At 35.1% G+C, this 65,896-nt stretch overlaps 4 protein-coding genes and 1 long non-coding RNA gene across 6 annotated transcripts; 3 read left to right on the top strand and 2 right to left on the bottom strand.

The window, feature by feature from the left end:
* The first annotated feature begins 8,857 nt into the window (after positions 1 to 8,857).
* Positions 8,858 to 13,077, top strand: LOC113038858 (uncharacterized). The gene is made up of 6 exons (XM_026196590.1): positions 8,858 to 9,074; positions 10,339 to 10,489; positions 10,566 to 10,618; positions 10,748 to 10,845; positions 10,951 to 11,119; positions 11,390 to 13,077. The coding sequence occupies exons 2-6, from the start codon at positions 10,348 to 10,350 to the stop codon at positions 12,704 to 12,706; spliced, it is 1,779 nt and encodes a 592-aa protein (XP_026052375.1). The 5' UTR covers positions 8,858 to 9,074; positions 10,339 to 10,347; the 3' UTR covers positions 12,707 to 13,077.
* A 319-nt stretch (positions 13,078 to 13,396) lies between these two features.
* LOC113038859 (rhotekin) lies at positions 13,397 to 35,721 on the bottom strand. 2 transcript variants are annotated; one of them, XM_026196593.1, is made up of 13 exons: positions 35,414 to 35,721; positions 32,471 to 32,670; positions 31,656 to 31,717; positions 31,489 to 31,542; positions 30,941 to 31,058; positions 29,286 to 29,492; positions 28,291 to 28,385; positions 27,928 to 28,034; positions 27,702 to 27,830; positions 27,282 to 27,444; positions 20,081 to 20,182; positions 17,292 to 17,391; positions 13,397 to 14,624 (listed from the first exon to the last, which is right to left on the bottom strand). In XM_026196593.1, the coding sequence occupies exons 1-13, from the start codon at positions 35,516 to 35,518 to the stop codon at positions 14,618 to 14,620; spliced, it is 1,449 nt and encodes a 482-aa protein (XP_026052378.1). In that variant the 5' UTR covers positions 35,519 to 35,721; the 3' UTR covers positions 13,397 to 14,617. The 2 variants fall into 2 exon arrangements, with proteins under 2 accessions (XP_026052378.1, XP_026052377.1); XM_026196592.1 differs by having other exon boundaries at positions 13,397 to 13,620.
* A 4,151-nt stretch (positions 35,722 to 39,872) lies between these two features.
* LOC113038857 (uncharacterized) lies at positions 39,873 to 44,677 on the bottom strand. Its single transcript, XR_003274820.1, has 8 exons — positions 44,563 to 44,677; positions 43,875 to 44,015; positions 43,702 to 43,796; positions 42,741 to 42,833; positions 42,024 to 42,653; positions 41,644 to 41,765; positions 40,928 to 41,041; positions 39,873 to 40,806 (listed from the first exon to the last, which is right to left on the bottom strand). It is a non-coding gene; the product is annotated as an uncharacterized LOC113038857 (long non-coding RNA).
* A 36-nt stretch (positions 44,678 to 44,713) lies between these two features.
* On the top strand, positions 44,714 to 50,843 carry gtf3c5 (general transcription factor IIIC, polypeptide 5). Its single transcript, XM_026196589.1, has 11 exons — positions 44,714 to 45,039; positions 45,754 to 45,952; positions 46,403 to 46,601; positions 46,718 to 46,916; positions 47,406 to 47,510; positions 48,691 to 48,805; positions 48,968 to 49,048; positions 49,946 to 50,034; positions 50,139 to 50,221; positions 50,311 to 50,453; positions 50,578 to 50,843. The coding sequence occupies exons 1-11, from the start codon at positions 44,833 to 44,835 to the stop codon at positions 50,733 to 50,735; spliced, it is 1,578 nt and encodes a 525-aa protein (XP_026052374.1). The 5' UTR covers positions 44,714 to 44,832; the 3' UTR covers positions 50,736 to 50,843.
* A 689-nt stretch (positions 50,844 to 51,532) lies between these two features.
* cel.2 (carboxyl ester lipase, tandem duplicate 2) lies at positions 51,533 to 58,466 on the top strand. The gene is made up of 11 exons (XM_026196588.1): positions 51,533 to 51,665; positions 52,406 to 52,553; positions 52,658 to 52,777; positions 53,215 to 53,412; positions 54,114 to 54,244; positions 54,380 to 54,487; positions 54,813 to 54,927; positions 55,186 to 55,372; positions 56,516 to 56,719; positions 56,808 to 57,005; positions 58,188 to 58,466. The coding sequence occupies exons 1-11, from the start codon at positions 51,597 to 51,599 to the stop codon at positions 58,369 to 58,371; spliced, it is 1,662 nt and encodes a 553-aa protein (XP_026052373.1). The 5' UTR covers positions 51,533 to 51,596; the 3' UTR covers positions 58,372 to 58,466.
* The last annotated feature ends 7,430 nt before the right edge of the window (positions 58,467 to 65,896 follow it).

Here is a 65,896-nt window from a genome sequence, read left to right as displayed (position 1 = left end):
GATTTGCACATACGTCATTTTCTGGAAGTTATTTGAATCTTGTGACCGGTTCACGGAAGGCGAGGCAGGACGTGTTTGCATCATGAATATTAATCTGATTATGCTAAAATGATATAATTCTATCTTTGCAGTTTTGAAAATGGTTAATATGATGTACTGATCAAGTCATGCATCATAAATGTCAAAATTGACATATAAATGATAGCAATTAAATAGGATATGTAAAAAAAAAATGTAAAAAAATTTTCAAGCCACATAAAGCTCTTCTTTTGTTAACCAAAGGTTTCGCTGCATCTGCTGTATATACGGGACATAATTGTTTTCTGGCTTCACTAGAACTCTGTTCTCTCTTAAAAATAAAGGCACAGTACTTAAATCAGCCTTATGCAAGTATGACTTTTAAGCACATGTTAAACAAGTTTGCATATGATCAAAGTATGTACAGAAAAAACTGTAAAAATTAGAACTGCTGACAGTTGACCAAAAAAGTTGTGGAATGAAGAAAAGAAAAAATCTTTTTCTTTTAAATGATGTTGGCAGATTTACTGCCAATCGTTTAATCAGCTAACATCTACTGTAGTTGCTCATCAGGATCTGAGAGAAAAATGAGGAAATTCAACATCCCTTCCTTTTCAAGGGGATTTTTTCTCAATGTCCCTTTATGTTCCTTAATGAAAACAGGTTTACTGCAATGCATATCAGCTGCATTCTTATCTAAGATCAATCTTTACACATTTTTGTTTAATTATTGGTCTAATTGTACTTCTTTTATTAGCTTCTGAAATAATTATATATATATATATATATATATATATATATATATATATATATATATATATATATATATATATATATATATATATATATTAGTGCTGTCAATCGATTAAAAAAAATTAACTAATTAATCGCACAATTGTTTTAAATTAATCGCGATTTATCGCAATTAAAAGACTGAAACTTTTTGGATATGTAAATGTAAAATGTAAATAATTAATGTAAACTCAAGACAAAGAAACTATTTAAATTCAAAATATGATTGTTTATTGGAATTTTTGTTTAACTTGTAACACAGATTTTCTCATGTAAACAACATACCTGCAATAAACCATCAATATCCTCCAAATTAACTGTTGGCTTGAAAGCCATATTTATTACAGAAATAAAAACACAGGCATGTAAGTACCATTTGAATTTCAAAACAATCAATGCCAATAAAAAACAAAAATGATTTCCATGTTGAATTCTAAGTGGACTGCAAAAAAATTCCAAAGTATAGTCATTGCCAGTGCTTTAAGTGGGCCGGTACCAGGGGCGATTCTAAGATTTTGATTTTAGGGGGGCTCAGCCCCCAATAAGGGCATGATTAAAAAATATTATTTTACTATTAGGGTAGGGTTGTATACTACTAACCTTATTGCAATCCACTATTCCATTGTATTCCCTGTATTTCATATATGGGAGTAGGAGTACTGACTGAGCCATATATAACACTGTAAAAAAAAAACTAATACAGTTTTTACATGTGACCAGTCACTGGAAAATTTTGAATTGGGAATGTAGATTTTTTTTTACATTTTTTTTTTTTTTTTTTTACAATAAAGACTTCCTGATTCAGTATTAGGACATTCATGTTTATCCTTTGATAATACCACTGCTTTTTCTTATGAAATGTACGTGGAAATTGGCAGAAAATTAAAACAACATAAGGGTTCAATGACTGCAATGAATCTTGGGAACACAGTGGTATTGTGTGTGTGTGTGTGAGGCTGTCTGTTCTATTCTCACCTGACTGTTGCTCATTTGCAGACCTACTCCCGCAAGACAAAAAAAATGTTGTATATCCATCTACAATGAAATATAAATTATTATATTTTATTTTTATTATTATTATTATTATTATTATTAATTTTTAGCTTTTTAGCCTTTATAATCAACAATACGGTTGGTTATACATCAAGTCAGCCCCTGAACATTTATTTCATTTCAAATCATTTAACTAACCAGCTAATATTCATTAAGAATATAGACAAAACATGTATTAATGTAATTGTCTATTGGCAATATGTTTAATCTGTTCTATATTTATTTATATTTATTAAAAATAACATCATTATCAATTTGCCACTTCTATAAATCAATTACTTAAAAAAAAAAAAAAAATCACAGATCCCTTTAGCCTACTCTTACTCTAATATATGTATCATGATACACTAATGATTAATTATTACTTAATACAAAATTATGTTTAATAATAGAAAACAAAATAACTCCACATGATGTTTCTCTCTCTGTGCCATTTAGTACTTTCAGACAATGATGTGTGTCATTAATAATTTATTTTGCATGGCTGCATAATTTAATGCCGAAATACACAATAATATGTTTTCAATTTCAAAAAGTAAATTAAAATAAATCATGATCGTTTTCTAAAGTATGTTTTCATGGGTGTTAATCGCTTCATTTTTGTTGGAAGAAAAAAAAAAATCTATCACACTGTGATAAAGGCTGAAAGTGAACGCAGCGAAGACGTACTGGTATTGGATGCGAGAACACACACACACACACCACACGCACACACGCACGCACACACACACACACGCACGCACACACACACACGCACGCACGCACGCACGCACGCACGCACACACACACACACACACACACACACACACACACACACCTTGTACTCTCTGATGTTCGCTCTGCTCGGCGCCCCTGTGGATTGAAAAACGCGCTGAATCCATGCAGACTCAGATAAGGGGAGGAGCCGGAACTTGATGCAGCTTGCCACCGTCTCAAATGAGATTTTAAAGGGGACTGAAGCATCACTAATTAATTAATCAAATAATTTTTAGGGGGGCTGGGCATAAGTTTAGGGGGGCTGATTTTCAGAGCGCCCTTCACAATGCAAGCTTCCTAATTCATCCCACCCAGAGCAGAAACTACATTACCCATTCACCCTTAAGTTATACAAGTGAATAGCGCATGTGTCGCTTTTCCCACTGTTAAGTGTCAACAACTCAACGTGGCCGGAGAAGGTGTGTGAAACTCGTTGTGAGTTATACTAAAGCAAAATCTTGAGTATTTATTGTCTGATAAACATTAAAAACTGTCTGCGGAGGTTGAGTCGTCCTGCAGCCCCCGCTGGCTGTTCATTGGCTGCAGCATCTTTTTTCTAAGTTCTAAAAAAAATACCGTAGACGGCAAGGCACACATTTAGATATTCATTTATCTAATTAATCTATAGCCTATGCACAAAGACAATATGATATTTTTGTCCCCTTTTTGTTTTAAAGCTTGATGAAGAGAGAGAGCGCAAGTTGCTGCAGCTGAGGAGGACAGTGATGCACGCGCACAGGAGTGATTGACAGTTCGCGGCACTGTGTACAAAAAATACTCCGCTACACAATTATTTCGTTATTTTCGTTTAGGCTTATTAACGTTAGCGTTACAGAAAGGTCTGATTTACGCACTGTTACAGTCATTGTTTTTTTTTTTTTTAAACAATGACATTTGAGTTCATGATTTTAATGTTGCTGTTTCTTGTGGCAGACTAAATGAAGAGTAATGTTTCTTGTGGCAGACTGAAGAGTAATCCTGCAGAGTTTTATACTGAAACTTTCCGTCTAAAAGTCCTTCCTTGGTCTTAACCATATTTCTTTGCACGTTGAACACACATAGGCCACAACTGGAAATAAAAAAAACTGCAACCGCGTTAATTGCGTTATTTTTTTTTTTAACGTGTTAAATATTTCAAATTAATCGAATGTGTTAACGCGCTAATTTTGACAGCACTAATATATACAGTATTGTTCAAAATAATAGCAGTACAATGTGACTAACCAGAATAATCAAGGTTTTTAGTATATTTTTTATTGCTACGTGGCAAACAAGTTACCAGTAGGTTCAGTAGATTCTCAGAAAACAAATGAGACCCAGCATTCATGATATGCACGCTCTTAAGGCTGTGCAATTGGGCAATTAGTTGAAAGGGGTGTGTTCAAAAAAATAGCAGTGTCTACCTTTGACTGTACAAACTCATAACTATTTTGTACAAACATTTTTTTTTTCTGGGATTTAGCAATCCTGTGAATCACTAAACTAATATTTAGTTGTATGACCACAGTTTTTTAAAACTGCTTGACATCTGTGTGGCATGAAGTCAACCAACTTGTGGCACCTCTCAGCTGTTATTCCACTCCATGATTCTTTAACAACATTCCACAATTCATTCACATTTCTTGGTTTTGCTTCAGAAACAGCATTTTTGATATCACCCCACAAGTTCTCAATTGGATTAAGGTCTGGAGATTGGGCTGGCCACTCCATAACATTAATTTTGTTGGTTTGGAACCAAGACTTTGCCCGTTTACTAGTGTGTTTTGGGTCATTGTCTTGTTGAAACAACCATTTCAAGGGCATGTCCTCTTCAGCATAGGGCAACATGACCTCTTCAAGTATTTTAACATATGCAAACTGATCCATGATCCCTGGTATGCGATAAATAGGCCCAACACCATAGTAGGAGAAACATGCCCATATCATGATGCTTGCACCTCCATGCTTCACTGTCTTCACTGTGTACTGTGGCTTGAATTCAGAGTTTGGGGGTCGTCTCACAAACTGCCTGTGGCCCTTGGACCCAAAAAGAACAATTTTACTCTCATCAGTCCACAAAATGTTCCTCCATTTCTCTTTAGGCCAGTTGATGTGTTCTTTGGCAAATTGTAACCTCTTCTGCACATGCCTTTTTTTTAACAGAGGGACTTTGCGGGGGATTCTTGAAAATAGATTAGCTTCACACAGACGTCTTCTAACTGTCACAGTACTTACAGGTAACTCCAGACTGTCTTTGATCATCCTGGAGGTGATCATTGGCTGAGCCTTTGCCATTCTGGTTATTCTTCTATCCATTTTGATGGTTGTCTTCCGTTTTCTTCCACGTCTCTCTGGTTTTGCTAATCAACTTTTTAATCAAAGTACGCTGTTCTTCTGAACAATGTCTTGAACGACCCATTTTCCTCAGCTTTCAAATGCATGTTCAACAAGTGTTGGCTTCATCCTTAAATAGGGGCCACCTGATTCACACCGGTTTCTTCACAAAATTGATGACCTCAGTGATTGAATGCCACACTGCTATTTTTTTGAACACACCCCTTTCAACTAATTCAACTAATTGCCCAATTGCACAGCCTTAAGAGCGTGCATATCATGAATGCTGGGTCTCATTTGTTTTCTGACAATCTACTGAACCTACTGGTAACTTGTTTGCCACGTAGCAATAAAAAAATATACAAAAAACCTTGATTATTCTGGTTAGTCACATTGTACTGCTATTATTTTGAACAATACTGTATATATATATAGTGAGAGAGAGAGAGAGAGAGTAAATGTATTTAGTTACATTTACTAAAAGGTTACATGATTAAAGACAAATTTTAAATATCAGAAGCTTGTGCAACCAAATAAATTGCAACTCTACAGGCAGTGTTGGGTATAGTTACTTTGGAAAGTAGTTAGTTAGGTTACAACGTTACCATCAATTAAAAGTAATCAGTTATGATACAGCGTTACCTATTCATAAAAGTAACGCGTTAGAGTACTCATGCGTTACCAAAAATTAAAAGCCGTTTGCAGCGGCTCACACATGACAGACACAGCCCCCGGCCCCTTTAAATGCACCTAGAAGTCGTGACTCCCGACAATGAATAACGTCAGTCATCCGACTAAATTAACACTGCAAGATAACATTAACAGGAAAGACAGTCAGCAATCGGCTATTCCACATGGCGTTTTATTTATTTATTATCACAGAACATATTATTAATCAAAATTCGCACCTAACGTTACCCAGCCCGGGTAGCCTAGGCTACTGTATATTATGAGCACCACAAGATAACTCCTGATTTTTCTTTAACTTTAAATAATGCAGTTATCAAAGTACAAGTATGCTTACTTGTAAACACAACCTTAAACAGGCTTGCAGATTTAAATCCATTTAGAAATGATGAACAACCAGCCAGCCAATGATCTAACAGAAATTAACAGCTGACTGTCAAACAAAAATGATAACAAACCGAATTAAATCCTTCGCTGCCACACAGGCAAATGACAAATCGCTTAATAGCCGAACTAATTATTATTAAAGTGTCACTCACAGTCACAAGCCTAAATTCGCTTTAACACAGTCCTCTTACATTTACTCTTCAAAGTAGTGATTAAAACGTAGCGTTAAATTTGAGGTAGAATTTTTGGCGGTCGACAGAAGCTTTTCACCAAAGCAGAGTGTGCATTTTACCGTTATGTTCTTTTCTTTTTCGTTGACAAATTGAAAATAATGTGCGTACTTCCATAATCCAAACGCTGTCCTCTCTGCTATCTTGCCGGGAGTTCGAAAAAAAACAAAAAAAAACAAAAAAAAACCCACACACACACAGGGTCAGGCGCAGGGCACAGACGCATCACAGCCATTGACTTTAAGATCACAGAGCTTCGGCTCCGCTGATACATCCGCAGGTGGCACAGTAGACCTAGGACTACTGTCTGACAAAAAGCAGGCTGCAGTCGGGATTTTCCTTTCCTTAAAATAACGGATTACTTTTTTTTTTAAAATAACGAAGTTACTGATTACTTACGCACGGAACTAACGCGTTAAGTTACAAATTTCAGGAAAAAAGTAATTAGAGTACTCTAACGCGTTACTTTGTAACGCGTTACCCACAACACTGTCTACAGGTAACATGCATTAGATACAGGGGTCCAAAAATATTTCGTTTTATGTTCCTTAATTGTTTGCTGCAATTAACCCAGATGGAATCCTATCTAGATCAATTTTAAATGAAATACTCTTAATTTAGTTTTCATTTATTGAATATTATATGAAATATATATTTAACAAACAGTTGTTTTCTAAATAAATAAATAAATAAAAAGTGTTGAAAATGTTGCTTTATTTCCTCACAAAGCTACCCTTTTTTAGTGAATTATACTGTTAAAATGTAAAAATCATGCATTTAAAGACCAATATTATTCAAAGATCATAAAATACATCTACGTATAGAATAAAATAATATGTGCACAAGTAGTACTCCAAATGAAGTTGAATTATAGTTTTTCATATCAGTAAGCCTTGAATGATATGTCAGTAAATATGTTAATAGATTTTAAATGTACTTACTGTATATGTAAAAATGTATTTTAAATAGCTCTCTTTTTTAACTTTTTTTTCACAAGGTAGTTGGTTTGATATTTTGCTTCTGTTGAAAAAAAAAAAAAAAGACATACATTTTTAAGTGTATGTTAAGTGTCCAAATATTTCCTGCAGTTTGGAGCAGCCCCTGTTTTATAAGAAAAACTGGTTTTTGGAAGCAACAAAATGATGCTATTATTGCAGTGTGCAACTTTAAATATATGGTTGGATAAGCACAATGAAAAAGGCAGACAACACAAGTAGTCTGTCCTGCTGCCAAAGCCCCGTCAAACAAACCTCTCAACACTATCTCACTTCAGTCTGTCAAGCGCAACTAAACATGAATGCTTGTAAACATGATGGATGGACTTATTTTAACACTCTTTTCACAATTTCATTTGGAGAGCTAGTAAACAACTTCTTCTAAGAATGTAAACCATACTGCAATAGCCAAGACATAATTTCATTCCACGTCATCTCTGTTTCTATTATATAGTTACATATTTTCCGCTCAGGTTACTTTTAATGAGGGAAACAGGAGAACCGGTTCTATTTGTGGTAATTTTTTCCTCATTGTTTGCAAATGAGCAAAACAATCCACAGTGCCAACCGATAGTAAATCTGCAGGACTAGACAAATGGGCAATGAGTAAGTTTTCATTTACGTCTGCTTTAATGCTACATCTGCCCAAAAAAACCATATTGTGTTGCAATAACACTTCACGTAAGAACATCTGTTTATCCAGACTGCAATGAGATTAAATGGAGATAAAAATGAGACGTTTACTTGAGTCTCCTTTAAGAAAAATTCCCAAGCAATCTAACACAAGATCTTAAAGGGAAAGTTCACTTCTTTTTCAAATCATAATTGACTTTTTTTTTTCTTTCTTCATCAAAACACATACATACATTCAAATGCTGGGTTATTTCAACCCAACTTTGGGTCAAATTGGACTTACCCAACTTTTTCTAAGGTTAATGTAAAAAATGTAACCCAACTGTTGGGTTAATCCATATTTGTCCCAAAGTTGGATTGAAACAACACACATTTTGAAGAAAATCGGGATCATAAAATACAGTGGACATTGTAAAAAAAAAAAAAAACTGTAAAATGGACATTTTTCATTCATAGGTGAACTACCGCTTTAATAATATCTCAAATGTTGCTCGGATCTCAAAATACATTCATGCTTTTTTCTCAAATAAAGTCTTCTGTCAGCAAATTCTGAGTTAAATTACCTTAATCGTAATACTAAAGATACATACTTTTTCTATTTTTAATCCTCCCCAGAAATTTCTGTTAATGACCAAAAAATTGAAAAACTGATCAGTGATATTATGAAAGATGTTTTTTAATGTTCGATGCAAACGCAATGAAAAGTTAATTAGAAGTCAACTGCAGTGTGTAATTCTGACCAAGAATGAGTGTTTGTTTTATTGATAGAAAACAGTACTTTGCTATGTAATTCAATGCCATTTAAACCTGGGCGGGGGAGAGATATAGTGTTAAAAGGCATTAACAAAAAACATAATGACAAGGTTCTCCTGGGAAGAACAAACCTTGATGACTCAATTTTAACATAAAAATTTCAAGTAATTATCAGTGATATTTATACTTTGTGGTTTTGGCATTTCTCTTCAGAACAGGAAGAACCAGTCCAACTTAACATTCCAAACAGGAAGCCAGTCAAATAGACTTTTCAGTGCTAAGAGGCCAAGATTTCATTCAGGTGTCGAGAAACGGTGTGTAGGCATCACAAAACGCTTCTGTGAAACAAACCTAAGGGCTGGATACTTCACGTATTTTTCTCTGGATTACATTCTTCTACACATAGGATCTGTTCAGCAAACCATCATCCAACTGACATAAATCTGAAGAGACACAGGTAAGATTCTGGGTCAAATGTAGTGCTCAATTAAAGGCTAGTACTCTTAAAAATGAAATTTAACTTAACCTTGCCGTTCCAAACCTGTATGACTTTCTTTCTTCAAAAGAATATATTTTTTTTTATTTTGTATTTATCATACAATGAAAGCCAGTAGGGCCCAGTATTAACTTTTTAAATCTTTGAAATGTTGATATGTATTTGTAATAAACAATTGTTTACGTTATGATTAAAGATTAAAAGTAAGTATGAATGTGCTTGGAGTGAATGATCATCGGTCATTGTAATTGCTGGATTAGTGAGTTGTCATCAATGAGACAAACTACTTGTATGAGTCAAGTAATTGCTACCTCAGTTTATTTAAAGCATTGATCATTGTTTATAAATCACATTGTCCATGCATATCATTTAAAGGCCTGAAATTGATATGCCCTTGCATCGTACTGAATGGTTTAAAAAAAAAAAAAAATGATCATGGATTTGTGAGTCCACTACAGTGTTTTTTTTTTTTTTTTTTTTTTACATGAGAAAGCTAGAAACAAGGAAAGACAGATAGCAAGAAAGCAATTTTGGTGATTCAAGTTAACTTTCCTAGCTTTCAATGCATCATTTAAATCATCTTAACGTACCTCCATAAATAATGAAACAACTAAAATGTATTCATGAATATGCACCTGTAAAAACAAGTGAAAATCAAAGAGGAAGGAAATATGAGAACAGGTGTCATGAAGGCAGTTAACGATTAGAGATTCAATATTGCTGTCAAGCCGCATTTTCTGCTTGTGCCGGATAAGCATCGTGTGCGTGAGGCACGTTTCGATGAATTACGTCAAGTTATGGTCCACTGCGTGTTTTAAGTCATGAGTTTGAGATGTTCTTGATCTGTCATGATTACGATATTTATCTGCCCACACAAATCTTAGGCCAGGTGAAGGTTTGATCTGATGATAAAACAAGAACATTAGACTCATTATCTAACAACTCAGAGCTTTGTGAAGTTAACAGGTTAATGATGGGTTGATGATAAAGTTAGCAGATTAAAGGGTTAAAGATAAAGTTTATGCATCGTATTCTCGGTACAAGAACAATTTGTGAGTTATGTCAAATGGATTAGAATGTCGATAAGGGAAAAATAAGGCATTCAAAAAAAATAATAGAAAATACACAAAATGAAGAAAGGGACACAAATAGGACACTGAACACAAAACGTGGTCTTATGGTAGCATGCATTTACAATGCAATCTTGAATATGCTGTATTTCCAGGTCAGTACGATGGAGCAGGACAGCCAGCAGGAAAAAAGATCAGAACAGGGAGAGGAGATGACAGAGGAGAGCTTCCTCAAAGACCTCTACCTATTTATGAAACAAAGAGACACTCCGATTGAGAGAATACCTCATCTAGGCTTCAAACAGAGTGAGTGAGAAAGACAAGCGAATGTATGTCTGAAAGAAATGATTTCAGAGTATTGACATTTCCTTTTCCTTTCCAGTCGATATGTTCCTAATGTACAAGACAGTAAAGGAGCTAGGAGGCTATCAACAGGTAAAAAGATATTTACTGCGCACTGACCAAAAAATTAAAATAGAATGACTCCACCTCAGACAACAATTTCATAAATCTTTTCATGTTATCATTGCAAAAATATACTCATTTTGTGTGTGTGATTTCCAGGTTACTGCACAGCAGTTATGGAAAAAAGTTTACAACATGCTTGGAGGAAACCCGCGCAGCACTAGTGCAGCCACCTGCACTCGCAGACATTATGAAAAGTAAGCACATGTAACCCTAAACAGCAGCTGCTCGCATATAATTAAAACAAACATGACAAATTATTGAAATACATTTTAGTCACAAATCTCTTTTTGTCCAACCAGGCTACTTCTTCCTTACGAGTGTCACCAAAATGGATACAGGGACGATATTATCTTCAGGACCCCTCGATCGCAAAAACGCTTCCACCCCAGCGGTTACAGTGACTTTGAGCACGAATATCCCAGGAATGGTAAACATGCAGATTTCCGACACCTCTCGGCGTTCCCTCAGGTATGGCATCTTAAAAACAGAACAAATACTCTCAAAGACATAAATCGTCACTAGGGTGGTATCTTTTCAAAAGTTGCAAATATGCATCTTTAAGGTAATTCTACGCACTTTTTAGGGGTTAAATAGATGTACCTTTAGAAAGCCAGTACCACCCCAGTGACATCTGTTGTCTCTCTTTTTTTTTTGAGAGAGAGTGTAGTAGAAATGCACACTACAAAGTTTTACCAGAGTACTGAATTAATTGAACTCTACTCCTCCTTCCCTCTCAAGCCCTCTCAGAACATGTTTACAGAGCGTCAGAGACAGATGTTAAGCATGCCTTGGAACATTTCTCCACCCTTCGCAGATTATATGGTTCTTCCAGAATCCATCAGCCCTCCTCAAGACCTTCCCCGACCACCTGTTTCGTATTTCAGGACATCTTCTGTGGAGGACCAGAGCTGCAACCTGTCACTTGGTAGGCTACGCCACCTGGCAAAAGAGTACAAGTCATCAGCCGGTTGGGAGGAACCGCTCAACCTGAGCCGAAAAGAAAAAAGAGATGAGACGTTGATTGACACACCGTCATCTTTCAGCCCACCTTCAAAAAAGCCCAAGTTCCTCAACGAAGCCTCACCTCTTTACCCTCCAAAGGATTTGACGACAGAAGAAGGTGCAGAAAAGGGGGAAACAGTGGACAGAACTTCCATGGGAGGAGGAGGTGCAGGATCTGTCCGAGCAGGACAAATTCCAGTGACTGCTGACATCATTGATCTCACTTTGTCCTCCCCAGCAAATCCAGTCCCACGTAGGGCAAGCCCTCCTTCAGTGAACCTCTTCAACCGTAGACTGAACTACACATTCGATATGAAAGCACGGGAGCGAGACGTGCATCCGGACTGGGTGAAGGAAGATTCCAGTGCACCTACACCTAAGGTAGGGATCCTAAACCGAAGCAATCCTCTTGGACACCCACCCCTAGATCCAAACGGGAATATGGAGATTCAGATTCCTATTAAATTTCTACCGGAGTTGTTTAAGAGAGGACTGCTCTCCAACCTGGGATTTAGGGCAAACAGCCCTGTGTCTCAAGACCCAATCAAAGCTGAAGCACAACCCCACATCCGATCTCGTTCGGAAACATCCGAGAGCTCCACCACAGGCGAGGAACCGACCAATTTGAGTTTGAAGAGAAACCTTTCTGAATCTAACCCTCAAGAAAATGGTATGAGGAAGCGCAGATTCTTCGATGGCTATGGCATCCCAGCTGAATCAAAGCTTCAGATGACCCATTCTTTTCATTTAAACAACTCTCTTAAGTTTTCTCTGGAAAGTGATGCACCAAGATCCTCTCAACCTAAACAGGCACAAGTTCCTCCAACTAAGAACCAAGAGAGCATGATTCCCAGACCCCCCAGTTACAGTGAAGGCACTCCACTCTCTTTGACAATGAAGCCTGGAAGGAAGTCAGAGAAAGTATTGGGAACATCTAACAGTGTGGCAAAGGAAATCTCAACTTCCCCACATTTGATGCCGGTGATGTCAGACAACCTCAAACTCATTCTGGCAAGCCTGCCCTATAGACTGGAAAGGGGGAAGATATTTTGAGAATTGAGAATCTGACAAACTCATCACCTCGGTCAATGTTGCAATCTTGCCAAATCAGCCTCTTGGGTTGCATTACTGAAGGATTTCTCAAAAGATGAACTGCAAAGAGAAATGTTGAGGATATGCAACTGTAGCATGAAAGCACTGTCCACACTCAGTCGACATGTTAAATTAGACATGACAGAGGCTTTTCAATGATAAACCTTGTGTATAATATGCATATAATTTTAAAAGGGTTAGCTCAGGAAAAACACTTTTGTTTGTAAATCCAATTGAATTATGAGACTTTAAATAAGAAATTTTACAATTTTGAGATTTTGGCAACAAAGCAATTTTTTGCAATTATTTTTTATTAAAATGTAAACATGTAAAACTTTTTTTAAAATAAAGAACTATATAACAAATATATCTATATATATCATATACAGTACATTTTCCATTCTTTTTTACTGAATATGAAGCCTTGACATACATTAATTTTGAATTTCTAAATATATTAGGTATCTCACACAGGTTGTTTTATTGCTGCACATGAATCTACTGGAATATCACGATCTATTCTTGATACTTGCAAGACGCTGCATGAAATATGAAAATTAAAATGTGGTTAAAATTTGTTAATTCATACTGCAAACACATAAGCAATAAAACAAACACACAAGCATGTACACACTTGCAAACACACACCCATAAACAAGAAGTGATGGGGATTTCCCACCATTCATTTTATTATCATGGCATTAACAACACATAATTTTCATATAAATCATGAAACAACAGATTTGTCTGTTCAGAAAGAGCAGGAACAAAGATTCCCTGAAGCCATGTGACATCTTTTTCACGGACACTATGGTGGAAGGTGGCTTCTCCTGGGATTTGAACCTACAACCTTTGGGTTAGCACCAGCCAAATTGCTAAAAGGGTTACAAATCATACACAAAGACAAATCAGTCAACAATTTTAGCTTGCTATTCAAAACAATGTTCTCAGAATGGAGCTGTATCAGTGAACATATTTGATCAATGAAGAACAATTCTCATTTAATACAAATTACAATAAGTCAAGATTCTGTAGGGACTATCCAGCTATCACTGACAACTTCATTGATCTTGATAGATCTAAATTTTAAATTCAGGTAAGGTTTAGAGATGATGGTTATATTCATAACCATTTGAAACGGTGCTGGTTGGTTGGCTGTTTGACTGATTTTTCTTAAGAAACTGAACTTAAACTGTTGAACTTAAAATCCACATTAAACTTGAGTTGCTCAATTCTCTTGAATGGCCTTGGGTGGTACAATAATTACTATGACTGAAAAAAATCAACAAAAACAAACCGTCAAACTCTTCTCGTGCAGGATTTCCATAGCTTGTAGCAAGTAAAAATGTTCCAGTCAATTTTAAAGGTGAGTGATTTAAATCCAGCGACATTAAGCCCTGATCCAATACAGGCTTGATGAATGATACATAAAGAGCCAGACCTTTACTGTACAATGAAAAAGAAATGTGGTCTTAAAACAAAGAGAGAAAATACCCTTCTGTACATGTATATGCTGTACTGACAAGCTGATATACTTTTTAATAGTTTTAATATATCTCTTGCAACACTCTTAATTCTTAACACCAAGTCAAAGTATCTTTATTATTATACGGTATATATGGTATGTAGCTAAAAAGTAGGAAGCTGTATAGTCTTGTAATATTAGGGTTATATATTAGTTTGAGAGCCAATACGGTATTTTGTACTCGGGTGTGCTTTTCGGATTTACCAAACAAATATGAAAAAACAAAACAAAACAAAAAACTCGAAATTTCATTTTTCCCAGAAAAGATGCGTGTGTGCTTTAATATACTGGGTGTGTTGAGCTGTGCACAAAACAGTTTTTTTTCTTTAGTTTTCTTGTTCGATCCTTCAGTAACTGAAACAAAGAAGCAGAGGGAGAGGAGTGTGAACAAACAAATGAATTAGAAACATGTTTTGATTCTACTCTGGTGTGGCACATTTTTATGTTTTTAATTCGGGGAAAGTCTAAACTGGTAGAGTGACTCTGCGAGACTGCAGCTACAAATCATATTAAAAAATGTAAAAAATTCATGTAATCTATAGCATTCGCATGTATACGTGCATGTTCGTGCCTCCAAAACTATGAACACATTCTAATGCATAAAATTACTTAGAATATAATTTGAAGCATGATGAATCATGCACAGTGCAGTATTAAAACATGATTTAAGCAACAATGAATGCAATCAGCCTCCGAGCAATTAAATTCCAGTTACAGAGAATGAATGTTTGCTTACAAAAAAAAAAAAACAACAACACACCACTTATCAAGGTTTGGTCCATCCTAGGCAATATAAATCAACAGGCAATGTATGACTACGTTTGTACTGCTGGGGTCAATTTTTTTTTTAGGCTGTCTTTCATAGTCTTTTCATACTCTGCATTTTACATTTCACTTATGGGGGGAAAAAAATCATATTATGTAAGTAAATTGGATAATACGTTTGGTTCATGTTGACCATTTGCAGTACAGGCCAAAAATAAAAAAGTAAGGCTTGCATTACTGAAGTAAGAATACAGTAATTAAAATGTCATGTTATATTTATCTGCAACTTCCTCATACTACAGCACATCCAAGAGAACACAGCTTTTCCGGGTAGACTGAGGCACATGTGTAGGCATGTGTAGAAACACCCACACACAACCACAAACACCCACACAAGTAATTAACAGATACTGGCAGGTGGTGGCCGTGGGAATATGACCCATCTGCACCGTCACAATACAGACACAGCCAGCAGTGCTTGGCTGAGAATTCACATTCCCCAATTCCACTCCGTCTTTGCGGTCTACCCTTAAAGTAATTTGACTGGCAATAGTATGACAGGAGCAAACTGGCACAAGACTACTACAGACTGCTGTGGTACTCTGTTCATCAGGTTGTGTTTGTGTCAGATGGGAAAAAGGAAACTAATACATGCAAGTCCATGATCATTAGGGGAAATGCTTTTTTCTTCTTTATTCATTGATAATTAATTATCATTCATCTGCACCGAAAAATAAACATGAATTTGGGAATGTTTTAGAATCTGGCATGTCCTTCTTTTGATTAACTAGCAGCACTAACATGAATATGTAAAACCAGACAGTCATGTTATCTTGATTTGAGAACAAACCTCTGTCCTTCTAGGTTACTTATCTTTCATTAGTAACCTAGAAATAATGCACAATGCAAATAACAAATCTAAGCCAGCCAGGACTATAATAACTAACCAAAAAAAAAAAAAAAAACATCTTCAAAATGATGCAAAAATAGTACAAATAAATAAATCAATCACATCTTTATTAAAAAAAATATATATATTTTTTAACAAAATAACTTTTGTTACTTTAAAATAAACGTTAACTTAAAATAAAAGCACCACTTGATAATAAAATTATCAGAAAAAATTAATATTAATTTGCCTGTTTAATTTTGGTTATATCCAATACCACATAAGAGCTCAAACTAACCAAATTGTGAATTATTTCCCTCACAATACACTGGGGGCAGCAAACTAGATAAGTGATTTTAGATTCCGTATTGTTATTTTTACTCACCAATAATAATACTAATAAACAATATCAAAAGGCCGTGCATGACACTGGTTTCTCCATCAATGTTAATAATGTAATTTAATAAAGACCTTCAATAAACACGCTGCCAGTCCCACATTGGGGCAAAAAAATAAAAAATAAAATGATTTTCAAAAAGCATTTCAAAAATCTATATTTTTTCTAATAGGGGACATGGGCATCATTTGACTTAGTATACGCTTGTATTCCCCAGCAAGCAAATAAATAAATAAAAGTTGGCAATTTAAGAGCAATTAAATGTCTGCGCTTCTCTGCTACAAGAATGCACATAATCCCAAGCTCTTCACAGTGGCTCCTGAACTGTGACGCTGAAGTCAACAAGCAGAACATTTTTGGGCTACAGAAATCGATAAACATGCAAGTTTTATTTCTTTTCAATACCAGTGAGCACCTTAGAATTCACAGCTTATTTCTGCTTTAAAAAATACACATATCTTATGTAAGTAGTCCAAGACTTCTGTCCTTTCAAGTATGAGGATACAGCAGTAAAACTGTTTTTGTCTCATCACAATGTCTATATAAGATGAACATGAATCAGTGTTTGCTGACAGATAGATATGTGGCAGAGTATGGCATGTGTGACAGCGACACCACACCTACACTATTATGACATGTGTGGACACGATTAAATGGACTAACATGCCTCTATATTGCTTTCAATGAAATAATAATACAACTGAATGTCCTTCTAAGAAAAGGTAAATGAATTCAGATGATTTCAGAGGGTGGAAAGCCACTCCCGAGCATTAAAATTAATATTGATGCCTAAAACCTATTCAGTTGTCATCTGTTTTGAGGGAATTTGTTACGTGTCCTAGTACATGTTGTTCTGCAACACACATGCTTTCAGAGAGCATATTTCAGAGCATTTGCCATCCAAGCGTTGTTTCTCGTGTGCGTGTTTACACTAGGTGCTTGTGTAACAGTTGTCTGAATCTGTATATACCTGTCATTATAATAGGTGGACAGCAGGCTTTGGATTTCAGAAGAAACAGGTCTGTTCAGGGGTTCCAGGTGGTTTCTGGTCTTGGTGGATGGTGACGTAACTGTATTAAAAAAGGTAGACAAAGAATGTGTTTAAGAAACCGCGTAATTAAAAACCTGGAAAATATGTCACCAAGGTTTTTTTTTTTTTTAGGTTTTTTTTAACTAAGCAGTTCTAACAGACATTTTAGTTGCATTTAAAAATGATTTAATTTATTATAAAACTATTTAAAATGAATAAACAGAACATATATTTAAAAATATATTAGTACATATTAAAAATTAACTATAAAAATACATAAATTACCAAATAATAAAATTGATAGAGAAATGAAATAAGTCTAAAATAAGACTTATTAAAAATTTATAGATATCTATGGCAGCCCTAATTATTACAACTTTGTCATTTCAATATGCACTTTGCGTATTAATCATACTGTAAACATATTGAAGAAATACACCCTAACATTTTTTGTCATTATGTATTCTGTTCATGTCGTTCCATACCTGATTTTCCTTTTTTTAAAGAAAGGAACGAAAGAAGATATTTAAAAAATTCTGTTTTCTCCAACAAGAGAAATATTTATATAAAAATTGATTTATATCAAACTGAAATATTTTGCTTTCTTTTTGCACTGGAAAGTCATACAGGTGTGGAGCAACATGAATAAATGAAAAAAATATGACAGAATGTTCTTGTTCAGGTTGGACTATATAATATAAAGAATGAAGTAAATAACAGACAGCTAGCGAACAGTAATGACTTTCTTTAATTGTTGCTCATTGGGGCACCACGTCTATCAACACGTCATGTTCCACAAGCATATTTGAGCAGTCTCTTTTTCAGCTCTTTCTGTTCTGCTCAATAGGGATGATCTTCAAAGAACAAATGTCTAAAGATGCCGCACAATGATATATTGCATCTTTGTTTGCCGGCTTTATTAGTGTCAAAAGCAATTAGAAATGAATAGCCTGACGGCATGTCTGCCTCTGCTCTTGGTAGAACTGTCTGTCAACTGACACACCTGAAAAGGAAATACGTCCCCACCCAACAGGGTGGGGTGATTGGTAGAAATGTGCACTATTCTTAAATTAGCATGTCTATCTTAAGTTTAAGAGAAATTCGGTATGTGTATTTTTATGTTTAAGTATGTATCTCATGTAAGACAAAGTATATTGAATCAAAACGTGTAGTTAGTTACGTCTTTCTTGAATCCGAGACTTAGTACCTAGTTTGTTTCCATATGTATGAAAAACCACATCCATGTTTCTGAATGTGCTATTGGTCATAATATTTTTGTACGATACATGTTTGTAATAGGTAACATATGTTCATTCTGAGCATAAATATTGATGCAAAACTGAAAACCATTAATTTTTGTTGAAGATCTTTTTCACAAATTTTGACTCTAGTTGTCTGGTCTGCAACTGAAAAAAAATATGTTTGCATTTTTTGGAAATTGCGTAGGTGAATCTTAACGGACAATACCCGACTACTAGAGATAAAAAAGCTAAAACTAATCTCTATAAAAAGGTTAAAAATATAAATCCTGGTACTGCACTTGACTTTTTGTCTGTTAAGATAACATTTTATAGTTCTTATGTCATTAAGTAAATAAACGTTTTTTTTCTTCAATTAAATAAATTAGCTTAATAAAGCTACTAAATACACCACACAAAACACTACTGTCAACACTTGACATTTTGTTCACTAAACTTTCTTATATCTCACCTCTGAAAAACAAAAATAAACAATCGCTTAAAAGATAAAAGAGTAACGTTATATTTAAACACACATTAAAAATGTAATATGATTAGGTTTGTTTTATACTAATCCTACTGTACGCCAATTTCACTATAGATTACACTAAGCAAACAATTTGTATTTTAATAATTTATACAAAACATATTTAATTATTTTATAAAAAGAGTCATTCTCAAAATATGCACAAGAGACCAGGGCTATTTTTGTATAATTGAGATAGTAGGTGTGTAATGATACACAATCATGATGGTTCAGAACGTACAGTACCTAGGTTTTGATGCCACGGTTCGATATGAACCATTATAAACATAAAATTGCCTATTTCTTTTTTATAAAACAGTGGTTTTGCATTAACTTCTAAATTATAAAATATCAGAGAAGTTTGGACAGTGATCGTCGTGCCACATCAAAGAGTGAAAAATCTGCATTTATTGCTTGGATTTTCTTGAAATAAACTGACATAATTTGAAAAATGTGACTTAATTTCTTGTCAAAATTAACAATATACAAAAATTCTGAAAATGTTCAATTTCAAAAGTTCAAGTGAAGTTCCACTTGTGCAGCATTTAAAACAATGCTGTATTTTTTTTTTGGTACACATGTGATTTGAAAATTTTAGATAATATTATAGTTATCATTATTATTATTTCGAATAGTAAGATTTTGTTTGTGTGATTCTATGTGTTCATTTTATTTGTAAGTTTTAAAATTAATGTCTATAGAGCTTTCGTTCAATTTTTGTTTTTATTATTTTAGTACATCAATGTAAACTAAATGAAAATGAGAAGTGTTGCCTTGGCAAATAGCAAAAATAAAACAAGTTAAAGGTTTTTTATGTCTTATTTTTGGCTGAAGTGTATTTCATTTGAAGTAACTAGTTTTACTAGTAACTAGTTTACTTTTAGTGTAATATCCCTCCAAGGGACCTTGCTGGAACACAACTGTGTCTTACTTAATGACTTCCTACAATCCCACAATGCTCTTACCCATTTCATGATACAGGGAGCCTTGTTTTAATGTCAACGTCATTTTCTTTGGAGAAGGTTCCTCAATCTTCATAAGCTCATTACAGCACTGTTTCCATTGACCTACATAGAAGAGAAAAGACCGTCAATTAAAAGACAGGTCTTTTTTGTTTTGTTTAAGTGTGAATGCATAATTTTAAGCACCTGAGGACTTGAACAAAGGTTCCAGGGTAAATGTGAAAAATAGACAAACTAGACAGGTCCATGTGTTTACATTTAGAGGGTGTAGGCCATAAAAAAAACTTCATTCTTGCACGACATGTAATAAATACCTAGCATGAAAATAGCTGAAACCCAGCCATTAACAAGGGTGTCTTTTAGAGAGGCACTACGTGCTCGTGTCTACATATTTGTGTAAGATATGTATCGAATTTCAAGCCTTCAGGAACACTGTACTAAGAAAGTCAGAACACTTGTCTCAGTTACTTTTCTTGGGACATACCAAACAGACCACATGCTTTTGGACTGATGGTGACACATAAGCCATGAAACAAGGATATAAAACTCAAAAATGCATAATTTCGCAGAAACCAAAACCAACTGCACAGAAATCTGATCAACTGATTTAACGTATGTTTCGTAATTTTTTTCAAAATGTGGCACTTGCATAACATCTATACTACAAAAGATAAAGGTATTATTCAGAACATATGCTGTACAGTGTTCAGTTGTGCAAACAAACAATTAATCTTATTCAATGTTGTGATTCAGTTAAAGAAATCTAACTCTTTTGAACATGAATGTGTGAAGGTGGGAAATTGCTCAGTGTCAAATACATTTGCACTTACATTCATTCCTTTAGCAGAGGTTTTTATCCAAAGTGACTTACAACTGGAGAATACATCAAGCAATTAATCTTAAAGAGGCAAACAGACACAGGAATTGCTCACAGTACCACGTTTCAAGCATTGCTCAAATAAGTAGAAGCTAGACAGGGGAAGATTAAAGAAAAAGTTTTTTTTTTCTTTTTTATAAATGAAGTGGTGAGTTTTCAGCTGTCGCTTGAAAATTGTCAGGGAATCAGAATTCCTTATAGGGGTTGAAAGATCATACCACCAGCCGGGAACAGTGAACGAGAATGTTCTGGAAAGTGATTTTGTGCCTCTTTGTGATGGCACCGCTCATTAGAGAATCTCAGACTTCTGGAAGGAATGTTCGTAAGAGTGAGTGGACGTAGGCAGGTGCTGCACCTATGGCTGTTCTATATGCAAGAATCAGTGTCTTGAACTTGATGCGAGCGGTAACCAGCAGCCAGTGCAGGGAGATAAAGAGAGGTGTGACGTGGGATCTTCTGGGCTCATTAAAGGGGGGGTGAAATGCTCGTTTTCACTCAATATCCTGTTAATCTTGAGTACCTATAGAGTAGTACTGCATCCTTCATAACTCCAAAAAGTCTTTAGTTTTATTATATTCATAAGAGAAAGATAGTCTGTACCGATTTTTCCCGGAAAAACAAAACATTTGTTGGAACAAAAATACTCCTTCAAACGTACAACTTAATTTTTGAAACTTTGTCCATGTTTAGCATGGGAATCCAACTCTTTAACAGTGTAAAAAACTCAGTATGCATGAAATAGCATTTCACCCCCCCTTTAAAGAGTAATCATGCTGCTGCATTCTGAATCATTTGTAGAAGTTTGACTGTCCATGATGGAAGTCCAGCTCAAAGAGCATTGCAACCCAGCCTAAAAATCACAAGGGCCAAGACAAGAAGTTAGAAAGGGCCTGTTCTTTCTGATGCTGTGCAAATCAAATCTGCAAAATCGAGAATTGTTTTGCAATGTGGTCTTTGAAAGTCAGCTGGTCATCAAAGATTACACCAAGATTTCTGACCGAACTTGATTGGGTTTATTGTTGATGAACCTAACTGATTGGTGATATCATGCTGTAGATTTGGTGTAGCAGGAGCTCAGTCTTTGTCAGATTGAGCTGTAGGTGATGTTCTTTCATTCATGCCGAGATGTCTGCCAGGCAGCCTAAGATCTGTGCAGATCCTCTAACACTAGCTTGACCTATTCTTTTTCTAATCTATGTGTTTTCTTTTTATTATATGATTTAAAAAACATTGCTATGTGGACTGCATTAAGCTATCTGAGACTGTTTATAGCACTTGCTCTTTTGTTGATTTTGATTGCTTCCATTGTCCTCATTTGTAAGTTGCTTTGGATAAAAGCTTCTGCTAAATGTTTGTAAATGTAAATGTACTGTAAATGTAAAAACAACACATTCAAGTGTTTTTGCTATGAATGGAAGGAGAGAGACTGGACTGACAATTATAAATGTTACACAGTGTTGTGGACCCATGTCTTATTACTTCAAATTTTCTCGGACTGACAGACTGTTTAATGGTCCTCAGAGGCAGGGCTGAGGTGTCTCTGAGCAGGCATAATTTAGTTTGCCTTTTAATGCAACATTATATCTTTATACTGAATTTAAACCTTTCTCTTTGGAGTGTTACAAGCTCTTGGTGCACAAAGATGATCTGTAATGTTGAAAATACTAAAGTCTCAAATCCAAAGAGATATTCTTTATAAAAGTTAATAGTCATGCATTCCTACCTAAAATGACTCATTCTAACACACCCCCACATGTCTTTCTCACATATAGGAAGATTTGCATAACGCCACCCAAATGTTCACACAAATAATGAAGCTGTAATTTTTATTATCGCTGTTGCTGCCGCTGCCATGTTGTGGAGTCGCTGTGTGTTTCGTTGTGACAGTGAAACTGCTTTGATTGGTCTTCCGAAAGAGAACAAAACTAGAAATCAGTGGTAAAGTTGTATTTCAACAATGACATGCCGGCATCTGTTTCTATAAAGTCAGTCTGGTGCTTCTGACACATAGTCTGTAAGTACGTTTTCATATGTAAAGGATTTGCCACTGATGATTCAAACTTTGAGCAGTGTAGAGTAGCGCTTGTCAGTAGTGTTTGTCATTTCTCCGATCACAAATGCAGACATGGTTTTATGTTTCCGCAGCACAATATTTAATGCATAAAAAGACAGTACAAGTCATTATAATCATTAATTATGTCCCCACTGGATGCAACAAATGCCTTGTTTGTACTGGGCTTTATTGGTTTTGTCTCATGGAGCCGGGATACACACTTGAGGTACTCAGCCAATCACAACGCACTGGATAGCTGGCCAATCAGCATACACCTTGCTTTTCAAAACGATGAGTTTTATAAAAAATCTACACGTTTCAGAAGGCGGGGAACAGAGGAGAAACAATAATGTACATTGTTGAAAATTATGTTTTTTTTTTTTTTTTTTACCTTAAACCACAAACACATTGCATTACACCAAACACAGAAAATAATGTTCTTTTTGATTATAATGTTCTTTTTGACAAAAATAAGAAGCCATTTGCCTTTAAAATAAAAGCAGGCTTTGTGAATTCAGCATATTGTTAGTGGGAGAGAATTCTTGTCTTCATTTTGATTCGTTATTGAAACTGAAGTATGTTAACCAATCCACCCTGTTCTATCAAGTGCTGTCAAACCAGAACAAAGAAAGTATTGTACTCTGTGCTTTATTTTAAACAATGTATGTACAGTATTGAGTTTTAAAATACAGGTCAAACGGTCGTGATGGCATGTCAGATAAAATACTGGAATATGTTGGGTTTTTCAAAGGAATCGTTTGATTAAATACTGAAAATCCAAACAATAATGTGTTCTTACAAAAATATAACTTTTTTGATTGTTTATAAAATACATTAAATATGAGTCATCTAATAATGCCCAGTGAAAAATAGTAAAAGGATGTAAAAAAAAAAAGGAACACAAATAGCAAAATGCTTCCTTTAATACCGAAAACATTAGGTTTTACAGTGAATTTCTGCCATTTTTTCACTATTTAAGCATAATATGCATGTGTATTTTGGACAACAACTGCTTCATCTTTTTTTACAACAGTTTTTCCTTCATGTTACAAAAGCAAGCACTGTTAATCAAGCACAACATTAATGCATTGCAAACAAATGTGGAGCTTTCAGTGATGCATTTATCTACATATAAGTATCTGCTGGCTGTTTGTCAATAATATTATATTTCAATAATGATTCATTCAAAACTTCTTTTGTGGGTGAACTGCTTCCTTGTAGCACTTAACACGAAATCCTCAATTTCCTTATTCCAGTAGTTTTCCACTAAAACCAGTTTATCTGCATCTAAATGATAAATTATCTCTAAAGATCACTAATTTTAACACATCCACCCACGTGTATCTGTATTTCGGTTTTTGTTTAAGAAAGCAACTTCGTTTCAAAGATCCCAGAACCTGTTGAGCGAAGGGCCAATTTCTACATTTGGCTTACTGTCGATAGCTTGCATCTTGTCAAACGCAGAATTTCTAAAGTCATAAATATGTTTAATTATGACAACCCTTAAATTATATACCCTTACTGATTTTGTGATATAAAAGTAACACTCCCATTCCCGATCACTCATTGTTGTTCGTATTCCACTCATTGTTGTATCTCAGTGGCCTATGCAGGAATGTAGTCAATGCTGTAATGAATAAGTCTCACATTGTTTGCTTTGCCTTAGATTTTTTTTTTAAGTTCAAATCTATCTAATCAAACTAGAACACAATAATGAATGTATTGATTTGCTGTGAACCAAAAGAGTCACACCCAAATATAATACATCTCAGTTATGAGATGAACTAATATTTGGTTGCTTGGGAACAGGGAATTCTTGACATTTGAAAATCTAGCTTTACTAATTTGTCTAATTCATACATAAATATCTGAAGAGGAATAGGCAGAGTTATAAGATAATTTATTGTTCTAACGTTCTCTCAGAAGAATTTGGGTTGTACAACCATGGGAAGGAAAGCAAAGGAAAAGTAAACACCACCAGAAAATGAAGTGCTTTGTTCTGAAACATTCTGTCAGGTTGATGTCACCTACAAGCACAATGTTTCTATTAAATCAAGCGTTGTTAAAATATTTTAAAGACAATATGAAAGACATTTTGGGGGACAGTTGATTTTATTAGCTGGTGTGACATCATAGAAGTTTCGGTAACATTCCTTAACGGTTGCAAAAACTTCATATTTCACATCATGACAACTGGGACAGTTTTTTTTGTTGTTGTTGTAACAAACAACAAAGGATATTGCCATGGTGAACAGTATATGATGAAAGCAAACAAAAAAAGTCTATATGTCTTACTTTCATCTTGTGTTTTGCTCCACAGGTATATTACAATTTTTACTAATTTTTGTTCCTTTCATTATAATCTGGTTTTCTTAAACTAAGTTCAATGCACTTTTTTATTTAACTCAATACAGAACTGATTTACGTAGGTGAAAATGATTTTAATAAACAATGTTTTATAATCTCTCTGAACTACTTCGACTCATAATCTACTGTAGTGTTATACTTTATTCTCATGTTCTTCATCAGTTCATCTGCTTTTTAAAGTTATTAGGGAAAAATCCAGTTTTATACGTTTTTTTATGTCAGTGACGACAACACTGTGCTTCAAGCATATCAGTTCCTCATACCCCTAAAAAAAGTGGTCATGCACATGCAAATATGAATGTAAAAAAGTTTACTTTTAGATAATTATCTTCTTCATCATATCAGAAGATTATCAGAATGACCTTGTTGAACCTTATTCATTTACTATTTTCTCGCAGTCACTGTATACCAATAAAAGCGTCTTGCATACAAAGAAATCTTGACTTACGAAGTCAAAAAAAGTGGTTATGAAAAAAAAAATCTAGTTGAGGCTTTAGAAATAACAGCAGATTTCACAATAGAAACAGTAAATAAATCAAGCCTAACTGGTCTTAGAACCTGTCGCCAACACAACAGATTTTAAAACAACAAGGCTGAATTCCTAGAAAAGTTCAAGGTCACGTGTAAAAATTCGTAGAAATGCAATACCTTCAAACTGCCACTTATTTTAGCCCATAGACTTTCTCTCATTTGTGGCTCTGCCAGCTAAATAAACCAGTTCAGAATTAGAAATTCTGTACTAGAGCAGAAAATATGAAAACAGTAATACTGCCTTTCTATGGAGGTCAATTTTATCTCCAATGGCATAAAACAATATATAATGTGTACTAATGAAACAGAAGGTCATAATATCCTGCATTCATTTTAGTATGGGCCACTAAATTATCTTCCAAGATAACTAATCTTAACACATCCACCCATTTGTATTAATGTTTCTCTTTTGTAGTGTAAAATTAAATTGATTCCTAACGCAACAGCAATAATCTTAAAATATGACCTTCGTATGATTTCATTATTTTTAATTCCATTAAATAATCAATTAAGGTGGACAGTTTAATTGCAAAACGTACTGCTATGGAATGACTGGTAATGCTTATATTGTATAACTGTATAAATTAATTTCATGATAAATAAGTGACACTCCCATTTCTGATCGCTCATTCTTTATTCTATTTCAAGTGGCCTACACCCTCAGGAATGTAGGCGATGCTGTGCTGAATAATTCTGCCATTGTTCTTTGTTTCGCCTTAGATTCATTTGATGAACATTTCTTATGAATGCAGTTTAAAGAGCTGCTGAATCAAAAATGCAAAAATCGCTTTTAAATCAAACTGATAAGCGATGAATAGAGAGTGAAAGGATTTTTTTTGTGTGTGTGTGAATGAAGAGACTATCTATTTCTTATTAAATATAATAAATCTCAGTTATGGGATGGATGCTTAGTTGCCTAGACAAGTTAGCACTGATCATTTGTGTAATACAATTTCAGGAGTTCATATAAACTAATCTATTCATTCCGTCATTCCAAGTATAACCACAACTATGAAGGAAAGAATCAAAGGGGGAAAAAGCAATAGAAATAAATACACAGCCAAGTACGTACACACCCTCAGAAACTGAAAGAATGTAATTTTATCCAACGCAACTTTTATTATGTTATTATGGGAACCGTACTGGTCTGGGATCCCATCTCAGTTTTAGAATTAGGCCTGTAGGTACTTGACTGGCATCTTTAAGAGTGAGTTCATCTATGACTGCAGCAAACACACACACACAGCATATCGGAGTGGATGTTATCTGAATACCACACATGTCAAAAAGGGAATTTCGTTTTTCGTTCCCTACAATAAGGAAATCTGCAAAGACAGTGGAGTGATCTTGTGCGTTCTCGGAACTCTGGTACTCACTCATGTCATAGAAATGCTGCCTGAAGGCTTCCATCCAGTCATGTGTGTCTTCAGACGTGTGTGTGGCAATGGTGTATGGGGTCACATCACCACTCTGGTTTGTTATGGTGATACTTTGAGTATGTAGAGCCGGGTCGCTCTTTGTGGCATGCACACAGGTGTCCTAAAGCAAATGTGCAAACAATTGGTTTTAAGACCAGGTGTAAACAATAATTACTATTGCACAACAATTCATAGTTTGTAGCACATGGCATCAATGTATAAACAGCTTCCAAAAGCAAGTATGCTGTAACACTGGATTTAAAACCAGAAAAATCTTACTGAAAAAACTCACATAACACAAATATTGTCAAAGACAACTTGGCCCTCTGTTGTCTACAATATGCAACTACAGCTGTTTTATAAGATAATACTCCTCACCTTATTAATGGGAATCGTGAACAGTGGGGTCTCTAAAGAATCGGTGTTGTCTTGCTGCTGGTAACATTTTAAAAGTGACCCACTCAGAACACCGTAGACGTCTCTCCAGTCCACAGGATTGCTCTCTGACTTGGGTACAAAAAATACGTGGAAGATGACTGAAAAGGTATTTGGAAAATGTTGATTATTTTATTTTTAATTACAATAATTTGTCGTATTCACAAACCCGAATTCGGAGTTTTCCGCACATGACAACTTGAGTCATACAGAAAGGCTGGGCCGCGAGGCGACAGCACATGTTACCATAGAGCGGCAACCAGAACAAAGAGCCCTCTAAAATACAGAGGAGAACAAATAAAAGCAAAGGGGAAACTAATCAGAAACAAACTATCATGTGCATAGAAATATGGTGGCTTTTCAGTTAACACATAAAAAAAAATGTTGTTTATTCCCATAATGAAAATGTTGAATTTAGAATCCCATTTTCATTTTTCTCAGACCTTTGGACTCAATATGTAAACACGAACTCATATGCAATAGGCTCCGTTTGAAAAAAAAAAAATCGAAGTCCTGAATACAGTTTTCTTACCTGTGTCTGATATCGTCAGGTCATGTGTTCGGAAAGAGTTCTGTGCGTGGCTCAGGGTCAGAGATTTATGGGCCAGGAGGTGATATTTAGGGCTTCTGAGAAAAAGAGGTGATATTGAGGGCCTCTGTGCGCACATTTACATTGTACAAAAAAAGTTTTGGTGAAACTGCTTTTGGATCATTTAGAACTGACATTAATGCTTTTTGTTATCAAATTAAAACTTACAATGGAGAAAAAAAATGCTCAGGTCATATTTAAATCGCAAAATTCTAATATTTTACAAGACAATACTATGTTTTTGTACCATTAAGATATTTTCATAATCCGTCTACCCAAATTCTTACTGTATTGATATGTTTTATAATTGAGTTTGCTTGTAATTAATTTCAGGGTCAAAAATGATTCAAAATAAAAAAACTATGCTCTCTCAATAGATGTTTTGTTATTGTTATAAAAATTAGCAAAGAATACAGGCGGTAAAATAAATGAAACTAAAATGATGTATAATTGCTTTACCATTAAAAATAATTAAATAATAAGAATGAAAATATCAATTATTTTAAGTGGTGCTTTATTCTCATGAACATAATGACACAGAATATATTTCTTTAAGATAAATAATAGAAAAATAAATCCCCTTGAAATATGAAACATGCTTTTAACTATGAAAAATGACCAAGACTTCATGAGGTTCACCTTAAAAATATGCAATTGGTTTCGCCATCCATCTCTTTAATTTTCTCTACTGTACTTTTCTGGCCCTTTTCTCAGACAGACCGAATGTTAAGAAAATAAACAGTCATGGTGTGTCTGTCTGTAGTACTGACAGTCACTATGGATGTGTTTGTTCCTGTTTGTGTACTGGTTTCGGCTAACATAGGCGAAGTATGAGACTATTTCAACATTTCACACTCTCCCAGTGTCATGTATCTGTTTGTACAACGCTTATGTTGTATGTGGGATAGTATATAATGACATATATCCAGCCCCCTCACCGTACAGACGGAGCAAGCAGCAGAACCGGTGATTCTCCTCCGGGGGAACTGCAGGACGCTGCGGTCTCTAAAGTTGCCATGAACTTCTTACTGGAGGCACTTCCCAGCCGGCTCAGCCTCCGAGTGGAGGAGCCCATGCTGAATTCCTCCTCCACACAGCAGCTGTAGAGCTCCACCCGCAGGTCAAAGTCTGTAGGTACGTCAGTGCTATGAAGACGGGATTTATGAAAAGTGGACTTAAAAAAAAAAGAGCTTTATTATTTTACATTAGTTACAGAGATTTTACAAATAAAATATTTAAAATGTATATACTACTGTCCAAAAGTATGTTTTTTTTAAATGTTTCTAAAAAAAAGTCTCTCATGATCATCAAGGCTGCATTTATTTATATATATACACACACACACACACACACACACACACACAAACTACCAGTCAAAAGTTTTTGAACAGTAAGATTTTTTATGTTTTTTTAAACATTAAATTCTCTGTTGCTCACCAAACCTGCATTTATAATAAAGAAATACACTGAAAATCAGTAATATTTGTGAAATATTTTTACCATTTAAAATAACTGCTTTCTTTTTTAATATATTTTAAAATTTAATTTATTCTTGTGATTTTCAGCATCATTACTCCAGTCTTCATATGATCCTTCAGAAATCATTCTGATTTGATGCTGATATGCTGTTCAAGCAAATGTATTATTATTATCAATATGTAAAACAGTTGAGTGCATTTTTCAGTCAGATAGACTGAAAGATCCAAAGATCAACATTTATCTGAAATAAAAAGCTTTTACCACTCAAAAGCTTTGAGTCGATAGATAGATAGATAGATAGATAGATAGATAGATAGATAGATGCTGTTCTTCTTTCAATTCATCAAAGAAATCTGAAAAAATATATATTCAGCTGTTTTCAACATAATAATAATAATAATAATAATATATATATACACACATATATATTCCCTTTTTTTTTAAGTCTTTAATGTCACTTTTGTCCAATTTAATGCATTATTGCTTGATAGCGGTATTAATTGTACCTTAATGACCCCAATATTTTTAATGGTAACGTATATTTACCAAAATATATAAAACAAAATGTTTACCTTTTTTGTTTTTCTATTTTCCATTTCTCTCAGACAACACGTAAATGTAAGTAATAATCAACCACTATAACTAATGAATATGACATGATGAGATCTTGACAAAATTTTCAATTGTCAATTTTAAAAAGTCTAATCTGTAATAAAGACCATTTTGGAGAGGATTTCCATTTTGTCCATGAATAGTGAAGTGACATTCAGCCAAGTATGGTGACCCATACTCAGAATTTGTGCTCTGCATTTAACCCATCCGAAATGCACACACACAGAGCAGTGAACACACACACACACACTGTGAGCACACACCCTGCTGCGGCGCCCGGGGAGCAGTTGGGGGTTCGATGCCTTGCTCAAGGGGCACCTAAGTCGTGGTATTGAAGGTGGAGAGAGAGCTGTACATGCACTCCCCCCACCCACAATTCCGTCCGGCCCGAGACTAGAACCCACAACCCTTCGATTGGGAGTCCAACCCTCTAACCATTAGGCCACGACTTCCCCAGAATATCAGGAGGATTAAAAAAAAAAGTAAATGAAGAATATCTTACAATATCACTGGTTCATCGAAACAGATGTCTGTGAGTGTCCGGTCCACTATTACGAGATCCGTATCGTGAATCTCTGTCCCCAGCTGCAGCAAACAGAATACGGCACACCGGTGCAGCTCTGAACAGAAAGAAGAGGGACAGAAGAGGAGAAAATCTGTAAAAAATCAGACTGATTTTGTGGTCATAGAGATTTTTCGGACTATAAGTCGCATCAGTCCAAAAATACGTCATGACGAGGAAAAAAACATATATAAGTCGAACTGGACTATAAGTCGCATTTATTTAGAACCAAGAACCAAGAGAAAACATTACCGTCTACAGCCGCGAGAGGGCGCTCTATGTCTTCAGTGTAGGCTACAGGAGCACTGAGCAGCATAGAGCGCCCTCTCGTGGCTGTAGATGGTAATGTTTTTTCTTGGTTCATTTCTCTCGGTTCATGTCAAATTAATTTGGATAAATAAGTCGCACCTGACTATAAGTCGCAGGACCAGCCGAACTATGAAAAAAAGTGTGACTTATAGTTCGGAAAATACGGTAGTCAAACTCACCTCCTTTGTTTTTAAAATACTCTGAATCTTTCCACATGAGAGGAATGCGAATATCTGAGGATAAGTCAAGCAAACAGAAAAATAAAATCAGTATCAAAGCAAATAAATGAGATATATTATAGTGATATAGAAAGTTGTTGCATTAGTCTCTGTGCATGTAACTTCACCTGAAATAGCTACTTTTCCAGTACAAGGTAATCGCTCATCAACAGACGCACCATCAGATGACCTGAAAACATTCAATCAATGGATCAGCAGCTCTGTTCCAGTCACAGTGAGTGAGCTGCCTACAAAGACAACGTTTCAAGTGCACTAACAACAAAACAACTAAGAGTTAGGCAGAAAAGTGACATACCATCTTTTTCGGACTATAAGTCGCACCTGAGTATAAGTCACATCAGTCCAAAATACGTCATGATGAGGAAAAAACATGTATAAGTCGCACTGGACTATAAGTCGCATTTATTTAGAACCAAGAGAAAACATTACCGTCTACAGCCACGAGAGAGCGCTCTATTTCTTCAGTGTAGACTACAGGAGCACAAAGCAGCATAGAGCGCCCTCTGGCGGCTGGAGACAATAATGTTTTCTATTGGTTTCTTTTCTCCTGGTTCATTTCTCTCGGGTTCATGTCAAATTAATTTTGATAAATAAGTCGCACCTGACTAGAAGTCGCAGGACCAGCCAAACTATGAAAAATAGTGCAACTTATAGTCCGGAAAATATGGTAATTGTGAGAAGCAAACCTCGGAATTCAGAGAAAAAGAGTCAGAATTTTGAGTGTATATCTAACAATTTGAATTTTTTTTTATCCCATTGTGGAAATGAGCTTCAGTAATAATGCCATAAAATATGGAAATCATTGGTGAGATGAGAAAGTTTGTTTTAAGGAGACACGAGGTGCTATTTACAGAACTCTGCTGCTATCTATTCAGTCCAACTCATTGTAAATCTTTAGTCTCCCAGTGACTCGATGATCTACCTCCGTCCTGCTCTCTGCATGGCCTGGGCTTCCTTCATGCGCTGCAGCTGGGTCATGAGGGCCAGTATGCGGCTGTTGGATGTGAGGAGAGTCTTGGAAGCTTCCAGAGCCTGATCTCTCTGAGAACACGCAGCTAAAAGCTTACTGGCCCCTTCTCTGATCCTCACCTCTCTCTCGATCAGTCTCTGAACCTCACAGTCCTGCAGAGAGATGAAGAACGAGCAGTCATATCCTCAGACGATACACCCACAACCATTCACCGACCATTCAATGCATATATTAAAACAGAATAAAAAATGGCCTGTTCAGCTGGAAGTTGCTATATATATACCAGCAATGCTTTCAGTGGGTCAGAGTTTGTGCTACATCATTCATAGTATTTTTGTAAGTATGTTAATTTGTTTGTATAAATTTGCATGAGAGGTGTTGTTATATAGGGTAAATTTGACAAAACCAGTCATAAGGGTCCGTTTTTCAAAACTGAATTGAATAAATAAGCTTTCCATTCATTGATGTATGGTTTATTAGGATTGGACAATATTTGGCCAAGATACAACCTGGATTTTACAATCTGGAATCTGAGGGCGCAAAAAAATCTAAATACTGAGAAAATCACCTTTAAAGTTGTCTAAATGAAGTCATTAGCAAAGCATATTTAAAGTAGGAAATTTACTAAATATCTTCATGGAACATGATCTTTAGTTAATATCCTAATGATTTTTGGGATAAATAAAATCTATAATTTTGACCCTTTCAATGTATTTTTGGCTATTACTAAAAATATACCCCAGCAACTTAAAACTGGTCACATATATAATATTGGTAATATTACTGTCTTTATAGCAGTGTTGTATTATTAATAACAATTATAACTGATAACAAAAATATAAACAAAAATTCCTAATAAAATATGCTGAAACTTTTATTTAATTTTATATTTTATAATTAAATCTAAAATATATAACAAATATAAATTAAATATTCAAAATAAAACTAAACTAGACTTACTAAAACTCAACTAAATAAAAAATTAAAACCGATAATATAAAAATAAAAGCTACTTAAAAACATTAATAAATACTGGTAAAAATACATAAAATGGTTACAAAAAATGTATAGCCTGAATTCACTGTAAATCGCTTTGGAAAAAAGCGTCTGCAAATGTAAATGTAAAATGTAAATACTACATAAATACTTCCGAAACAACACTGCTTATATTCCTAATTCTTTCTTTTGATTCATTTGAGATTCATCCCAGTGTGCCACAAAATTTGCATTCATACAAACCACAGACTCATGTCTGGTCTCACACAACCAAACACCATGCAAATACAGAGGAGAGCTTTGATAACATTCAGCCGGCAAGAGAATCTAAAGTCGAACACAAAGAGCTGAACAGCACTACAACAAAAGCCTTTGTTTTCTATTTCTGAATTCATTCGCTATTTACTGTCAGCATGTAACCAGTCAGTAGAATATCTCTTTAATCTGTTTATATCCTCTCAACTGTGACTTTAACAACCACAGTTATGTAAGAGGAAGTAATCTAAATGTAAGTTGAAGACTAGCACAAATAAGTGCATACTGATGTTAATGAATAAGAAATCGAAGGGTTTGGCCATCAGATACAAATGGATTTCTTATAAAAATCATTAACATTTACCAATGTCTTCAAGCTGCAATTAAATACATCAAAGATCCAATCTAAGCAAAAGAACAGATCATGTGGACAGTTTAAGAGCTGATTCAGACTGTACTGTAGACTGATAATGTTTGAGCTTTGGGTTCATAAGTAGTTCATACAATTGTGTATTTTGATTTGGGAACAATGAATGGCTTATTTTTAATTTCTTGACTCAAAGAATAATTTCAGTCTTTCCCAAAAGGGATGCATTTGACAGAACATCAGCCTATTGTGCAACTAAAGAAAGAGTTCATCAATATAGAAAAAAAATAAAAATAAAGTTCTGAGATTTGACTAAATAAAACAATTACTTATTTTTGCTGCAGGCTGTTGAAGGCTTGAAATATATTGCATAAGTTAATAATTGATCTCGGCACACTTCCAAAGAATAGGACTCAGGCATTCGCTCTTAAACTATTTTGGTAGGTTAAAGCATGATTGCACTTGCTTAATGCATTTTTCCTCTGATGACAGCAAGCATTGTGCATTGACTGGAAATTCCCTCAGGGTCATGTCTATGTCTGAGAACGATTTCAAAAAGGCTTTTGTCTGTTTCCAATACATTAAGATGGTAAATGGCTAATTTTCATAAAAACTGCCTTATAAAACTGCCATTGCCATTGTCTAGTCATAAAAAATTGTTAGATGTAATGTTAAGAGCATAAGCCAGAGCAAAGTTTTATTGCTCTGTGTGCTCAGTTATTATGGATCATTTGTATACAAATTACTTTGAAGAAATAAAAACATACAAATAAGAGGTGTTGCTACAGAATGTGCCTGTGCTTTTAACCGAAACTCGACTGTATGCTTTGCAAAAGGAAGTATACTGTAGACTAATGTCAGTGAATATATGAATACATGAATGCAGTCAGATCACAACAGAGGTGACTTCATGCCATCAATGATTACATAATACGATACTAAATCTAAACTCTAGAACACAATTCAACAGACACTGGACTCAGATCTTATCAATGAGATTGAATGGAGATCCAATGGAAACTTTGACCATCCATGTTCGCCTACTGTACGAAAACAATTGTTTTATGTCATTTGACTTATTTTAAAGCAATTTACGAGAAACGTCTGAGCTAAGTTCACATATGCGCAAACCACAACTAAGAACTTACTCCATTCTGTCTCCTGGGATATGAATGAGCAACATTGAGCGATAAAAAGTATCTGTTTGAGAATGGTCTTGTTGAGCTGTGATTGTGATGGCTGTGCGCATGCGCAGGTGTGGTGCTGCGGCTGCTTACCTGTGCGGAGTCCTCCAGCACGCTCAGGCGGAACCGGCCTCTCTTCACCTCCATCGCGGATCCACGGGCCACAGTGGCTCTGGAAGTCTGGTTTCTGCAGAACATGATTGCTGTAGATTGAAAATCCCAACTCAAGCGACCAACCGAAGCTACTGCATTACAATAAACAGAAACCCCGTCCCAAATGCTTAAATATATATCTTAAAAACTCCATTAGTGTAAAATCCTACTGGACATGTTGCAACAACTATGGATTAAGGTGTGCTTTTTCCGAAGTTCGTGGTAGGCTATGGGTGGCGCTTGAGGTTTTGAACACTCACTGAAACAGCGCCACCATTGTGATTTGGTGAACGTAACTTTGGTAGACTCGCTAGGTTGTTAAATGTTTTCCCATGGCACAAATGGTTTGATTCCGCCCGGGTGCGTTTAAAAAACGAATTCTCCCTTCAGACGAATTTTTGGGATCATTGGAAACATCTGCAAACTAAACCGTATTATCTTTTGATTCTGATCATTTTGAATATTAATAGCTGAAATCTACAAATCGAAACTCGCACCTGTAATCTAAATAAATAGATTTTTAGAATCCCTCACACTGTAAATACAGACGACCCTGATTGGTCCATTCTGAACAGCGCTGATAAAAGTAACAGGCACCACATGTTAATGAATGACGTAAACGAGCAGCAGGCCAACATCTGGTTATTAGCAAACCTATGCACATGAAAAACATTGAAAATGTTCATGGACATTGTCTTTAAACTATAAAGTTACAAATCGAAATACAAAACAATTATTTATACTCTTTGCCTCAAACCAAAAAGTAAGTCCGTTTGGTAAACAACGCCAATTTTACATTTCAAGGGACAGTTCACATAAAAATGAAAATCGTGCCATTAATCAAGCACCTTCATGTCGTTCCAAACCTGTAAGATCATCGTTCGTCATCAAAACACAAATTAATGTATAAACAAAAGAGAACTGGAGCGCTGCTGGAATCCCTTGTATCCTCTGGTGCTCTTGGAAGGGTTAAATATAGAAAAAGATTTTGGAAAAAAATCCAAGTCCAGGCACTCAATAGGATGCAAAAGTAAAAAAGCCTTTAATGGTTGGGCTAAAGCATTAAAACACCAACGCGTATCGGCCCATTGGCCTTCATCAGGGTGTTGGTAACAAACAGACAGAATCACGCAGTACTTATAGTTGCATTGGTTTCAGGTGTGCCACTCTGGCACTTGTAACACAATTTTTTGGCCACTAGAGGCAATAGTTCAGATAATGGCTAATACCAAAGATCAAACCATACAAATACAAGATAAGGGATCTCCAAGTGGAAATGCTTTTTTGGAATCTCGCCCCAGACAGCACAACCAACCTTACAAAAGAGGAAGAGGAAAACGCGGAGGGGTGGAAAGCGGCAGAACCCACTCTCAGGAACCACCAATCACAAGGAGCCGGTTGAAGCATCGGTAGTAATTAATATTTCAGACCTCCCCCTCTCTGATGACTGCGTTTCTGTCTTGTCCAAGGGTCTCTCATTTTCTCCTACATATTCAGGTAGACCATTTGACACCAAAGTGGACCTCTATCGATTCTATAGAAGTCTACATTTGAAGGCCTGGTACTCCCAGAACGCACAGGGTGCAGCTACCTACTCAACCACCACGGTAAACTCTTCTTTTCGGCCCAAGTCTACTTTTTCACCTTGTACCACCAATCCCATATTGACTACTTTCACCAAAAAGGTGTCCTATGAAGTAGAAAAGCTTTACAGTAAACAAAAAAAGATCACCCAGCATAATCTTACACAAAATGAATCTCAAGCACTTAAGTGGCTTTCGGAGAGAGATGATATAATCATAAAAAGTGCTGATAAGGGTGGTGCTGTCTGTGTGTGGGACAAGAAGAAGTATATAAGTGAAGCTCTTCGCCAGCTAGACAACACTCAGTATTACTCAAAGCCCTCATCCAATCCAATGAACACTATAAGAAGAGAGCAGGAGCAATTGCTTAATGAGGCAAAATCACATAATTGGATTACTAAGAGAGAATATGAGTTTTTGCTTTGTCAACACCCGCGTTATTCTACTTTTTATATGCTCCCCAAAGTCCACAAGGATCTGGAAAATCCACCTGGCAGACCGATAATCAGTGGGAATGACTCAATAACAGAACCTGCTTCCAAGTTTGTGGATTATTTTATCAAGCCATTTGTGGCAGATTTACCTTCTTATATTCAAGATACTACACAGGTTTTAAAGAAAATTGAACAAATAGGCAACATAGGCTCCTGCATTATGGCCACAATGGATGTGGAGTCCCTATATAGCAATATTGTACATAACGAGGGTTTAGAGGCTTTGAAACACTATCTCTCATCCAGACCTGAACATTTGATGCCTCCCAGTGACTTTATAGTGCAACTTACTGAGTGGACTTTAAAGAACAACATCTTTCTCTTTCAAGACATATTGTATAGACAAGAAAAGGGGACTGCAATGGGTGCTTGTTTTGCTCCCAACTATGCCAATCTGTTTCTAGGCTTATGGGAGGAGCGCTATATATTTTCCCACGTCAACCCTTTTAAAGATAAAATCTTGTGGTGGGGTAGATATATTGACGATGTGATTTTGATGTTCTCAGGTTCAGAAAAAGAACTTGTAGACTTCCATGTATATGTTAATAGCTTAAATGAGAACCTTAAATTTAGTTTGGATTATGATTTACACACTATCAACTTTCTTGATCTACGGATCTCAAAAGATAATGAGGGATTCCTACATACATCTATCTTCAGAAAGTCAACAGATCGTAATACCTTGCTGCATGCTAATAGTTTTCATCCCCCATGGCTTATTGATAACATACCCTTTGGACAGATCCAGAGACTAAGGCGTATATGTGATTCAGATCAGGATTTCCAGTATCAGTCTTTGGATATGCAGCGGCGTTTTCAACAAAGAGGTTACCAAACAAAAACTCTTGTTCAAGCTCATAATCGAGCCCAATCACTTGAAAGGAAGAGCTTGCTTCAGTCTAGACCCAATAGAGTATCAACACAGAAACCCTATTTTGTCACTCATTACAGCAAGGAGGCTGTCCAGATTAAACACATTATAAAGAAAAACTGGAACATTATTGAATGTGACCCGACTTTACGGGAAATATTCACGGAACCCCCTGGAATCAGTTTTAGGAGGGCCCCCACACTTAAGGACAGGTTAGTAAGAAGTCACCTCCCTGCTCCTAAACGTGAAACTTGGCTTCGTCAACCCAAGGGTAACTTTCCTTGTGGTAATTGTAATTATTGTGAGAATATTGCTAAAACTGACAAATTTATGGATGTTTTTAGCAATAAGACTTACACTATTAACAGTTTTATAAATTGCAATTCTACCCATGTTGTTTATCGTTTAGAGTGTACTTGTGGCTGTTTTTATATAGGCCTTACTAAAAGGAGACTAAGAGACAGGGTAGCTGAACATAGATATGCCATTCGGACTGGAAATATGAACTATCCAATGGCCAAACATTATATAGACGCAAAACATGGGAGTGATTCGACCCTAAGAGTAGTGGGCATTGAGGCTGTTCGCCTGGATGCCAGGGGTGGGGATATCATCAAACGCCTTAAACAAAGGGAGACATATTGGATCTATTCCTTGAGGGCTACTAGTCATCCAGGTCTTAATGAAGACTTTGACCTCTCACCTTTTTTGTAAAAGTTGTGTCTCAATAGGGACAGTGTATTGTTGTCCGTGAATGTTGACTGTTCTTTTAATGTACTGTAATGCCCATAAACATATTTTTCTCCTGTTGCTTTGGAACTATCTTGACAATGAATCCAGAAGTAAGATGGGTAACTAGCCTCTACACATTTATTTGACTTTATGGATATAATTGTGTGGAGTACACAAGATGTTTGTATTGGTGTTACTCTCTCCTGTTTTTTTTTTTTTTTTTTCTTCCACTTGGAGATCCCTTATCTTGTATTTGTATGGTTTGATCTTTGGTATTAGCCATTATCTGAACTATTGCCTCTAGTGGCCAAAAAATTGTGTTACAAGTGCCAGAGTGGCACACCTGAAACCAATGCAACTATAAGTACTGCGTGATTCTGTCTGTTTGTTACCAACACCCTGATGAAGGCCAATGGGCCGATACGCGTTGGTGTTTTAATGCTTTAGCCCAACCATTAAAGGCTTTTTTACTTTTGCATCCTATTGAGTGCCTGGACTTGGATTTTTTTCCAAAATCTTTTACACAAATTAATGTATTTTTGGTGAAATCGGAGAGCTTTCTGACCCGGCATAGACAGAAACACAACTACCATGTCCAATGCCCAAAAAGATAAAAGACAGTTAAAATAATGTGTGTAAATAGTCCATCAGTGTGCATTCCTCTGCTTGTAAACAAGAGGGTGAGTAATAAATGACAGAATTTTCATTTTGGTTGAACTATCCCTTTAATTGCTAATCTATGTAACATTTCTGTTCAATTAAAGTACGTTATTCATTCATGCATGCATACAAGGTAGCTAAAAAAATAAGTGACTATTATTAAAAACGTTGAATCTAAATCATCAAATTTGTCATTTATAAATATAAATTATTTCTCATATAATCAGACAGATGGAAACAAATGTAAAATTCAACCTTTACAAACATACTGTACATTTTTATTAACATATTTACAAACACAAGTAAAACATTTGCTTGAGACACAACTATGAAAAACAAATATGAAGAGCATAAAACTGAACAAAGGTTAAAAGTTGAAATCTAAATTGCTACAAATAATGTGGAGCAATGCTAAAATACAACACGCAGACAGCATGGAGCTAAAAACAGGACAGTGCATATTTAAAATAGAGGTTTGTTTCAAAGCTGCTCTTAAAAAAGATGAATAAATAATAAAAGAAAAATCACTTACTGTGAGAGAAATTAACGTTCCTAATTCATAACTGGAAATAAAATGCAGGTCGAGACCAAATAAATAAATAAAAAATTCAGTTAGGCTCAGATCAGACATGAATTATAATACAACTTTACATAACAAAAGAGTGCAACAGTAACAAAAACTTAACTGAATTAATACTTATTTATCCTTAAATAAAATTATAATGACATAAAAGACATTATGTCAGCTATTACTGAGGTACGTTTTTGCTGCATCTCTTCAGTTGTGGCTCTTCTTGGTAGAAGTGCCCTTCCAAATATTCAGATGTCTATACATCCAACTTATGTCAAACTATATTTCTGACTGTTTAGTTAGTTGTGACTGGTTTGTAATTCCAACCTTTGGCCTAAATCCATGTCTTCTAGTTCATCAACTTCAGTAAAGATGTCACTTAAGAAGTATTTGGAGACACTTGTGGGTTCTTCATCTGAGTTCTGCACGAGTAGAGAAAGATCAAATCCGGTTTTATTAATACAAATATAGAAAGTGAGAATAAAAGCTGAAATATCTGAGTGTATGCCGATGAGGTTTAACAGTATTTAACAGATATTTTACCTCTGCTGATTCAATGCTTGATGCTCCTTGTTGAGCTGCACTTTTGGATACGTAAAGTTCTGTGGTAAATACAGAATCCTCTTCAGCACTTTCAGTGAAAGTGTTCATGGAAGCCTGAGCAGCGGATGATTTTGATAAATAAATTACTAACTTATATGTTGCATAATAATTTGGATTTGATTTTAATTCAATTGTCAATCATTATTTTTGCGACATTAAAGCACATTTACACAATATTAAACAATATTCTAAAAAGACTGGATGATTACAAACATATTTTTATAAGTAATTTTAAAATACTGGAAAATATATAATTTATAGTAAAACTAACACAGATTTCAAGTTTTTATTATTATTGTTATTATTATTTAAACAATCATGTAAATTCTAATAAAAAAATCATATATATTACAAAAATAAATAAATGAATAAATAAATTTCATAAAAAAAATTAAAAAAAATTCTAGCTATTAAACAAATTTTGAACGTTTAAAAAGCATCTACAGCTATAATCACAAAAAAATACATCTTATTAAAAAAAGTTACAATAATTTATACATGGTATTATGTTAATTTCTGCTTGTTTTTTCTTGTTTTTTAACAATCATATCACAGTAACGAAAATGAGAATGACATTATAAAAAATGTGAATACAAAACATTTATAAGCAAATGTCAATATTAAAAAGTTATATAAATCATAAAGGTGGCTGTTACCTGCTGTGGTTGATGTGCTGCTGCGTCTGGATGTCTGAGTCAGGTTTGGTTGAGGTTTGAGTCTACAGTGCCTCCTGACAGGTTTAGAGGACTCAACTGATGTGCTCTGAGACTCGTTCACACTGAAACAACATACAGACGTTTTTTTAGACAAATACATATAAATATCATTCTCTTATTATGGAATGTGAATTGTTGCCTTTGGAAGTGCTGGTTTTAGATATTCAAGGAACCGTGTTAATATGCAAACCATTCTATTTATTAATTTAAAAAGTTACAAACAAAAGAAAGAACATTAACTAACATTACATTATCAGTGAAAAACGTATAAATAATAAGAACAAACTAAATAAATGGGACATATGCAACACTTTTAATACCTTTTAGTCAGCTGTGGTTCTGATCCCAACCCTTCTTGTTCTTTTATATCTTCCTCTGTGATTATATCATCATCCTTTCTCTTCAAAGATGAAACGGATCTATTATCTTCTTTAGTCACTCTTTCAGGAATGACATCTCTTGTTTCAGATGATATATCCGGCTGTAGTACCTCAGGGCGGATGGTAAAGGAATCTGGCAGGTGATCCACAGGAACACAATCTTCTTGCATTGGATTTTTATCCTGTTCTGTGGAAGACGGACACTTAGAGGTCCCCAAAGAACCTGTGACAAGTTCTGGAGAGATCTGCTGCTGTGGAGCTCATCTGGTTCTCAAACACTGACTAATATTGGGTTTGGGTTTGGAGTATCGTCCTCTTTTACTTGGTGGAGACTGTGTATCATGTTGAATGGGAGCAGGATGAGATCAGTTGTCTGTAATTTGATTGGTTCTTCTTTCTGGATGATGGTTTCTTCAGCAGAAGGTTCTGGAATATGAGTTTCACAGTTCGAAAATTCAACGTCACCTTTTGTCTCAGACTCACAGCTTACAGAAGAACTAGACATGATGGCTGTTTCTGTGATATCTTCCTCATGGACGACCTCTTCATGTACAACAATATCATTTCCACCTGAAAAAGATTTTGATCAATCAGTCATCTTGATTTAATTGAAAGGGAAAAAGTTCATTTGGACTGAAGGAAATATGTTATTCTTACTTGTACAGGGCATTTCTGATGTCTGGATCATCTGAGCTGGGTTCCCGATGGTCAGAAGAGTAAGGGCCGCTTGATTGTTGATCTCATTACATACTGAAAGATAGATAAAAAATGAACTACCAGAATTTTAAAGCTTTTGGGTAAAATATTTGCATTGCATGTAGTAGTAGGTGATTTAAGCAAAAGGTAAATCACACAATATTCTTTAAAGTTTGGGAGATATATTCTAATGGAAAAGTATTTACTGGACAAATAATTATATATAATTTGTAGTAGAACCAACAAAAACTGAAATGGGTTGATTCTTCTATCAATGCATTTTTGCCCATTTTATTTCATAAAAGCTTTTGTTTAATTAACTGAACATTCATATAAATAATTTAGATAAAACAAATCATATATAATACAATAGAAAATATTAATAAATATAGATTTTTATAGATTTTTTTAAAATTAAATCAATGCATTTTTGCTCATTTTTATTTCATAAAAGCTTTTTTTCATCAATTAAACATTGATGTAATTTTAAATTAAACACAATTATCATAAATATATATTTTTTTAAATCCAAACATATATTATTATTATAACAAATTATGCACATTGAAATTAAAAAATATATATATTTATGTATTGTCTTTTGTTTTCTCTCAGAAAACTGCCTTCTGGATCTGTGTATTTTTGCCCAATTAAATGTTGGGATATAACATTTCAGTGCATTAGAACCAAGAGAAAAAACATTACCGTCTCCAGCCGCGAGAGGGGGCTCTGTTTTCAGTGTAGACTACAGGCAAGTAGGGCTACAGGAGCACTGAGCAGCATAGAGCTCCCTCTGGCGGCCGGAGACGGTAATGTTTTCTGTACAGCCATGATGAGCATACGAGACTTAAAAAGTACAAAAATACAAACAAATTAACTATAATCAAGTTTAGAGCACAAAACACAAAGATACTGTGACCACCTTAATCTCTTTTCGAGCTCGGTGTGGAAACAGCTGACCAGTCATGGAGAAGTCTGTCCCCACCATGCTGATGGCCAAGTAAAACATTTCAGTCTCTGGAATAGTCAAAGAAAGGATCCTATATAAATGAAATGTATAACACATGTTGGATTAAGAGGTGCGTTTTGACTGACGTCTGATCTCCGCTGGACCAGGGTTTGGTGTAGCTGCCCTTCCTAAAGCTTGAGTAGGTTGTGGTAGAGCCACGTTCAAATATAGGATCTTTGTCTTCTGCCGGATTGGGTCCCTTTGCCCTTGACACCTGGACTGTTAAACTACACACACACACACACACACACACACACACACACAATAAAATAAAAAGCTGTTAAATGTAGGAAGTTCACCTTCAATTCTGGTTCTGGACTACATTTGAAATAAATTAATTTTGACAGTTGAAGGTGGTCTTAGTCTCAGTTCCAAATCAGTATAAATGTTACTATATAGAAATATTTAAGTTTCTTAAATGAACAATAAGAAAACAGAAACACGTGACACCTACAGTGACGTTTACAACATTTCTGTTTATTGCATCAACTCTTTCAAAAAACATTTAAGAGCTTCTTTAAAATCGAATTTTCAGTTATCACTTCAATTCATAAATATTTAGTTTACAGCTACTCGCAATAAATTGCTCTTTAAAAAAGTATTTCGATTTTCTACAAAAAAAAAAATGAAATGTTTTTTCTTCGACTGTCCATTGAGAATGCCCTGTCCAACAATGTCCATTATCCTCGTAATATGCTGGACGGTTTATTAGACCAACGTTGCTTTTTACAAAATCACAATGAGTATAAAGCATTGGATATATCATAAACTTACTTTATTTGGTATTCCAGGGTGATTTTATAGTAAAATCTTCAGCGGCTCACGTCCTCCGTGCTTGCTGTTTACTACTGGGCATGCGCAGTGCTCACTGTGAGGTGAGGCCCGGAACGTTTCTTCTCCTAACCTAATGCAGTCCCACCCGGGTGCTTTTCACAAGCGGACACGTTCCTGTACATGCTGTTTACGAAGGAGCTATCATAGGAATAGACTAATCAAAAGGTCTTTTTCCCTTATGCATAGGCGTAGAACAACAGTCGTTTAAATATGGATCCGCAGATCACAAGCGATCCGGCTTCGTCAAGCACAGATGTGAGAAACAAATGTGAAAGTCAGGCTGCAGGTGTTGTGTCAGGCAATACAGCAACACTGGCTCTGTCTGACACTAGTCTGGTGTGTGTGGAATACCCAGCAGTCGTCAACAATGTGGACACAATGCTGGAGAGCATCGGAGGCGAAGAGGGAGTATCCAAGGTGATTGCAGTCAGCTTTAAATTAAATCGATACATGGTTAATACTGTGTTCATTTAGACAGTTGTTGTCATGTAACTTAACAGTTAAAATGTAGATTTTGTAGATGAGTTCCGTCAAATATTTGTTTGTCAGATTATATTGTACAGTAATTCTTGCTATTGTGAAATCAGTTTTGAAAATCACTGATGAAAATCATGTTTTACAGTATGTAATTTAAATGTATTGTTTAGGTGCATTTATATTTTGTTTACTGTATTTTATTCCAAGTTCATGTAATTAAAGAATGTATTTCTCCCTCTAATAATAGCAATGCATATATCACGTGTTTACAGTAATATTGTGAAATATCATGGCAATTTTAAATAGCTGTTTTCTAGAATATGTTTTAACTTATTTAAATGTCATTGTCTTCACTGTCACATGATCCATCACAAATTATGATTAAGACACATTATTATCAATGCTGAGAAAAAAAATGTATAGCTTAATATTTTTATGGAAACCATTTTTATCCATCTTATATGAATAAATGTTCACAAGAAAAGCATGTATGTGAGATATGAATATTTTCTATATGAATGTCTTTAACTAAATTAATTTAATGCTCCCTGGCCGAATAAAAATAATTTCTCTCACTGACCTTAAACTCTCAAGCAGAAATATAAATGTGTATGTTTAAAAGTGTGATTTTAACCTGAGATTTTTTCCGAACAGACCTATGCAGATTCTTCTAAAAGACTTGAACTCCGTTTTCGGCCGAAGGATGTGTTCTGTCATCCTGCGTACGGGAACCGCTTCTCCTCCACCAACCTGCTGCTCAGAGTGCGCCGCAGAACCCGCAAAGGAAACAGTGCAGAAACCCAAATCAGCATGGAGATAGTGGGACTTATTGGGACCACGTATAAATTTCAAGGTAAAGATAGTCTAAATTTACCTACTAGTATTTTGCAACTAATTTTATTACTATTTTTTACATTTGGGTGTAGGATTTAAAGCATTTTCTCTCAGAAATGTATGATAAATCTAAAAGATAATTTCAAAGAAAAAGAAAGTAACACAATGGATTAAACATAAAATAGTATTTTAATTTATTTACTTTTTTAAGATTATTATTTTATAAAACATTCTTCAATAATGCTTTTTTATAACTTTGAAAGAATCATTTTTACAGGGGTAAATATACCACACATTCTTCTTATTTTTCAAATGGTATACTGCATGAATACAGTTTTTACTGTTTCATGGGGTCTTGAATGAATAATTGTATAAACAAAGTCATCCAGGTTTGGAATTACATAAGGGTTTCAAGTTATTGGTGGGCAGTCTTTTTAATAGTCACACATTCTCACCTTTGATTCTTCAGGAATGGCTGACTTCCAGTACCTAGCGGCTCACACCGATCCAGATGGAAACCAGATGTCTTTGTATGACAAGATCATTTTGCGCAAACCCGAGAAGAAAGAATTCTACGACAATCCCGTGCCTCTTTTCCTTCCTCCTCCTATTTTCTCTCGCCTGGACACGGCTGTGGATTATTACTACCGTCCAGATGTATTGCACAGGTAAGACCTGGATTCCCCCATGAGCTGACAGGCTGCCATCCCAAATGATTCAGAAAGACCTGTGTGTTTTGGTGGTTAAATTTGTTGATTACATTTATTGGCTTCCCAATAAACAGCAGGGAGACTGCAATGCAGTCGGTTCTCCTAAAAGATCATCTTATCGCCCCGAATCGAGCTCGCCGGCCAAACAATGCAATTTTTGTCAACTTTGATGACAAGACCATACCATCAGGACCTCTGGAAGCTGCAGTGGCCAGCTGGAAGAAGTTCTGTGTCCATCCTAATGATGCAAAGGCAGAGCAGCAACTCATACAGGTTCGTAAAATGGATATGTTTTCCATTGATGATAAAAACTGTTCTTTTGAACTTTCTATTTCACATTCCACAAAAATATTATGGAGCATGACTGTTTTCAGCATTGATGATAATAAGAAATGCTTCTTGAGCAGCAAATCTGCATAATAGAATGATTTGATGATTAGCTTTGCATCACGTGAATAAATTATATTTGAGAAAATACATTCAAATAAACAAAGAGTTATGTTAAATAACAATAATATTTCACAGTGTTTACACACATTGTTTACATAATTCTCAATGCTTCATGGGAGTTGGGAGGTAGACACGTGAAAGGATAAAAATTATAAGTTGTGTTTAAAAAAAGCTGTCGCAATCAGCTTGAGCAACTATTGGACAAACATGATGTGATGTTATGGGAAAATGTCTTTATCTTATCCTAATCCCAGCTGTGTTCCAAAGCTATTTAATTTGGAAATACTGATTGATTTGATTTGGCCTCTGCAGCTTTTCGAGAAAAGGCCCATATGGTCACGCAATGCAGTCAAGGCCAACATTAACATTCACCCTGAGAAAATGAAGCACCTCCTCCCGTATGTGGCCTACTACATGGTGAGTAGCTTAAAAGTTTCATAAACTTAAATATGATGTCTCATATCCAAAGTTTATTGCATAATGGTGCAAACACTTGTTATGTGGCACTATCAGCTTTTCTAGGTTTGTTAGTATGGACTGTTATAGTAACATTGGTTCAACCAAAAGTGTGAGATTAGGGTGGACTACCTGTTTGTCTGGACTAAAGGTCAAGGTTTGGCTGCTAAATATAGGCTGGTTAACCCCTGTTGGTAGATTATGTAACTACACTTTTAATGTTGCCAAAAAGCGTCCGACTTCATTGGTGGCCATTAACACCACGGTTGGCATAAAATCGTCACAGATTAGTTTATTTGATCAATGACCTATAATCATTTTAAAAGGTTTATTTTTAGGCTTTAATTAAATTTTAATTCCATGTATAAATACAATACTGTATAATATATGGATACTGTGTATCCCTTGTGCGTCTATTTAAATGCCCTAATTTTATATCCAAAAATATCCATGTCAAAAATGAACATAAAAATATTATATGATTTATATTTTCTTTCCACTTTCACTGACATGTATGGTTTTTTTTTTAGGTTTTTTTTTACCATCATTACTCCTAATCATAACGACCTAACATATTTTTATCATTTTTCATATTCCAAATACTAAGAAATATATATATATATATATATATATATATATATATATATATATATATATATATATATAGTCTTAAAACAATTTAATCAGATTTTTTTTAAACTACCACGCGCATACAAATCATAGTTTTATATGCACAATAATATACCCACACAAATATAATTAAGTAATTTCAATTCGATCTGCCTTTTTTTTTTAAGCGGAAGCAGAAAAACGGAAATAACATGTATTTGCTCCATAGGATGTTGAGTCCTTGGCAATAGAATAAAAGTCTATTAACAAAGAATGCATGATTTTTTTGCCTAAATGGCACTGGGATTAAATATTACAGTTTGAATGTATTTCAGTGGGGACATCCACCTAGTGTAAAATAGATTTGTGAAAGGAAATGAGGTTGAAATATAAAGAATACAACATTTCTGCCGGTTGCATTAACACAGCAAAAAACAAGACCACAAAAACAGCAACGAAAAGAAAAAAATGTCCATTAGGACGCACAAGGGATATCTCACAGTCTTACATGGAAATATATTTTTATGTGTAGATAACAGGGCCATGGAGGAGTTTGTGGGTCAGGTTTGGGTACGATCCTCGAAAAACTGCTGAAGCTAAAATCTACCAGGTTCTAGACTTCAGGATCCGCTATGGAATGAAACATGGTGAGCGATCAACACAAACACATTCATAACAACCCCAAATATGATTCATTCCTGGACACAAACAATCCTAGAACTCTGTGAAGAACTGTCCATGAGTGCACAGAATCTCCTGCGAGTATAAATGACCATACAACTAACTCCTGTGGTTTTCTGTCTCACTAGGATTTGGTGGCAATGACATGCCAGTGAAACCCAAGAGAAGTGCTTACCATTACACCCACCCAACCACAATCAACAGGGCAGGTACACAGATCCGAATGTTCTGGCACACAAAGTTCCCTAAAAGTGTTCTTCAGATCTTTTTAATTTAGTTTTTCACCTTTGCTGCTCAATCTCTGACCTTTAGAATCCAATAGGACTTAGCTTGGGGAAGTCGTGGCCTAATGGTTAGAGGGTTGGACTCCCAATCGAAGGGTTGTGAGTTCTAGTATCGGGGGGAGTGCATGTACAGTTCTCTCTCCACCTTCAATACCACGACTTAGGTGCCCTTGAGCAAGGCATCGAACCCCCAACTGCTCCGGGTGTGTGCTCACAGTGTTTGTGTGTGTGTTCACTGCTCTGTGTGTGTGCATTTTCGGATGGGTTAAATGCAGAGCACAAATACTGAGTATGGGTCACCATACTTGGCTGAATGTCTCTTCACTTCACTTCTGAAATTCACCATTCGAAGGTTTGGGTTCAGTACGATTTAAAAAAAATGTTTTTGACGGACACTCACAAAGCCTTCATCTATTTAGTCAAAAATACAGTAAAAACAGTAATAATGTGAAATATTATTCCAATATATATATATATATATATATATATATATAACAAATGTTTTCTGTTTTAATATATTTAAACATGTTAATCCTGTGATGACAAAGCTGAATTTCCACCATCATTCCTCCAGTCTTCAGTGTCACATGATCCTTCAGAAATCATTTTAATATGCTGATTCGCTGCTTAAGAGACATTTCTCACTATTATAAATGTCCTTATTGTCACTTTTGATAAATGTAATGCATCCTTGATAATTAAAAGAATGAATTTCTTAAAAGCTAACCCCAAACTGTTGAATGCTCGTGTAATAAATGAAAACTATTTAATTGCAAAAAAATCAAAAAGATGATCATGGTAGCCTATGTTTGACGTCTTTAGTTCCTCAGCCTGCTAGTGTGACTGACATCACCCAGGAAAGTGCTTCATCTTCAGGACCCAAGCCTGCCACTGCCAAGTACTTACTAAAGGTATTCACAGTTTTTTCAAGTGTTTTATCACAGTGGATTTGCATTGAGCAACCGCTGATTCCTCAGAAGTGTTTTAAACCAATTGTGTGGGATGTTCTCTGCAGGACTCGGTCTACATCTTCCGGGAGGGAATGCTTCCTCCATACCGCCAGATGTTCTACCAGTTGTGTGATCTAGATGTAGAAAAGTAAGAACTGGTCTTGTCATATTCATTCACTACAAGACTCATCATCCACTGCGCCTGACTTTGCAGCACTTCTTTTCCCCTCTTTTCAGGATAAAGAATATCATCCATAAGAATGATGGGAAAGAGGAAGTGTGTGATGAGAGAGATGGCTGGTGTGTGCCTCATACAGCCGACGAGCTCAGGAATATCATCTCTGGAATGATCCAACAAAAAGTCCGGGCCAACCAGCCAGGTAAAACACAAGAAATAATTTATAGTTATTTATTAAATATAATAATAGCAAATATTGCTTATTATATATGTATATATATATATATATATATATATAAATGTATAGTGACATTTTATTATTACAGCTTCATCCATCCAAAAGTCTGTAAGAACTCGATCCAAAACTGTTGACCTTGGAGAGGAGGAAGATGAAGACGACGACGACGATGATGATGATGAAGAGTACAAGCCCTCTGATGGGAGCGACAATGAAATGGAAACTGAGATTGCAGATTACATGTAATTCGCCTTTAGTTTTATGTTCATGTAAAAAGATACTTTATATACTGATAGAAATTAATTTTATGTATTTTTTCCCTGTTTGCATAATAAATGTTTTTTTTTAAATCAACTGAATGTGAGTAAATTCTTAAAATAAAAAAGCACCCAACATACAGTAATAAGAGAGATGTTATGACTAAGTGTATATGTGTGTATACACACACACACACACACACACACACACACACACACACACACACATATATATATATATATATATATATATATATATATATATATATATATACACACACACACACACATATATATATATATATATATATATATATATATATATATATATTTTTTTTTAAGAATTTATATATTCGCTATTGTTGAAAAGGGGTTAGTACATATTGTTTTAGTGGTTTTTTCACAAAATTATTACTTTTATTCAGCAAGGATGCATTAAATTGATCAGTAAAAACAGTGTCAGCAAAGACTATTTCAAATAGATGTATTTACTTATTTAATTATAGTCAAGACTTTAACAGATGGTAAATTGCCTTAATTTCTTCAAAACTGTTTTGGTTAACAAAAAATAACCTGCAAGATGGCACAAGTATTTTTAGCATTCATATATATGTCTTTGTAACGGAAAAAAAGTGTGTTGTTGAGATTACATAAACTATTAATGAACTCTGCACGCATTTTCCATGAGAGTTTAACACAACTGCGCACATGTTGTCCAGTTAATACATTAATACAGGGACTGTGTACTTTCAAGATACAGCTTTGCGGCACCTTGAAAGAGAGATATGATTTGGCCTGTTTATAAAAGGGGCAGAACTCCCTTCAGTGCCACGCTTGCAGCGACTGTCTGATGATGATGCCGATGCTGGGAGTTTTCATCTCTGTTGCCCTCATCCTGGGCACAGCAAATGCAGCTTCTGTAAGTCATGATATGAATTCATTTAAACTGATTTTAATAACCATATGGATGTGTATTTGTATAGGGGGGAAAACATTGTATTTAACAGATTCATATTATGATTTTACGATGTCTTATTCTTAAGACTTTGGGATGGAAAGACTCCATATCCATGCCTTTTAAAAATTTAAAAATTTAAATTATCCTATGCAGCACAATAATATACATATTATGAATCAGTGTAAAATATCAGTCACTGAAAAGTAATGTAGCCAAAGCCTTAAGCATATTTAGCATATTTTTGGGAAATTGTAATTACAGAATGGCCTTTAGATAATGCTTTTTGTTTGTGATCTAAATCTTTTATCAATTGTATTTCCTGTATTTATAATATATATATTTTTTGCAATTGTCTAATCATTAATAATGTAACTTTGTTATATTAAGCTTAACAGTTTACAGCAAATGCATAACATATAATTATGCTTAAAAGTGATTATATTAAATGTTTGATGTTATTAATTATTATACTTTTAATACAAGGCATTTTGTATTATTTGGAGAAACACTGCCTCCGCTTGTTTTGGGAGAGAGTGCATTGAAATATAATTTTTCCTCCCATGTCAGTTTATATGTATTTTAACATGGTAACCATCATTTTTAGTCGGCCACCAAAAAGCAGTACAGATGGCAATTTTGCAGAACATGGCTAAAATGCTAAATATGGTGTAATGCAAAAATGAACTGTGAACGTGTTGCAGTTGGGATCTGTGTACACCGAGGGAGGGATGGTACAGGGAAAGAGTCACAGTGTTGGACTCTTCCGCTATATGGACGTGTTCAAGGGAATCCCCTTCGCCGCTCCACCTGGCAGATTACAGAAGCCTGTTCCTCACCCGGGCTGGGACGGTGAGTACGCCTGTCTGTTTAGATGTTTTCAGGCACAACTAGGGTCTAAAATACATGTATTTTAGTATATTGAGAGTGCACTGCTGCTGAATCTACCTGCACAGGTGTTCTGAAAGCCACTGACTACAGAATGAGGTGCATGCAGCTCAATCTTCTCGCTACTGATGTCGTGGGCAGTGAGGACTGTCTCTACCTGAACATCTGGGTTCCTCAGGGCAACACTGGTAATCCAAACTTGTTCTAAATCACAAGACAACACTAAAAGTAAGTTAAAGGTTAAGTAAAGTTCACTCGAAAATCACAATCCTGTAATTATTTACTCGCTCTTATACCATTCCAAATTTCTGAGGAACAAAACAAGACAAAAAAAAAAAAAAAAAAAAAAAAAAAATATATATATATATATATATATATATATATATATATATATATATATATATATATATATATATATATATATATATATATATACAATTATTTTTTTTTGTTGTTGTTGTTGTTTTTTTGTTTAGTTTTTTTGTCCATACAGTTAAAGTCAATTGGGTCCAATGTCATTTGACAGTGTTGTGTTTGAAGGGAGAATTTTGGAGTTTGATGGATGAACTAGCCCTGATTTATTTATAAATATTACCCTGTGTGATTGACACCTTCTCCTTTGCAGTGTCTACAAATCTGCCTGTTATGGTGTTCATCTATGGTGGGGCCTTCTTGCTTGGTGGTGGTCAGGGTGCGAACTTCTTGGACAACTACTTGTACGACGGACAGGAGATCGCAGACAGAGGAAATGTCATCGTGGTGACATTCAACTACCGTGTCGGATCTCTCGGATTCCTCAGCAGCGGAGATGCTGACGCACCTGGTAAGAAACAAAAAAGATGTTATGTGAATAAGAGCTCTACAAGTATAATACATCACAGGAGGGAAAAAAAATTATTTTAATGCTTTTATGTTCCCTAAGAAACATTTTAATTCACTCTCACTCTTAAAAAGCTTTTACATTTCCTGGAGAAACTTTGCAAAGAAGTCAAATGATTTGTGAGTTTCTCAGGGGAATGCAAAAAAAAAAAAAAAAAAAAAATATATATATATATATATATATATATATATATATATATATATATATATATATATATATATATTTCCTCCAATCTTATTGTTCAGGTATTGCATTTTACAGAAAATCTTACCAAAACACAGAAAGTTTTTCTGCTTCCTCATATTAATTCCACCACACAAGCTAACCTTCCCATTAACATTCCCATTTAAAAAAAAATTAAAACATCATGGGAACATTACTTTTGAAAGTTTTCTGAAGATTCTGAAACTAGTTCAAAACCTTTTAACTTTGAAGAAATGTTAAGATTCATGCTAACATTTTGAGAACATAATTAAAGATCAGATAACTTTAAATGAATGTTTTGAAAAAATTAACATTACTGGAAGAACTTTTACTGGATAGAAGCTCAGACTTTTGGAACCAACTGTATCTCATTGTATATACTGTATGGATTGATTGATTGTAGTATTTAAATGATGACCTGAGCATGTCCTGCTCGATAGGAAACTATGGTCTGTGGGATCAGCATGCTGCTATCGCTTGGGTACACAGAAACATCAGGAATTTTGGTGGCAATCCAGACAACATCACCATCTTTGGGGAGTCAGCAGGGGGAGCCAGCGTCAACTTCCAGGTGCTGGTTTTTTTACTTGCATGCTTATGTATTACATTTGAATAATCTTAGTTTTTGCGTGTTGTTATGGCTGCAGAGTGAGCATGTTCTCAGTAATATAGTTTCTAATCTCTGTGTGTGTCCTATCCTGCACAGATTCTTTCCCCTAAAAACAAGGGCCTGATCCGCAGAGCTATCTCACAGAGTGGTGTTGCTCTCTGTCCCTGGGCTGTCAATAGAAATCCACGACAGTATGCTGAAGAGGTGAGCTTCACCTTCATCAATGTCCCGCATTGCCAAGAACAAAAACAGATGTACACACTGTACAGTACTAGCATCTGATATAAAGTGGTCGCAAAATTCTATGGGGTTTGTTTACTCTCATTCCCAGCCTTTTCCAAAATACTTTAGTGTACACCTGTTAGTGTTTACTTAGTGAAGTCATCTGTTCTGTTTCTCATACAGACTGACATTTGAATGTTTTTTGTTGGTTAATAATTAATGTATAGATATCACAACTTGGTTTGCTTCTACAATTCATACAGTTATTTAATTAAGCCTATATCGATTCTTTTTTGTGCACCTTTAGATTGCAAGAAAGGTCGGGTGTCCTACTGATAGCGGGATGGTGGCTTGTCTGAGGAGGACAGATCCTAAGACTGTGACTCTTGCTGGGAATGTGAAATTCAGTACATCTGCTTCTCGTAAGAAAATTTAGAGTGGCTGCATGTGCATTTTAGGTCCTTTACATGCTTAGTTCAAACAAAATTAAAATTAATTATAGCATTTTCACTTTTGTGTGAACTATCCCTTCAATATGTACGATATCAATATCAAAGTCTAATCATATTATGTTATTTCAAGTAATGAAACTTTTTTTTTTTGCTTTAGTCTTAGTTATCTACAACTAAGACTGGCACAAAACCACAGTAAATGCAATTCAAAGTCAAATTTTTTTCCAGATCCAATTGTACACAATCTGGCTCTGTCACCGGTAATTGATGGTGATTTCCTCCCCGCCGAACCTGATACACTTTTCGGGAATGCTGCTGACATTGATTACATCGCTGGAGTCAATGACATGGACGGCCACATCTTTGCCACCCTTGACATCCCCTCGATCAACAACGCACTGGTGTCCACCCCTGTGTAAGTGTGCTACATTAAAGACTCATCTGGAATCTTTTTTTTGTTGAATTTTTAAAGACCCCATAAAATCAGAAAGCGTGTTTTATGGCTTTTGTTTACATCTGCTAGCGTTGAAGCATCTATATGCTAGTGTACTATTGACATGAAAAGTTTAAGCAGACCTATACAGACAGTCTAGGCCACAATATATTTACTCAGTGTTTTTTTAACATATGCTTTATGTCTGTAAACTGTGACTTTAATTTTTTGAATGAAAAGAAAAAAAAAGCAGTAAAACATTTCAAGGGATAGTTCACCCAAAAATAAAAACAACCCAATGATTTCCTCGCCCTCAAGCCATCCTAGGTGCATATGACTTTCTTATTTCAGATGAATACAAACAGAGTAATATTTTTAAAAAATATGTCCTGGCTCTTCCATACTTTATAATGGCAATGAATGGTGATCAGGATTCTGAAGCCCAAAACAGTGCATCCATCCATCATTAAAATCGCTCCACACAGCTCGGGGAGTTATTAATAAAGGCCTTCTGAAGCTGGAATGCCACTCTCTAGTGAACGTGCGTACAAAAATTAGTGGAAGCTAGAGATTACAGTGTATAAAAATATTAATATTTTTCTAACACAAATGGATCGCTTTGCTTCAGAAGGCCTTCATTTTTTTGGTCTATTTTTTATAAACATCTTTTAATATACACTTCAATCAAATGCTTGTCATCTGTTTTTTGTTGTCGTTTTTGAAAGAAGTCTATTATACTCACCAAGGCTGCATATAATTTATCAAATAAATCAATAATTTTTTTTATATTATTGTGGAAACATGGAATGGTTTTGAGAATAGGAATGTCAAAATAACATGTTTTTCAGAAATGGGAATTTCAAAAGAACAGCATTTATTAAAAATAAAATAATGAATGCACCCTCGCTTAATAAAAGTAAAGAAAGTTCCAAAGAACAGGGTTTGTTCTTCGAAAAGTCTTTATAAATGTATTTACTGTCACTTCGGATCAATGTTATGCATACTTGCTGAATAAAAGTATTGATTTCTTTTTGAAACATCATACCGATCCAAAACGTTTTGACTGGTACTGACATGGGCCTTTATGGTTATGATGTAAACAAAACTGCTATTGATTTCTAACAGGGAGGAAGTCAGGGCTCTCTCGGTTGCCTTGTCTGAATCTAGAGGAACAAATGCTGGTATCGCAACTTATGAGGAGTACACAGTCAACTGGGGTAGCAAACCCAGTGATTCGGACATTAAGAAAACAGTTGTGGACATGGAGACAGACTACATCTTCCTGGTGCCAACCCAAGCAGCCCTGTACCTCCACTCGGACCATGCCAAGTAATCTGACATCATCTTCTTATTTACTGACCTCTACAGTGAAACGGAGTAGTATAAACCTTAAAAACAACCTGTGCTTCCCCATTAGATCTGGACGAACCTACTCCTACCTGTTCTCTGAGCCCTCTCGTATGCCTATTTACCCACTCTGGATGGGTGCCGATCACGCTGATGACCTTCAGTATGTGTTTGGGAAGCCTTTCGCCACTCCTCTGGGCTACTTTCCTCGACATCGTGACGTTGCCAGATATATGATTGCCTACTGGACCAATTTTGCTCAAACTGGGTATTTAAATATTAAAATACTAACAATATTATAATGCTTCACCATATTCTGCTTTAATGTGTAGGAACATCTGTAATAATCAAATTATATATTTGAGTACTATGGTACTATGCCTCTTTTTTTGTGCAATTACATTTGTTTTTGTTTTACATGTATATATTGAGTTTTTCTATTTTTTTATTTTCTGCCTTTATTTTAATTTCAGTTTATGTTTTGTTATTTTGTTGTGTATTTGTTTCATTTTTATTAGTTATTGCTTTTAAATAGGTCTGTATATTTTTTTATATTTCTTTCAATTTTAGTTTAGAAATGTTGACAACTTTAAATATATATATATATATATATATATATATATATATATATAAACATATATATAAATACATATATATAAATATATATATATAAATATATATATAAATATATATATATATATATATATATATATATATATATATATATATAAATATATATATATATATATATATATATATATATATATATATATATATATATATATATATATATATATATATATCAGTTAAAGGAATAGTTCACTCACAAATTTAAATTTACTCACCCTCATGCCATTCAAGATGTAAATGAGATGATTTGGAGAAATTTAGCATCACATCACTTTTTACACCAATGGAACCTCTGATTGAATGGGTGCCGTCAGAATAAGAGTACAAACGGCTGATAAAAATATCAGAAGTATCAAAAAGTAATCCATATGACTCCAGTCCATCAAGTAATGTCTTCTGAAGAAAAGCTATGTGTTTATAAGAAACAAATTCATCATTAGGGCATTTTAACTTCCAATCATTGCTTCAGGCTAAAATATGAGTCCTCTATACATAATGCTTTTCTGAATGAGGAGAGAAATAAGCAATAAAACAATGACAATACCTTTTTCACAGTAGAAAGCATTATTATAGATTGCTGAATGGTATGTTGGCCAGAAGTAACCATTGGTGTGCAAGTGATGTGATGCTAAATTTCTCCAAATCCATTCTGATGAAGAAACAAACTCATCAACAACTTGAATGGTTTTTGGTGAACTATTTCTTTAACATTCATTTTCTTTCAAGTAACATTTTTTTTTGTTGTTTTCATTTTAGTTAACTATAGTGACCGTATATGTAATTTCTAACCTAACTTTATGTCATCTTTTCTCCTTCACAGTGACCCTAATAAGGGTGAGTCCAGTGTTCCTGTCACCTGGCCTGAGTTTGCCAGCAATGGCCATCAGTATGTGGAAATCAACAACAACATGAACTCAAACAGCGTGAAGCAGATGTTGAGAACGCGTTTGGTTTACTACTGGACTACCGTCTTTGCCAGCTTCCCTGGTGTCCAGAAGAACTGAGGACTATCAACCCGACTCCAGAATCATGTAGCTGTTTTAGCAGTGAATATGATTCTGAGATTCATGCAATAAACAAAATATACAATGATCTAAACAAGCTGTCATGTTTTATGTATTATCTTGCCATGAGAGTGCTCCAATACACTGAGAGAATGTTTACAGAAAATACAAAAAAGCATTACATCAATTATGAATTTGTTATGATTGGCTTTTGATATCAATGATGGGCCTTGATCTATTTGGTTATTATGCATATATAGATAGGTCTAATGGAGAACATTGACTGTCAAAGTTTAGGTCTGTTGTGTGACATCAAAGGTGCCATGGGGAATTCACTGATGCTCTCACCATCACATTCATCAAGCTCTTCTAAGATCCATCAGACACGCTGTTCAGAGGGGGATACCCAGATGTACTGAAACCGAATTTTAAAAATGAATCCAACAAATAAGTGTGACAACTTCTCATTTCGGCAGATGGTGAATTGATTTCCTTTCAAATGGCACAAATATTTTTACCATTCATAAATATTTCCCTGTAATGTAAAAATGTGCATCGTTGAGATTACAAAAAACTTCAAACCACCCAGATATTCCATGAGAGTTTAGCGCCACTGCACTCATGTTGTCCAGTTAATACAGGGACTGTGTACTTTGAAGATACGGTTTTGGCACACCTTCTAAGAGAGATATGGTTTGGCTTGTTTATAAAAGTGGAAACTTCCTTCAATGGCACACTTGAAGCCAGAGGCGCTGCACAAGATCCCTGGCCCTATGCATAGGCAGTCCTAATGCACCCCCCCCCCCCCCCCGAAAATATATATTCCAGAAGAATTATATAAGAATGATTTTGCATTCTTCTGAGAAACTTCGCATTAGTTCTCAAAACTATTGAGTTTTTTGTAATAGATTGTAAAGTTTTGAGAGTGTAACAGCATTGAAATAGTACTTTTTTGAATGATGATAGCTGTATGTCATTTCTAACTTCCCTCATTGGTTGTCTTCTTTTCTCCTTCACTGTGACCCTAATAAGGGTGAATCCAGTGTTCCTGTAACCTGGCCTGAGTTTGCCAGCAATGGCCATCAGTATGTGGAAATCAACAACAACATGAACACAAACAGCGTGAAGCAGATGAGCAGAGAATGCGTTTGGTTTACTACTGGACTACCGTCTTTGCCAGCTTCCCTGGTGTCCAGAAGAACTGAGGACTATCAACCCGACTCCAGAATCATGTAGCCATTAAATATTTGTTTCAGCCTAAAATCATATTGAATTTTATTTTATTTTATTGCAATATCAACCTCAAATTTGGAATACAGCTTGTTTAGATTTACATTAAAACATTTTTTCACATTAATAAACTGAAACTTTCAAGAAGAATTTTCAAAAGATTGTTTCCACATACACAGATTTAATAGAATGGTATGACCCATGGTTGATGCCCTCTAGATGCTTCTCCATCACAAACTCAGAGACTAAAAAACAGCATATTGAAGCAGTGAGACAGCTAAATGGAGTTTCCTTAAGTGATCTGAAAGGGCACAGCATTTAATTGCATGCAGTCACTGCTACAGTGCACTGATGTGCACTTCATAAAACCTTAGTTAAATGGGCTATCGACTCGATGCCTCATAGGACTCATTTCAGATAACAGACATGATACCTGATATGCTCATGCAGCTGAAACACACTCCTCTCTTTCCCTATTTATACATAATCTGAAATGTACTGGATATGACCACTTCATGGCTATTTCTTGTTGTTTGTACTTGCTGTGCAGAATAAATTACAGATTTATTCAATACTGTTTGCTATTGCCTTAATGTTTGTTGGATTCCACTGCTTTTTCTCTGTCATTGAAATGTTGCTTTTTTTTTCATGGGCTCTGCATTGCAGGCAAATAAAACCCCTCATATCAGCATGACAGAAAGAGTTTTTGGTTCCTGTAGCTGTAGACCCGAGGAGAGCGAGAGAGAGAATGAGTGTGCAAATCAGGACTTTACATTCATGAATGTGTTACGCCTATTCCCAGTTATATAACACAATAAGCCTAATTATTAACTGACATACTTGACTGTTTGTTTTGAAATAATTATTAACTTTTCAATTTGACTAATGATATAGGTTGAGATGTAATAGCAAACTGTGTAACACATGCTCAATGATGTGACATAAAATCTAATTTACAGCTCTTACCTCATTTCTGCATATGAATTAAACATCCATAACACTACTAGAGAGAGTATGCTAGCGAGGTTATTTGTTTATTCTTTTGTCTGTTTATTTATTTATTTATTTTTGGCCAGTAATACCTATTTTACGCTATTTTATTGTTAAAGGATACATCAGATGCCCATATTCCACAAGCTGTAATGATTTTTTAGGGCCTTCATGAAAAGTCAACAACATACTTTGGTTAAAATTTTTCCGGTGGTAGTGTAAAACAACACCCTTGTAACCTTGTCAAAAACAGCTCTGTTCAAAGCGAGCCATTTCTGTGCATGTCCCTTTAAATGCAAATGAGCTATGCTCACCCCGCCCCTCTCTTCCATAAATTGAAAAGCCGTTCTCATGAGACTGTAAACTGTAGGCCGCGGAACTTGCTAGCTACCACATTATTAGGAAGGGTGATTTGCAAAGATTCATTAAAAAAAATAAATAAATAAAAAAACGTATACTCACTTTCTTCTGGAGGTGAAGCTGGATCATGGAAGATTTGCGCGAACGTAAACGCCTTTAGACAATCGGGAGTAAATGGCGTACTGCTGACAGCTCAATCAGGGTGGGTCTGTGCTAAAACGCCAGTGTCAGTCAACAATCATGGGAGCGGCCTTGTCCTGTGTGACGTCCTACATCAGACCAGAATCTGTGATCCGAGAAAGGGGTTATTATTTTGGGAGATTTAAAAAAAATACTGGGTAGATTTTTATCATTATAGGGTGGTTGTTTACACGCATTGCCAACAAATTTATGTTCAGACGCCATGTAAAAGTGAATTTGCATCTGATGACCCCTTTAAAGCAAAATAACATTTTCATCGAGGACAGCAGGTGGCAGTGTCCGTGGACAGGATGGCAAGGCCTATGTGGTGGATACTTACCGCCCCCACTTAGGCACCAACCTGGCTGTGGGTGGGCGAGTTGTAGGGGGATGCATTGAATGCCCCTTGCATGGCTCATTTGCACACTCCAGGTATCGTCAGTTTTGATAATCTGTGCTATACTAACAGCAAGACCTGGGAGTTTATACGGCATGATTCCTCACAAACATTCATCCCAAGGAGAAATGTCAACAGCAGTGTTATTTTAGTCTTACTGACATATTATTATTATAATTGTTTTTAGTAAAAAATGTAATTAGATTATATTTTTATATATATATATATATATATTTTTTTTTTTTTATTTAAGCAATTTTGTTTTTGTCTTTTTTTATTTTCTAGTTCTATATAGTATTTAGTAGTTTTAGTTACTTTAGTACTTCCTATGCTATGTTTACACTGAGTCATAATAACTGTAATTGGCAACTTTATTATACTCTGAACTGTTCACAATCATGGACTTTTGGAATCATGGAAAATTATTATTTCTATGGAAACGCTCATAAAGAAGAAATCCAGTTAGGCCCTCATGAAAATGAGAAAATGTTGCCTTAGCAACTAGCTGAAATATTAGATTCATTTATTTATATTTATAATAATTCAGTTCATGTTCATTTTGTTTCAAGTAACATTAATAATCTTGGTCAACAGATTTTATGTATTTATGTCACAAAAAACGAGGATACATAGTAGATTTAAAATGAATAACACTGTGTATGTGTGTTGAATTGGCGTTAAAGCCTCATAACTACATATTTGTAGTATTTTATTTATATAATACCTTTTATATCGTTATTCAATATTTCTTTTATCAATAACTGGCTTAAAACATTGTCCAACAACCGCTTTTGTCACTGTATCTCTAAGAAAAAATATGATTATGTAAATATCTTGTTATAATTGGCAAACGTTTGCATGTGAAATAAGTACTTTAAATGTCAGAGTGGACTTAAGTGTTTTCAAAAATATTCTGTTAATTATTAAATAGAATGATGTTCACCCAAAAATGAATATTCTGTGATTATTTACTCACCTTCATGTAGTTCAAAACCTGTATGACCTGATGTGATTCCAGGTGGAGTGGAAACCTGAGCACTGTTCACAGATGTTTTGGTGGAACACGCTCTCACTGTGTTCGGACGTCACTGGCCTCTTCTTGATTTGGATGTCCTGGCCAGACGGGTAATGACTGGACCGTCAGCTAGAGAGCGTGAGTGAGCTGTGCTGACTGAGACAAACGCCTGGAGACTGACTGTGATTAGCAGAATGGAAAACAAGTCATGAATGATATTGCACACAACAGCGTGTCTTGATCTCTGTGTTCTAAGGGTCGTTCTCTGTATTTTAAGCAGTTAGTCAAGTGCATACAGAGCATGCTTTTATGTAAATTAAATGTGTGTTGTGTGTGTGTGTGTGTGTGTGTGTGTGTGTGTGTGTGTGTGTGTGTGTGTGTGTGTGTGTGTGTGTGTGTGTGTGTGTGTGTGTGCGTGACTGTGTTGGATGCCGTAGGATGTGTCTGATTTACAAATGAGATGCTTTTCTTGTGTGAAGTGTGGCTGCACTAAATACAGATTCTTTGCTTCGGGAATCACGTTATGGGTAGATTATTTGGATTTTGTGCTGCAAAAATTTTATAAGCTTTTCACTTTTTCAATGAATTTGCAAAAAAAAGTCTTAAATGTTTTTTTATTTTTATTTGTATGACTTTTTATCTCATTTATAATTAAAATACATTAATTTATTATTTATTTTATTGTTTTTTCATTTATAAATATCCTATGTTTTATAGTTTAATATTTGTTTTTATTATATTACCCTAATCGTAATTTATTTGACCTGAAATATTAAAAATTTCCTTTTTTTATATATCTAAAATGTATTAATAAATACATTTATTTTTAGTGCATTATTTGTAGTTTTTGTTACTTTGGTGCATTAACTAATGTTAACATACGTATAGAGCCCTATAGTGAAGTGTAGCCTTCTTTCTTTTTTCTCTCAATGCCATAATTTTCCCTCATGGTCAGTTGTGCAACATTTTTCTTTTTGTGTTGTCTGAAAAGGAACTGCGTTGTCACCATAGTGATGGTGAATTATCCTGACCGTATGTCTAAAGGCAGTTGTAATTTAAGGCTGCACTTGGATCTTCACTTTTAGTTGTAGTTAAAAAAGTGCTGAGGCCTTGAGAGGCAGAATCTGTTTTATGATTTTATGACTTTTTGAACACAGTTTTCTAGGTCGGGGCGCCAGCATGGACTGCTTTACCCCAGTCGAGCCTTTACTGCAGTGTGTATCACACACCATCTTCTACCAGAGCAACATCCCATTTATTTGATCGCAAATTTTGTGTAATATTATTACAATTTAAAATATCTTCTCTATTTGAATGTACAATATTTTAAAATGTAATTTACTCCTGTGATGATAAAGCTTATTTTTTTATGATATGATATCTCATTGATGAACAGATCTTTGATTAACAGAAACTATTTATAGTTAAGTATCAGTGTTTATTTTAAAGAAGCTGTTCTGTTTAGTTACAATAACCCTACCAAAGGATGCATATGGGAGCTTAACTGATGGTTTTGCTATTACAGTTCGAACAAGATGTGATGATCTGGAACAACAAGACATACATCTACATTGGAATTAAAAAAATGCTAATTATGCAAAAAAAAATGCTAATTATACAAAAATAAATACAATGCTTTTCTTAAGCAGTTAATTGTTTAAAAAAAACAAGCACTTGCATTTGGATATTACAATTAAAAATCTGGATATTATTTATATTGTTTATTTGCAAAATAGTAGTTTAAATGTGGGTGACTTGTTTTCTATTCCATTTTAAGAACGTTCTGTCCTAATTTAAGTGTTTCAGACAATCATCTGTCAGTAAATAACATTTCTATTTAGTGTGCTGCTGAACTGATTGCGGAATTACACACAACAGCTACTGCAGTTTGGCTAGACTGTCTGTCTGAGAGTCCTCTAATCTTCAACAAGCAACAAGACAGAGCCCAGAACTGCCTTTGTTCCTGCAGAAGTAGCAGGGCCCTAATTTACCAAGAGTATGTAGAAAAGGTTCTATATTTTGTCCTACAAATGAAATTTAGAATGTGTGTAAGTACAAAAAAAATCTGTATTTATCAAACATGCACATGCGGTTCTTATGCACACCGATAAGTATTCATTGTTGATAAATCCTACATTCTTAAGCACCATGCTCATTCACGTTCATGGTCATTTGCATTCAGAAATGCCTCCAATGAATTATATATGGTGACAACAACACCTCCATTTATCATGTGAACGTATACCTCCTCATTTGTTTTTAATCTATTTAAAATTTACATTTTCTATGTTTAAATAAAATAGAAATTCATATAGATAGAGAGATTTATTCATTAGAATGAATAAAAGTTTCTAATAATAATAAATGTAATAATATCTGATTAAATGTTTTTATATAAACACATTTTATTTAAATCATTTTAATTATTTTCATACACATAGCATAGGGGTTTTATCTATTTATATTTATTTATTTTTGTATCTTTTTCTAAAATTGAAATTACACTAAAAGTGTTACACATACACACACCGGCGGCGCCAGGGGGGGTCTTGGGGGGTCTCAAGACCCTGCCAAAAAATGCCTTGACCCCCCATTTGACCCCCCAGCCTCTTCCTGATTAAAAAATATATATATTCGGGATAAAGATCCAAAAATGTTTCTCTTCAAACGACGCAGAACAAATAATAAATAATAATTATTTCGACATTTATTCATACACTGAACCGAGAACCGTTTCTGTCGGACGCGTCCGATTCGAGAACAGATGAGCTGATGATAACTGCGCATGCGTGATTCAGCGTGAAGCAGACTGACACAGAGCGCATCTGAACCGAACTGATTCTTTTGGTGATTGATTCTGAACTGATTCTGTGCTAATGTTATAAGTGCGGGTAAACCAAAGGCTTGAATGAAGGGCAATCATCGCCAATGACGGCATTACATCGAGCGCAAAAGAACCGGTGAACCATTTTTTTTTTTCAGCTGGTTTATTTGATCGAATTGTCCGAAAGAACCGGTTCACTTGAGCACCTGCTCCTTTGCCCCTTAAGTGCCCTTTTGTCAAAGCAAAATTTCCTCAATTTTTTTTGTAATAACATACACTTTTGTGAATGCCTGCCCACGCCCAATCATAATATTAGTACAATTTATTAATAATAATTTAGCCGTAAATAAAATGACTAACATGATGACCGTTCACCTGACTACGACCTCATCCAACCGGGAAAGATTCCTCATGCTGCACGCGCATTTTTTAATTGCTAGAGGATATTTTCAACATCGTGGCAGCTGGTAAGTGGTGTTTCATTCTCAGCGAAGTGATTTTGATGTTTATTAGGGCCCGAGCACCGAGG

The sequence above is a fragment of the Carassius auratus genome, chromosome 21 (assembly GCF_003368295.1).
Source record: "Carassius auratus strain Wakin chromosome 21, ASM336829v1, whole genome shotgun sequence".
NCBI lineage: Eukaryota > Metazoa > Chordata > Actinopteri > Cypriniformes > Cyprinidae > Carassius > Carassius auratus.
Note: the sequence above shows the minus strand (reverse complement) of the source record. Positions and strands in the feature narration are given on the sequence as shown.

Coding starts and splice junctions, on each gene's coding strand:
- LOC113038858 (XM_026196590.1), top strand. CDS start 10,348: ATGGAGCAGGACAGCCAGCAGGAAAAAAGATCAGAACAGGGAGAGGAG. Junction 10,846..10,950: donor ACTCGCAGACATTATGAAAA/GTAAGCACATGT, acceptor TTGTCCAACCAG/GCTACTTCTTCCTTACGAGT. Junction 11,120..11,389: donor ACCTCTCGGCGTTCCCTCAG/GTATGGCATCTT, acceptor TTCCCTCTCAAG/CCCTCTCAGAACATGTTTAC.
- gtf3c5 (XM_026196589.1), top strand. CDS start 44,833: ATGGATCCGCAGATCACAAGCGATCCGGCTTCGTCAAGCACAGATGTG. Junction 45,040..45,753: donor GCGAAGAGGGAGTATCCAAG/GTGATTGCAGTC, acceptor TTTTCCGAACAG/ACCTATGCAGATTCTTCTAA. Junction 48,806..48,967: donor CCGCTATGGAATGAAACATG/GTGAGCGATCAA, acceptor CTGTCTCACTAG/GATTTGGTGGCAATGACATG.
- cel.2 (XM_026196588.1), top strand. CDS start 51,597: ATGATGATGCCGATGCTGGGAGTTTTCATCTCTGTTGCCCTCATCCTG. Junction 52,554..52,657: donor TCCTCACCCGGGCTGGGACG/GTGAGTACGCCT, acceptor CTACCTGCACAG/GTGTTCTGAAAGCCACTGAC. Junction 53,413..54,113: donor CGGAGATGCTGACGCACCTG/GTAAGAAACAAA, acceptor CCTGCTCGATAG/GAAACTATGGTCTGTGGGAT.
- LOC113038859 (XM_026196592.1), bottom strand. CDS start 35,518: ATGTTCTGCAGAAACCAGACTTCCAGAGCCACTGTGGCCCGTGGATCC. Junction 29,493..30,940: donor TTCGATGAACCAGTGATATT/GTAAGATATTCT, acceptor CCGTCTTCATAG/CACTGACGTACCTACAGACT. Junction 17,392..20,080: donor CTCCCTGTATCATGAAATGG/GTAAGAGCATTG, acceptor TTTTTAATACAG/TTACGTCACCATCCACCAAG.